Genomic DNA, 65,331 nt, shown 5'->3' with positions numbered 1-65,331 from the left:
AACCTTGTCCTGTTAGTGTCAGGGAAAGAGCAAGGGCTCTGGAAGTTGATACACCTGAGTAGGATAAAGCCAGCGAAACATCCGAGGTGCACAATTTAAGGAGGCATCTTACTCTCTGGGTCGTGCGAGTGCTGACTCTGCACTTGTATGACCCTGAGAGTAAGGTGCCTCCTTAAATTTGCCTGTGATATTTGCCTGCCCAGTATCCATTTGCCTTTCTGGTAGTCATACCCCAATTTTGCTTTGGGGAAGTACCAGGTCCTATTGCTTGTAGAGGTGGTGAAAACTATCAGCTGGGCAGCAGGTATGGAGGGGAAGAAATGTAACTCAAGCCAGGATCTCTCTATTCCAGGAATACATCCCTTGAGCAGAGAGAAAAAGCACTGAAACATGATTGGGAACCATTGACTCCGACAGAGGCATGGGTTTCAGAGGAAGTCCCTCAGACTCCAGAGCTAGCTGCCTACCCAATGTTCATTCTCTCATTCACAAAAGTTAAAGACTGCATTTCCTAGACTTCCTCGCAACTAGGAATGGCCAAAGAAATATGTATGGAAGTTGCTGGGTGAGCATCTGAGAAAGCTCTTTAAGGCTGGTAGGGTGCCTTTTATTGTCCTCATCTTTTCCTCCTTCATCTTGGCTGGCATGGGGACTTGACAGTTGGAGAGCAGCTTGTAACCATGAAGTGACTTTAGGATGGAAGCCATATGCAAACAATGGTGGAGCAGAAACAATGGAGCCTGTGCTTCTGAAGACTGAGAGCTGCCATACCACCTCTCTTCAGACTTCTTGTTCAAGGGAGGAAATATATGTGTAAAATTTTTAAAGCCACTGTTATTTGGCTGTTCTATTTTACTCAATAGGAGTGAATCCTGATTGATTTAATTATTTTAATGATTATCCCCTGAGTCAGACATGAATGGTGATCCCTTGCATAATTATCTATATGTTCCTCTACATTTCTCTTTCCCTTGTAGTTGGGTTGAGGCTATGTGTCTAATTTTGACCAATGGCCTCAGAGCAGGAATGACATATGTCACTTCTGTACTAAGGCACTTAAGTGTCAGTGTGCCCTCTCCAGCTCTCTCTTCCCTGCCAAAGTAACACTGGAAGCCACATGACGAGATGGGGTGGTAGTGTCACAAGACAGAAGGAAATGGGATCTCTGAGTCACTGGATGTAGAACTCCCATTAACCTGCCTTTGGTTGAGACTTTGGGTGAATGAGAAATTTACTTTTGTTTTGCAAAGTCAATGAGATTTCAGAGTTTATTCATTATCACAGCATAGGTTAACCTATCCTAACTAATACACCCCATTTTATAACTGAAAACATTGAGTCAGCAATAAGTAACTTGCCCTAATCAAAGCAGCTACTTAGTGACCAAGTCTATCTGACTTACAATAGCCACGCTCTGCTGTCTCCATCTCCTCCTTGATATTGGCCACCATGGGCATTCCTCACCCCGTTGGTTCCCTGTCATTTGCTTCCACCCAGGTTGTTCCTCCTGTCTCTCTGCATCTCTCTCTTTGGCCTGCATAAACTACAATGCCACATGTCCAAGTCTTAGGCTATGACATTAAATCATAGAATTATGTCTCATACTGTAATTCTGTCTTGGAATTTATTTTGAGCCTTGTCTGGTTGAGTTTGGCCAATACTGAAAATGGCTGCTCAGCATCTGGCTTTTATTGGGTCTTTGGCTAAAACAAAAAAAAAAAATTCAAAATTAATTTTCATCACCGGGTTTATAGTATTTTCTGTTTTCTTTCCTGAGCACAGTGAAGAAAAAAAAAGTGAGATGTGGCTATAATACTGTATCTGAATCACTCAGCTTGGTGGGTTGGAACAACTTGCTCATAAGAAAAACTCGTGTATTCAACAGATGTTATGATGCAGGGGCCCTGATAGATTCTGGGAATGCAAGATGAATTTTTTTACCACAGTCCTTGCTTTAAAGGGGTACCCAATATAATGACCTGTATATGTAAATAAGATGCAAAATAGTGTGATAAGCCCATAGAGAATCAGGGTGTATCAGAAAACGTGATGACGCAAATGGGAAGGTTGTCTTTTGCACCGACCGATTCCCACATGAATGTGTTAGTGCCACGGTTGGAAGAGATCTTCCAGAGATTGCTGAATATTGAATGTTGTGCTAAGTGATTTTCACAAATCAACTCTCCACACCCCCTTCCCCACCATGCTTTACAAGTATTACATCTATTCCGAGGATGAGTAAACTGTCGTTCAGTGAAGGAAAGAGACTTGCCTAAGGTCACACATGTAGGATTTTAACTCATTTCTGTCCAACTCCAGAAATTCACATTTTCCCCAGTATACCAATCTGGTCCCTCCGGTAAAACAGATGGGTTTATTTCCACAACCTCCACTGTCGAATCCAATGAATTTCCTGAGCCAAGCCCTTGGCAGATCCATCGCAGCTTGGGCTTCTTGGAAATTCGGTGCTGGTCCTCAAGGGCTCCCTACCTGCTGAGCCTTATTCTTCATTCTGAAATAAGAGCTGCCCTGTAAACAGTATCTGGTGCTCGCTTCCTGGACTCCGGCTGGTGGGGCAAGAACAGTTCCAGCGCATATGCTTCCCTATTCTGTAAAAAATGTGTTTATACTTGGTTCCCCTGAAGGCAAACGACGCCCATACTTTTGTCCCGGCCGAATTTGTTGGCTGGGCTTTTTCTAATCCTTTACACCCTGAGAAGCAGGGAGCGCAGCGCGTGCCCTCTGGCGCCATCTACTGGCACTGTTCGAATCTGACGGCGGCCCCTGGAGAGGAGTTGTGATGTATTCAGTAATTAATTGAAGGAATCCTGCTACTTCATTAGCAGATTCTTTTTTTTCTACACGGACGAGAGAGTGACCAATTGGTAAAGAGAGTAGATATCAAAGACTTTAACTTACTTTAAAGAGCCCAGGATCTCCTCTCTCTCACTTCTCCCACCCCACCCGTTGTGACGTTCCTTCATCTTCAATTCTTTCTTCCTTTAAACATATTTATTTTCTTATTATATAGAGATCAGGGCATGGGGCACACAGCTGCACACCTGAGCAAACAGAGTGGTTGACTGGTTTGCTGGCGTAATGAAAATCATTGGTTTTGAGCTCATTACTCTGATTCCACAATGGGCACCAAATCCCATTTAAGACCTACCCAGGAACTCTTCAAAGTGACGCTGCTCTGGGTCTGTGCCTGGCGAGCATGCCACCTCTCTGAGTCTTTGCAAAGGAATAACCCACGTTTGGAGACCCAGGCCTGTCAGATCAAAACCAGGCCTGGCCTCCAGACCTTCAAACAAGTCACAACAGTGAACTTGACTCATCCATTTTCAAATTACAGCCTGTTCTCTTTACGAAATGGAGCAGAGCCTCTCGGATTGGGGCTGCCTGCTATATTTGATATATTAGGGAGAATCCTGACTCTTTCCAGGTTTCTGCTGGTCTGTTTTAAATCCAAATAGCTTGGCTCAGTGTGGTTTTTAGTTATTTTTTCATTTGAAATGGAATTCGAAACAGCAGGGGCATAAAGCCCAGATACAAATGGGAAAGAAAACATAAAAAGGTCCCTGGAGTTCCCCCTTCACCTTCCACATTAAGGAAAAGGAATACCATTGTAAACCGACTATCTGTCAAAATACCATGTGGGGAGGGTGATATTGCTGAGCTGCTGGAATTTTACAATATTTCTAATGCTTTTGGTTTTCTTTAGAGGCGTTTCGATGGAGGGATCAGGGGCACAACTTTGGAGCCAAATCCTGCTCTGCCTTTTACAGTCCTGGAGCCTTAGCCATTTTCTGAGCACACAGAGTCTCAGTTTCCTCACCTGGGAACAAGCCTGCGCTAGTTACCTGATAGGCTATTGCGAGCTTGAAACAAGGTAATACAGAAGGCATTTACCATCGGCCTGGGCACTTCACAAGAGCTTCATAAACAGCTAATAACATGATCAGTCTCTCGTAGCCAGGAATCGGAGCTTCTGCCTTTGGAATGAAGTGTTGACTTTCAGATAAAGCCTGGGTCCCCTTTGTTCACCATCATCTAGCCTCTCAGATTGTTTAAGACTTGGAGTTTGGGTGCTATATTCGGACATGCCGCATTAACCACACCCCTTCTAGATCCACCTGTCCCGTGACCTCCTCCTCCCCCATCCCCTCCCCGCAAGGGAATGGTACCTTCTAACCACACTGGTCTTCTCCTTACTTCTAACACACACTCTTGCCCAAGACAACAATGCTCTCCCCACCCACCCGTGTGCCTAATTCCTTCAGGTCTCAGTTTAAAGGTCACTTCCTGGGGAGGCCTCCTTGACTTCCCTGACTGAGGCCCGCCCCTGCTCATCCCTCCACTGAAGCCTCCGATCGTGGCTTCCCAGTCTATGCAGTGTCACTGCTGTCCATCTTCTCTGCAGCACTTTGCAAAGGGCTGGGCTGGATACAGTAATTGTGATAATCTGTTTAATAATTTGTCTGGTGTCTCTTCTCTTCACCTGACAATAAGTGGTCAGGAATTCTGTCCATTTTGTCTATAAATAGCTAATGATGAGTCCTAAATAGCTCCATCTGAGTCCTCCTTACCTTAGTCCCTGATGTCCCCTCTTCCTGGAAAACGATCACCCTATTTTTCTGTCAAACTCCCACTCCTCTCTTTTAAGATACAATTCCAAATCAGCCCCTCAGTGAAGCCATTGCTGAATTCCCTTAGGTGGGGTACTTGCTCCTAAAGTATACTGTATTTACCTCTGTCATGGCAATTATATATTGAATCCACCTGCTTTTGATAACAGGCTCCATGTTTTACACAGCTTCTCACCTCCAGCGCTTAGTAGGTGCCTGGATAGAGGAGGTGAATGGATTCAATAAACATGGGGTAAATGAATAGAGCCATGGCCTTCTGAGAGAGTGACAATCGTTCAATCCCATACCGCTCTCCTCAGGTGGAAAGATTTTAAGACTATTTATGCCAAGAACTGGTTACTATATTACCTCCCAGCCATGGCTTAAGCCACACAGTAGATACTCATCAACCTCTCGGTATTTTCTACTTGCAACACTGGATTTATCATTCACTTCTTATGCTTATAGTCAGTTCTAAGAATTTTCAGAGATCCTTCTCACATTCTGGTTCTGGGGTGTAAAGATCTTTGATTCGCTATAGGGAGGAAAAAGAATATTTCATTGTATATTGGATTCTCCTTTTTTAGGGTTCAGTCATGATGATAATTGATTTCAGTTTTTCTTTTCTACTTTTACTACTTCAACTATTGAATTGTGGAAATCCTGGTGTAGAAACTGATACTGATACAGTTCAATGAGCAGGTGAGTGGAGAAAAACACAGACCAGAAGTAGATATGCTTAGAGGGCTTCTTGATGTTTCAAAATCTTGCTTGGAGAATCTTCAACTCTCTATTTTAATTGGCCTCGGTCAAGTTTTTTACAGTGAACGTCACAACAGTGACTAAGACTAATGACTATTGTTTTTACAGAATATTTTTATATATGTTATATCATTGAATACATCCCCCCTGAGCATTTTCCATCCAAAGAAGCATGTTCTTGATGATTTGTATCTGGAGTTCCCAACTCGTTAGAAGAGATCAAATTGTGCATCACGAATGCCAACCTGGTTTTTGAAGTGGAGTAGATGTCCCTCTATCCTGGACTGAAAAAATTTGATAATAATAACAGCAGATAATAATCATCTGTTTGATCTCCAGCACCTACTCCTTCATAGGTCCTGATTGTCCTTTGAAAATCTTCTCCTCCTCACTTTCTTCCCTGGCCATGTAGTTTGATGAAACTCCCAAAACCTTGGTTTTAGAGGTGGACAATTGACCTACACCTCAGCCAATCTAGTATGTCCTGTGCCTGACTGGTTCAGGAATGGATATGAGGCGCAATCAGATCAATGAAACACCGTCCCGGGAGGATGTGAGGAACTACTATAGCCATCTTACTTATTCCTACAGACAGAGAATGGGAGCTGCTGGACACTATCAAAAGGAGACTGAGGATGAAGCTAACTCTTCCCACAGCAAGCTGAGTGATGGAGAGCAATCAAAGCCTCATGATACCATTTGAGCCCTGTATCCAGCCAGGTCTAGAGCTACCTCTACTTAAAGCTTTTCAATGATATACTCCAATAAAATGTCTTTTGACTTTAACGGAATTTTCTGTCACTTGCAACCATAGAATTCTAACTGATACATTTATAATTCGCCAGCACTAGGCTAAGCCCTTTTACGTAGGTTAGCTAATTTAATCCTTACGACAGTCCTATGGGAGTAGTTATTATCTGCATTTCATAGCTGATGAAATAAAGGCTTAGAGAAATTAACTAGCTTCCCACTCACAGGTGGGAGATGTTAGAGTTGGAATTAGGATTCAGGTCTTAGCTTTGCACTGTTTCCTGGACACGGGAACATGGCTGGGGGGTACCATCTATCAGGCACCATCCACTTCTCACCCTCCCTTCCCAATACTCCTAACCTGGTCCTTCATTTTGCTGTCCTCCTTCTCTCTTCCCCTCCCCTCCCATACCTTGACTTTGAGACTCCAGGGAGATGAACATTAGCCCCTCCACCCAGCAAGCTCTGGGAGCCCAGGCTCAGCCCTTCCCCGGCCCATGGCAGGGGACTGGCTGAGATGACCCCCACATAGTCCTTCTGGCCACTTTGCTGTGAAGTCATGGCCCTTCCCTGGGTGTCAGTGATTGCTTCTTCCTTTCCTGGCCCAGAGCCATCTTCAGAGGCTCGCTTGACAGCACCCAGGGCAACACAGGCTGAGAGGCACCCTGCTTGGATAAGGCATTTTCCCGCTCGGGCATTCGTGTACAGCTGGCTCTGTTTGAAATCCTGTCCCTCTCTGACTTCACTTCCTGAATGTGCTGACAGGCCTTTGAGCCAAGCCAAACAGGTTCCCAACGCCCGTGCCTGCGGAGTATTCCCCTGCGAGTGCAGCTGGGGAAACAAAACTTTTCTCCAGCCCGCAGAGAGGACCTGCCAGCCCTTATATGACCAAGAAGCAGGTCCTGCGAGACGTCGTTGAATCTTAATGGGAAACGTTTTCATTTCAGCCGGGGTGGTGTGTGTGTGTGTGTGTATGCATTCACACTGGCTTGGGCGGGGAAGTGGAATTCCTGATCAGTTCCTCTTCAATTAACAAATCTACAGGGAAAAATGGCTAATTATTGCTTGCCTGCTCTATACAGGGTTTTACATATATGAACCTCTGACAACCCTCTGAGGTAGACATGGCTAGCCTCATTTTTACAAAGGAAGGAACTGATACACAGCGATACTCATGAACTTGATCCATGTCTCCCAGGTTTGAGCTGCAGAGCACAGATTGAACCCCTGGGTACCTGACTCCAAAATCCCTGTGCCTCCGCTAACTCCTAATACCTCAATTCTCTCTTCCAACTTGTAATATCTCGATTCTTCATGTGGTCAGAAGGGTAGCAAGGCTCTGGTGTCTTCTGAGTTCTGTGAAGTTCTACAAGTTAGTTTTCTTCTCTGAATCTCAGTTTCCTCATACGCAAAATGGAATGATAGCAGTGTCTGTGGCAGGGAGGCTGTGAGGCTCCATTGAGATATAAATTCACGTGGCAGTACTACTCAAGGGCAGGGTCATATGTGAGCAAAGCTAGCTCTTCTGAGTCAAGAAAGACCTGGACTCAGCTCGGGCTTCCACCAGCCACTTATTCCATGAACTTGAACAAGATGGAAACCTCCATTTTCTCATGTATACAATAGAGCCCTAACATTTACCTTGTAATTCCCAGCAGAGTGCCTGCTACATAGTAGAAATGTAGTAAATGGCATATGTATTGAATATTATACAGGCTTTTGTTTATTATACTTGTGGCAGACACGGTTGTTTCCTGCTGGAGCAGTTAGCAAAGGCTAAGTAATGCTACAGTAACAAAAAGCCCTCCTCTCTGTGTCTTAATACAACAAAGGTCTAATTTTTGCTTCTGATAAATGTCTATTGTTGATGCTGGCGGTGAGGAGGGACTCTGATTTACATCACCGTCATTTAAGGACCAGGTTAATGGACATTCCATCTCTGTGCTTCCACAGTTACCACGGCTGGGAAAAGGAAACATGGTGAATTGCACACTCACTCTTAAGGCTCCCACCTGGATGTGAGAGATGTTACCACTGCTGGCATTTCATTGACTGACACAAGTCACAGTGCCTCTCACCCAACTTCCAGGTAGAAGACAGGGAAGTACTACCCTACCTTGTACAAGAGGAGACCTGGAAACATTTGGTGGAGAGCACTGATGACTATCCTCCCACCCAAAAGCCACCCTCCATCTCACTTATTTTTTGCCACCAGAGCCTTGATTTTTATTTATTTTTAAATTGACTTTTGGTGTTCATTTTCTCATGTGCTTCGAAGAAGGTGATCCCAAGGGGGTGAATCATGACTGTAGGCCAATCATGGTGGTCCCATTCCCTGGCCAGGGATGAGTTTGGGTATAGGCATATGACCTGCTCTGGGCCAATGGGACCTGAAGGGAAGTCTACTCGGGTGGAAGTAGGGAGGTTCTAGGAGAGGTTTCTCTTGCTAATAAAAAAGAGAAAGATGGAAGTAAACACCCTTGCATTGCTAGTGATTATTGTGTTTACCTATGATGCCAGGAACTGCTAAAGCTATCTTGAGTCCACACAAGGGGCGTCTTTGACACACTGAGAATGGTGAAACAGATAGAAAGCCCATGATGATGTCGCTGAGCCACTATATTTGCCCTGGATCTTGTTTAAATTGTGTCTACTGTTACTGGCCCGTGTAAGCGTCCAAACTGGTGGAGTGGTCGATTATATAACAGCCCAGGTACCTGCTTATCTTTTTTCAAGATTTGCCATAAGGTGAGGGCATTCCTCCCTCCGAGCATGAATCTAGGATGAATCAAATACACCTTGGAAGAGATTTGCCATCAGCAGAAGCTGATGGACAGACAGTCCCATGGAGATCTGGGAAATGCCCAAATTTTGTCCAGGTATCTAGTGAAAACCTATAGCCTAAGAAGGCAGTAACTTAATGATCTGGTAGCCCAATTTTTTGAAGGAATAATGAAGCAACCATCGAGCAATGTCTTTTAGTGGATGTACATGAAGGACGTTTGTGTAGCAAGAAACCGCCAGGGCTTCTCAGCACTAGTATTCTAGTCCCCCCAGAACTGAGCGGTTTGCAGCAGGGCAACGAGAGTTCATTAGACGTTGCTGTAGCATGGATGAAATATCCCAGGAGACTATCTGATTACCTTTGCTCAGATGCTGTGTACATCAAAGAACCTTCTGATGACTAATTCAGTTCCTCAGGGTCCTTGATGTAGAATCAAGGGGGTGCCCCAGGATCACCAGGGCATCAGGTTCCTAGAAAAATATAGGAGAAGAATATGGTTCTTGACGGCTGGGGACCTAACTGTGGTCCCACCAGTCACTGCATGAGGGGCCTCAACAAAAACTCTTAACTGGGAGCCTCAGCTTCTGTTCCTGTGAAACACAGCTACTAATAATGACACACGCAGGGTAGTGGTGAAAATAAAATGCAATAGAAGAGATGAAATCATGTTGGAAAGGACAAGAGTATAAACTGGTGAGTACCAATCTCAGTGCTCATTCCTCTCCTCTTCGCTTACCCCACCCCAGGAAGGCAGGCCTTCCCTTAACTCCTAGGGTACCCCAGAGTTTTTCCAGGCTTTTCCTCATGCTGACCCTCGTTCTGGAATTCCCTACCTCATCTCTTCTGCTCTTGACCTGAAGAACTCTTAAGTCATCTAATCAGTCTCAGTTCAAGTATTTCTCCAGAAAGACCAGGATGACAATCAAACTCTTAGCATGGAACAGTTAGATACTTCACAACCCGACCCTTAAACTTTTCTGCTTCTTCTCCTTCACTTTTCTTCTCACACCTTCATTCCCAGCCTCTCCATGCAGCTTACAAGTCCCTCAACACACCATGTTTTCTGATGCCCTGTTCCTCTGCACACAAGTTCCTCCTCCAACCTTTTGCTCCTGCTGAGTTCCACTGGATCAGCTCAGACGTCATTTCACCCGTGAAGTCTTTCCTGATAAAGTCTCTTCCTCCTGCATCTGGCGCCTCTTTCTCCTTCATCTCCGTACTCTTCCCCACCAGACTGGGAGTTCCTGGCGAACAGGGATTGTGTCGTGTTCCTCACTGAAGCCCCACTCTTAGCAAGGGCCTCAGTGAGACTGGGCCAAGGGGAGTGCCCTTCTTTGGGACGTCAAAAGTCCAAAACCAAATAACTGGAGCCAGGGTCCAGAGTTAGGTAGGGATTGTTTCACTTTCTGGGGCCATCCCAGCTTCTAACCCTCTTCCCTTCTTCTTTAACATTCCACTTGACCCACGTAGAAGTAGGTGGTGGGGTAGGCAAGACTGAAAGGCATTGTCTTTTTCCTTGGTTCATTCAATGGGTATCTTCTCTAAGAATAAAAGAGCACGAGGAATAGATACATTGGCATGATCCTTGTCTCTGTCAAGCAAACACTGGGTACTAAGTTCAGGACCCCTGAAATACATTAACTTTACAAACAGGAAGTTCTCTCTGTCATTACCAATGAAATAGTGGTTTTTAATAAAGTCGCACGTAGAACTATTTTTTGTGCCTGCCTAACGATCACATATTATCCTTCCCTATCTCCACCTCCAAGCTTAATGTTTCACGCAGGCCCATTTTATATGAGAAGATGCCCGCTTAGTGGAGGAGGGAAGGGACGCTCTGTGTGGCTGGAAGAATGAATGTGCTAACAGTTTAATTCTTTTAAGAGCACTCATTGAGAACTAGGCTTTAGCACCTGGTGATTGGCCACGTTTGACTTTTCTGAGGGTCTTCAATCCATCTGGCGTTGTTCGTCTGGAAATGGATGAGGTATATTTCACTAGAAGAAGTTAAGACCTGGAATTATTTTGGAGCATTTCAGTTCAATTGTCTATTCAGTCAACACACATTTTATAAACGTCTCCTATGTAACCAGGCACTGTACTAGGAGTCTGGGTTCCACAGACGAGTAGGATAGGTTCTAGCCAAGAGACACAGAGGTTCACGATGATAATACTTTGATAAGTGCTATCACAGAAGTTTGGATAAAATGTTGTGGATGCGTAATTGGGAATATTCGTTGCACCTGAAGAGGGAGTTAGCAAGGAAGGCGTCACAGAGAAGGTGCCACTTTCACCAAACCTTGAAAAATGGGTAGGATTCAGCAATTGAGCCAGAAGGAAAGGTATCCCAGTCAGAGGGATGAGTACAAGCAGAAGCATGGAGGGGTGAAAAGGCATGAAATTCAGATTCACACAAAGATACGTTTCTCATAGTGAATGTGTAGCCATTCAGCTTAGAAATTATTAACCTTTTTCGAGTCATGGAACTTTTTGAGAACCAAATAGAGCTTAATGATCTCTCTCCCTAGGGGAGTGTGTGTTCATGTGGGCACACCCGTACACAAACACAATTTTGTAGGCATTTTCATTGAGTTCATGAATCCTCTGCCCCAATGGACACAAAGTGTTAAGAATCTCTGAAATATACATATGTAAGACAGATTAAAAGAGGATTAATGGTTTCATGTGCCACTAGCTTCATCTTCTCCAACCATTAGTGTTACCCAAACAATAACTCATTGAATGCCAAAATAACATTGACCTTGGAGGGTCTATAAGTATCTGATTTTCTGTCTCCAGAGTTTACAGGTTACTGCTGAAATTTCCTCTACCACAATTTTTTTTCTATCCCTTTTGTTACAATTTCAGAGATATACATTCAGAAGGATAGTTGAAACAAACAAGGGTAGGGATAGGCCTGAGTTTCAGGCTTTTTATTTTTTTTAAAGTCAGAGTCTAGGGGCTTTCCTAGTGGCGCAGTGGTTGAGAGTCCTCCTGCCGATGCAGGGGACATGGGTTCGTGACCCGGTCCGGGAGGATCCCACATGCCGCGGAGCGGCTGGGCCCGTGAGCCATGGCCGCTGAGCCTGCGCATCCGGAGCCTGTGCTCCGCAACGGGATAGGCCACAACAGTGAGAGGCCCGCGTACCGCAAAAAAAAAAGAAAAAGTCAGAGTCTAAAGCAAACTGGGGAGTGGTGTGGCTTTTCTGTGCTGCACTGTTGTCTGGGCTTAGTCTACCTTTGCAGGTAATTAATTCCCCAGCCTGCTTATTTTTTCTACTTGGCTCTTGTTTAGCTTCCACAGAGCCCCACCCCAAAGTGCTTTATTGTCCCTCTTCTGACTATTTCTACAAATGGTCAAAATCAACTCACCTTCCGGGTTGCTGACATGGGCAAATTCACTGTTTGGAGAAGTGTATCTGCTCCCAGTAACCCTTTGTTAAATAAGTGTTGTTCCAATGGAGTGGACCTGATAGCTAACAAGTCAGTCCAATCCCTTCCACTCCTGGACACTCTCCCGAAGAGAAACTCTCTGTGTCTTTGGATTTACAGCCACAGGCAGGATATTAGCACTCCCAGACCTGTTGGGTACTAGAGCACTGCTAATGAGCAAACAGCCCTGCCTCAATTAGTGGTTTGGGGAAGTATTCCCGGATATCAAATTGCTTTTGCTGCTTGATAATCATACCGGCTCTTGGGATGAAAAGCAACCAAGCAAAAATTGTTCCCTTGTTGAGGGCTGCCTTGTTGATCTCTTAAGCTACATCTGTAGACAGAACTTAAGTCTGCCATTTCTCCAGAGTGAAGGTTTGATTTATATACATAATCATTGTACTGGGGTTCATGTTTTCGCTTGTGTATTTTTTTATAGTATCTAGAGTACCATCTTTTGAGACCGATTCTATAATAATTATTTAAACAAGGCTGATTATTTTAGAGACAAATTAAGAAACTATAGAAGAATCCGAAATGATAAACTGCTATACTGGTAATTTGTCTAGGCATAGGGAGGGGGTGTGTGGAAAGCGAAAGAGGAGAGAGACACAGACAGAGAGAGAGAGAGAGAGAGAAGGCGAAGGAGGATGAATGAAGCTGGGAGAATGTTTCATCCAGACTGCAATTTCTGTGTTGACTTTTCATAAATTCTTTGCTTCTTAACTACCAAATAACTTCAGATGGCAGTAATGTTAACCCCAGCAACTGAAAAGCAATGCTTCAGAACAGAGCTTGGGAAGAAAAAAAGTAGTAAAGGGAAAGGAATTCAAGATCTGTTATTGGTATTTGAATACGTTTATTGTGACAAGAATGCTGTTATAAATATTCATATGCAAAGACCGTCTCTTTTATCTAGGAATTGTTAAAATAAAGATTCCAAATTGGAAGGATACATCTTTTGTAAAAATCTGCCACTGTTCCTGCTTTGAGAATAAGCATCTATTGTTAAAATTTCTACTAACATTATAAATGGTCACAGCACATGCCACTTGATATGATCCAAACTTTAAAACGTTTGACTTCCCAGGGAGCTGCCCCTCTCCACCACAACCTCCCTTCCCTCAGCCTCCTGAAATGCCACATTATCCTTTGTAAGCCACTCTGTATAGCTTGTTGGGGAGGAAAGAGTATAACTCGATGAGGGAATCAGCTACAGTTATCTCTTAACTCCAGTAGGTAACAGTTTTCACTGCTTGATAGTAAGAAGCACTGATAGTGATTTTAATGGACACTCTTAACTCTTTCAGCTCCACCTGGCAAAGTAATCTACAGGTAATGCAGAAAAGAGGTTGGGGGAGGGGTCACTTTTTCAATATTTTATTGTATTTTCTTAAATATCCTTTCTGGAATTTTCAGAAACAAAACATAAAAAAATTATATACTTTATTACAAATGGTAAACTCAGAGTGCTCCAAATCTCTTATTTACAAACAACGCTGGGCAGGACACCCAAACAAACAAACATGAAATAACTTACAAAGGCGTGAAGCTGTTTATTGACAGTAATCAGCTTTCAACAAATTAAAAAATATATACATGTACATACACAGTTATGGAAGGCAGTCCAGAAGGAGTTCATCTGCAGACTGGGCCTCGCTCTCGCAAACCTCCCTCCCGCCTCCCCCCCCCCACCCCCTTTGTGTTCTTAAGGAGCACTACAGAAGCAATCTACAGTCTCTATTGGAGTTTGCGACCCCTCCCTCCCCCCTTTAATACTGAATGAGATCGAATGTTAGGTCCATGCAGTTCTTGGTCAATGTTAAAGAAAAGTCTAACGTTCTGTTTGCGCGGGGACAGCCCGACCGTAAAGCGGGGCAGCCCGCGGGCGGCCGCTCCCTGGCTCCCTGCCAAAGGGAGGGCGCGCCAAGTCCTTCTCTCTCGTGCACACTGGGGGCGCCGTCAGGACGCAACCCAGTCCAACTTGGAAACCCTTGGCTTTAGTTCTCGGACACTTCTTTTTTCTCTCTTTCTCCCTCTCTCGCAACTTGTCAAGTTCTCAAGTCTGTCCCTCTCTGGGTTATTTGTTCTCCGTTGCCCCTCAGCCCCCGACAGTCTCGCCTCAAAACGTTTGCAACTGCTGCGTTAGCATGAGTTGGCACCCACTGTTAACGTGGTTCATGACTTTCTGCTTAAGCTGGGCCACCTGTTCCCTGAGCATGTTGGCCGTGGACGCCAGCTCCGAGTTCTGCGCTTTCAAGGTTTTCACTTTTTCCTCCAGCCGGGCGATCCTCTCCAGCTTCCTTTTCCGGCACTTGGAGGCAGCGATGCGGTTCCTCATGCGCTTCCTCTCCGCCTTGATCCGCTCCTGGGACTCCATGTCGATGGGGGACAGGGGCGGCGTTTCCCCGGGCATCTCGGGGACCGTCTGCGGCTCCTCCTTCAGGGCCTGCAGCCGCGGGTGCTGCACGGGGATCTGCTGGGGCAGGTGGTGCGGCGGCGGCGGCGGCGGCGGCGGCGGCTGCTGCTGCTGAGGCTGCGCGGGAAAGGCCAGGCCGGCCGCGCCGTAGGAGGGCGCCCCGCCGCCGCCGCCGCCACCGCTCAGCGCGCCCGGGTTGAAGTTGCTGAGGTTGGCGTAGACCGGCGGCTCGCTGTGCAGGCTGGCGCCGAAGCCGCCGCCGCCGCCGCCGCCACCGCCGCCGCCCGCCACCGAGGCCACGGCCGGGGCCACCAGGCCCGCCCCGCTGACCGGCTGCGCCGCCGACGTGACGCTGGGCAGCGTGTTCTGGCTGTGCAGTTCGGCCAGGGCGCGCACGAAGCCCTCGGCGAAGCCCTCCTGCTCGTCCGTCACGTTCTTGGGACACAGGAACTGGGTGGGGGTCGGCGTGGTGGTGATGTGCCCGTTGCTGGACTGGATTATCAGGCGCTCCAGCTCGGGCGACGCCAGCTTGAGCAGCCCCACGTCGGGCGAGGTGAGGAGGTCGGAGTTCTTGGCCCGGAGGTGCGGCTTCAGGCTGCCCACGGGGTCGGCCAGGTTCAGGGTCATGCTCTGCTTCAGGATCTTGGGGTTACTGTAGCCGTAGGCGCCGCTCTCGGACTGGAGGAACGAGGCGTTGAGGGCATCGTCGTAGAAGGTCGTTTCCATCTTTGCAGTCATAGAACAGTCTGTCACTTCACGTGGGGTTAGTTTGGGCTGCGCGCAGAAGTTTCGGGGCCGTAACAGCGCGCTGGCAAGCGGGGGACACCCGCGCCTCCCCGGGCCTTGAGCAAGGAAAGTTTCTGGAAGAGCGCGCGCCCCCGCCGGCTGGCCTCCCCCGGCGCCCTCCTCACCGGCTCGCTCCGGGGGATCGCAGGGTTAAGACGCCGCCCGCACTCTTACTTGTCCGCTCGCGCGCGCCGCCCGGCTTTGAAAAGTCGCGGTCACTCCCGGAGCTCTCTCGGGCCCAGAGGTTCCTCGGAGCCCGCGGACGAACTCGCTTCCCGGCGGCAGCAGGTAGCGCGGACCCCGCGGTGGCCGGCCGGCGGCGGGTCTCCGCCGCCCCGACTCCGAAGACTGTCCCCTCCTCCGCTGCGAGGGGGAGGGGGCGCCCGGCAGCCGCGGCTCGCGCTCGCCCAAGTTCAGCAACGGGTTCGAGCGAAGCGGAGCGCACGTCCTCCTGTCTCTGCCGCCTCCTTTTCTCTACCGCCGCCGCGGCAGCTTCCTTTGCAAAGGAAAGCTTTGCAAAAGTTCGCTCCGGGACCCGGCGGCCACTTGTCTCCTGTCCTCCTGGCTGGGAAACTTCTTGCCGCTGCAGCCGTTCTCCTGACTTCCCCGGGCGGACAGTGGCCGCTCTCCACGCTGTCAGCAGCGCTAGCGCAGCTGGGCTCTCTCCGCCTGGGGGCGGCTGGAGAAGGGGCTCTCCCGGCGCTCCCCAGAACACCAGCCCGGGAACCACAAGCACTAGCTCCGGGCCGTTGGAGAGAAAATGGAAAAGGAAATAAGATTTGCAGTCCTTCCCAGCTGACTGTGCCTGTCTGCCTGCCTGCGGCCGCGTACCTCCACTCCCGCCTCACAGCTTCAGCCACACTCAGTGCAACTCTGAGCCCTTATCCAGCCCGAGCTCAACACTTATCTGCTACCAGTCAACCCCTAAAAATAGCCCATGATGTCACCCCAAGGCCTTCCCATTGGCTCGCGTCGCTCTCAGGAGGGCGGGCCCACCCGTCGCCATGGAGACCCCACCCTAGAAGATTCTTCTCTGGACCCGCGGAGGCTCACGGGATGAGGTAATGCTCTGTTGCCCTCCTACAGTTGGGCCCTTCTTTCTCCTCCTCCCCCCCGCCTCCCCCTCCACGCGACTTGAGCCCCTGTCTTCCTTCTCCCCTCCCCGGCGCGTCTTTCCCGGCCCGCCCGGTGCATTGTGGGCTGACGTCTTGGAGTTTGACTGCCTAGTGACGGTGGCTGCCGCGAGACGGGCGGACTCGGGCGCTCGCAGCCTCTGAAGGAAGCGGGCTGAAGTTCAGGGCTCGGGGCGGGAAGGCAGGGGATGCGGGACCCAGAAGGCGGGGGAACCGGGCCAGGTGTCTGGGGCTGAGGGCGCGGGGCGGGTGGTATTTCCCCACTTCAGGGCTCGATGTCATTTCGCCGCCGCGAGGGGCGGGCCGGCAGAGCGCCCGGGTCCCGGTCCCCCCCCCGCACTTCCGGGGGGGCGGGAGCACCGCCCTTAAGGTGGCTCTGTTAAGTCTCCTGTGGGGACGAGTGAAAGTGGGTTTTTAAGTTTAGGGGCGGTTCTTGCGAGTCGGCCCCCCACGTTGAGAACGCTCTGAAGTTTGTCTCCTGATCAAGTTCAAGAGCGACTGTCCGGCTGCACCTGGAAGCCGAGTGATTTGCATTGCTTGAAACCTGGTGTTCAGCTAAGTCCCCGCCGCACCCCACCTCACCCTCCTGACCGTGGGAGAAAGGGTGCGGGGGTTCACAGCTTTGCCTCGGAGAGGAGGTTTCTTACAGGAGGTGGAATTAGCGGGCAGCTCGGTGTCTAGTTGGGAACGAGCGTTTAGGGAATCCGAAACTCGGGGAACCCGGTGATCGCCTACTCCCCGCCCCCGCACAAGATGCATAGACACACCACACATCCCACGTACACACGAACACACACACACACACACACACACACACACACACACACCCCACTCCTCCCGTCCTGATTTGCTTCCGGGAAAACTAGTCCGAGAGCAGCAGACACTTGCCAAAAGTCACACAGCGAGTCAGGAGTAGAATCAAGATTTAAAATTTCTCCGCTCCCGGCCGGCCGGTGGGCCCATATCCTGTGTAGCCTCTAGGAAGCGCTAGACCCATGTAAGTGGTTCCTTTTCTGTGGTTGTTATTTTATTCTCCCCCAACCCCTCACCCCTTAGGGACAAAAGTGTATGGTGGGAAGAATAGCGAAGTCGGGAATCGTGGGTTCTCTCGTGGCCAGCGCTGCCACGTTGTGAAGTGAGCAAATCAGAGAACTTCTTTGAGCTTCAGTTCCCTCATCTGCAGGTGGGGCTGGTGAGACCCACCTTACTGGGCTGAGTTAGCATAGAGTCATCGCCTCCAGGGCTAGGAGGTGGTCTCCATCAGCCCCCTTCTCTGCCCTTCTTCGGAGTTTCCCAGAGCGTCGATGGAATGCCAGGATGTAAGAGTGTGACTTGGCAGGACCAGGTGGACTGATGCTGCGAGGAGCAGTTAGGGCAGGAGGATGAGGGAGGAAAGGGTCAGAAGTCGGTTCCTTCTAGGGTTTTCTCCAGGACTGGGGCTTGAAGTTGGACCTGCAGCAGCTTATGTTCCTAGGTTCTAATTCTGGCTTTTCAGCTTCTGAGCTTGGGGGAATTCAGCCTTGGGTTCATAGCCCAGAGCTTTAAGGTATTTGTGGCTTTGAGAGTTCAGATCCAACAGCCCGACAGCAGCTGGTGTCAGGGAAATCTTGACAGCTTTCCTTTACTCCAACACTTGCCTCTCATTGCCTTGTGCAGCAGGGGAAAACAGTAGCTACTGGGAGCCAGGCACTGAACTGGGTGGGGGTAAGGGTACAGTGATGACACGAGCCGGTTACTTTCCTCAAGGAGGGAACATTCTGCTCTATATTGTTGCCCTGAATCGTTTTCTTCTGTAATCAGGGAGCTGGTGTTTTTAAAATAATTTTAATGATAACAGTAATAAGATTGAATGTCATGTATTAAACACCTACCATCAGCCCGGCATTCACCAGAGCAATTTATATAGTTTTCCCTACAACTGTCTTGGGCTACATATAGTATTATCTGGATTTAGTATATGAGGAACTAGGCCCAGAGAGGTTAAGTATCCTGCTTAGGTCACACAGGCAACTGGAAGTAGACGTCAGGTGTGTGTTACATTCCCTTTTTATATCTTCTCTGCTGAGGGAGACTCTTGTAAAGTATTGGTTGTCTGCAGAGGAAACGGCCCTTGGATGGTGGGATGGAAGAAATTGTCTTGCCCGATTCTCTGTAGCTCCTTTCAAAGCCTCCTTTCAGAGCTCCTGTATTTAGAAACTTCAAAACTTAGGACTTTACATAAATATATATCTTTTGCCTAAGTGTTCTGTGTGTTCCACTCTGCCTTATGTGGTTTAGTAGGCTGATTTTCTCCTTATGTTGAGAAATAGCATATTTCATCCAAAAAATAACAGATCTTTTCATGTTAACGCCCTTGCTTGGAAGCCTTCATTGGCTTCCCCTCACAACCAGGAGAGGGTTCGGATGCCTTTGCGGGGGAGAGGGCGCCTTTCACAACCTAGCTCCTGCTGTCCAGCCCCATCCTTCACTCCTAGTATCAGGAAAGGCTGGGCTATGCTGCCTTAACAAACAGCACTACCATTTCAGTGGCTTAACGCAGGGAAGTTTATTTCTTGCTCATGCCATGTCCCCGCTGTGGGTCTGCAGGGGAGTTCCATTCCCCATGGATTTGGGCTGAAGAAGGCTTCATCTTGTTGCATGCTTCTCCTTACGGTCTAGGCTGGGTAGAGGGAAGGCGGCAACTCATTCAGTGGCTCTCAGAGCATCCACCTGGAAGTGACACACTGTCCTCCCGCTCATGCATCCTTGGCCAGAGCAAGTTACGTGGCCATGCCTAACTTTAAAGCTCTGTAATCCTGCCAAGTGTCTCAAAGGGAGAGAGCCAGGAATATTTGGGAAACAACACTAATGACTCGAACAGTCTCCCTTTCTGTTCACCAAATGTTTGGCTTACTGTCCTCCCACAGGCAGAATTCCACTCTCTCCTCAAGGGGGATGACCCTAAAGACCCACCTAGTCACGGTATATCAAGCTCATTTTCCAGGGAGCGGGTGATGCGCAGTAGACTCTCTATCAGCTCCAGATGTGACTCTTCATCCAAAGGCAAGATATCTGCCCGGCATACTCTCAGTATGTAGCAGTGGGACAGAGATGGGATAACTGCAATGGACACACTGATCGGAAAGTGGAGGAATGGGACCCCACAGTGGACATTAATCCAGAGCAGACATGTGGGGGACACCCCTACCCAACACCCTGATTAGATGTGGATTCTGCTCCCTAAGTGTAGCTGCCCTAGCCATTGTTTTCTGTGACCCCTGGCCTTGACCTCTGAGAGAGTCTTCCTTCTGTACATCTAAAGCAGGCATAGGTAATAGGTTTTCAAACCAGCCTTTAAAAATAGGGGTGGTGTTGGGGGAACAGAGTGATATTAAGTCTCAAATACAGTCTCCTTTAATCCAGGCTGATGTTCTTTTGTCAGTGCAACTCTTCCCAAAATGTAGGTTTCTTATCTGTTTGATTCCAGGCGTTCCATGTGTCAACAGCCACAGGCAATTATTTTCTAGACATGCCTCCATTGTTTGCCATGTTTCTTTGCTTTCTTGCTCTCCTGCCTGCTAATATCTCTCTCATTCATCTCATTTTCATATTCTCTCTGTCTCTCTCTGTTTCTTTGTCTTGCTGTCTCTCTATCTCTCTCCTGACTTGGCTTTGAGTGCTTTGCGCTTATTGGGCTTAGGTGGGAGAGTCATACTTTTCCTCCCATTTCCTCCCTTTTCCCTTTTCTCTAATTGAAAGCATATGCTCGGTAACATCTTAATTTATCCAGAGGTTTTAACAATAGGTTTGAGGCCATACCTTTGACTTGAGCCATACTTCAGGGCTGATTTTAACTAGCCGTTTCTTGCTGAAAATCTTCCTTAATTTTACTAGTTGAGATTGAGAAACAATAGCCTCCTCTATCCCTCCATTACTCTGAATTTATAGATTGTCCCTAGTCTCTTTCATTCCTGCTTGCAAACTGGCCAAATCTTCTCTGAGCTCATCTCTTTTTTTTTAATATAAATTTATTTATTTTATTTATTTTTGGCTGTGTTGGGTCTTCATTGCTGGGTGCCGGCTTTCTCTAGTTGTGGAGAGCGAGGGCTACTCTTCGTTGTGGTGCATGGGCTTCTCATTGCTGTAGCTTCTCTTGTTGCAGAGCATGGGCTCTAGGCACGCGGGCTTCAGTAGTTGTGGCACACGGGCTCAGTAGTTGTGGCTCACGAGCTCTAGAGCACAGGCTCAGTAGTTGTGGCGCACGGGCTTAGTTACTCCGCGGCATGTGGGATCTTCCCAGAACAGGGCTCGAACCCGTGTCCCCTGCATTGGCAGGCGGATTCTCAACCACTGTGCCACCAGGGAAGCCCTCATCTCGTTTTTGTAATAAGTTTCTAAATGCATCCAACAGCCATCAACACATGCTACTAATATTTTGTTTCACAATCTCTTGCCTTAGTTCATTAGGTTCATGATATGTCTTCTAAATTATCACAGTGATATGTTCACCAAATAGATCACCATCCTTTAACCTTCTGATAACAGTGTTCTTAGTTACTGCCCTCTAAACAAATGTTTACTTTGATTATTGTTGTTATTACATTACCCCGTGTCTAGGTGCCAGTTTTTATATCCGTCAGGATAGGCTAGGTTTGCCACCAGAACAATCCTAATATCTCAGTGGCTTAACAAAAAACCTTTACTTCTTGCTTATACTACATGTTCAAGGTCAGAGGGGCTTTTCTCAATATGCTCACTCAAAGACAGAGTCTGAAGAAGGTTTCATCTTGAAATATGTGTGCTTCTGCAATCATCACAATCACCTTGACAGGGAAAAGAAAGCATGGTGAATTCATACTGGCTTTTTTAAAAAAATAAATTATTTTATTTTATTTTATTTGTTTTGGCTGCATTGTGTCTTTTTTTTTTTTTTTTTTTGTGGTACGCGGGCCTCTCACTGTTGCGGCCTCTCCTGTTGTGAAGCACAGGCGCTGGACGCGCAGGCTCAGCGGCCATGGCTCATGGGCCCAGCCACTCCGCGGCATGTGGGATCTTCCCGGACCGGAGCATGAACCCGTGTCCCCTGCATCGGCAGGCGGACTCTCAACCACTGTGCCACCAGGGAAGCCCTGCATTGTGTCTTTGTTGCTGCACATGGGCTTTTCTCTGGTTGCGGTGAGTGGGGTCCAATCTTTGTTGTGGTACGTGGGTTTCTCATCGTGGTGGCTTCTCTTGTTGTGGAGCATGGGTTCTAGGCACGTGGGCTTCAGTAGTTATGGCGCACGGGCTCAGTAGTTGTGGCGCACAGGCTTAGCTGCTCTGCGGCATGTGGGATCTTCCCGGACCAGGGCTCGAACCCGTGTCCCCTGCATTGGTAGGCAGATTCTTAACCACTGTGCCACCAGGGAAGCCCCCGAATTGGCTTTAAAAGCTTCCTCCATGAAATGACATGTTACTTATGTTTACATAGTATTGATCAAAAACTAGTCATATGACCACGTCTTACTTAAAAGGTTCAGGAAAGTGCAGTCCTACTATGCACTTGGAAGTTAAGAGCTGGAAATGCACACTGCTGTATAGGCCAGGTTATGCTCTGGTAGTGATCCAAAAATCTTACTGAATGACAACCATGGAATTATTTCTCACTCATGCTTCATGCCCATTACGGGTTGCTTGTGTCTCTGCTTCAGACACATCGTCTTTGCTCTGGGACCTTTTCTGAAGCATTGCTGATTGCTATGGCAGACAGCAAAGAACATGGTGCTTAAAGCTTCTACTGAAAGCAGTTCACGTGGCCAAGCCTGTTGTCAGGGGGAGCGGCAGCAAGTATTTGCAAATAGTAATACAGTTTACCACACCCTACATTACACATTCCTCCCATTCCTATGAGTCTCAGCTACCCTAAACATCTTCCATACCTCTGACATTTTCCTGGTTTTCCATTTATTTTCATCCTTAATCAAAATGCCACCTGGCTAACTCCTACTCACCCTTCAAGACCCTGCTCAAATAATTGCTCCCTCTGAAGCTTGCTGTTACCCCATCTCTCACCCTCAAGTAGTTATTATCTTCTTTGGCTCCCATCACACTGGGTACAGACCCGAAGCTGAGAATGTACATCACGTGTTCTTGTAAATGTCTTCTTACACCCTGACTCCAAATCCAGGAATTGTGTCTTACTCATTTTTATATTTACAATGCTTAATGCAGTGCCTGGTACATGGAAGGATAGAAGGTACTCAAATAAATGCTTATTGATGAGTTTCTTAAAAATAGTCTTTTCTATAGCAGAATTAAAGAGGGTGTTTTAATAGTCAAATAGCAACAGTAACTTGTTTTAATACATAAAACTTCTAACAAATTCCCCGGCTGAACCTTCCCTAAGCATATCATGTTGGACTTGGGATAAAACCCAAATTCTTTACTTTGCCTATAAGATCTCACATGACCTGGGTTATCCTACCTCACCAGCCTGAAATTACTAGTACTTCTCTCCTCACTATTCTGCAGCCACACTGGCTATGGTTGTATCAGTCAGGATAGCCTAGGTTATGTTCCAGTAAAAAAGCAACTCCAGATCTCAGTGTCTTAAGACAAAAAAGTTTTATTTCTCGCTTCTGCTCCATGTCCATCAAAAGTTGTCAGGCAGTCTGATCACTTTGGCTTCCCCTGGGATCCAGTCTGATGGAGTACGCACTTTCAGGAGCATTACAGACCTCATGGTAAAGGGAAAGGGAGCTTTGAAGGGCTCTAGCCAGGCAATTAGGCACATTTGTGGGAGAATGTCACATGTCACTTCTTACAATTCATTGGCTAAAACTAGTCTAATGGCCCCACCCAGCCACAAGTTGACCAGGAAATGCCATCCTATTTGTCTGGAAGGCAGACAGATGCAAATCTTTGGCGACCAGTCCTAATGACTCCCACACTGGACTTCTTCAGTTCCTCAAACAAGACAGACTGTTTCTTGCCTAAGAACCCTTATATGAGCCCTCCTACCTCTTGCCTGTTCCTTGGTCAATTTTTATTTCTTTAGAGGTTAGCTTAAATGACACTTAAAGAGGCTTTCTTTTATATTAGACCCCTGTACCCACCCCCATCTAAATTAGGTTCCTCTCTTATGCCTTTTCATAAGTCTCTGTGTTTTTTCTTTATAGCAGTTGGGATTTCAGGAGGGTGATAAATCACATCCTCTTTCGTTCCCTTCTGAGTTCAGAACCAGCTGAAAGTTAGATACAGGAATCAGATGAATGTGGATTGCATGCCCACTTGATAGCTGATATAGGCTAGATTGGAGGGCGTGGCAGACATGAGGCCACAATGGGTTTCCTCATGTTTCACCCTGTATTATACTTACCCACGGGTCCCTGGCAAAGGCGGGCAGTGTTTGCATCCTGTAGACAAATTCATTCTGAGAAGAGAGAACAGATGACTGAGATGGGCCCGCTTTTGTATACACCATCCCCCTTACGGTGATGTCTTTTCAGCACTCAGAACATCTGCAAAACTTAAGGGATCATAAAGTAACAAGGGCCCTTTAGAAGCCACCTTCCAAGTTCTGCCCTTTTCCCAATGTAGGATTCCCTTTGACAGCATCTTCACTACTTAAGTGCTTCTAGCGATTCCTCAGAGCTGGGGAGTGATGTCTACTGAATGCTGCCGATAGGACCTCACTGGGAATATTACGGACGTGAAACTGTGGGAAGCAATTTTGATCAGTCAGAGAGATCTCAGAGAAGGTCAGCCGAATGGTGAGAAGCCAGAAACTATGACCCGTGGAGAAGAATTGAAGGAACTGGGAATATTTACCCAAGGGGAAAAATAAAGGACCGTGAGACCATGTAGAGAAGTCTCCAAATAGTTGTGCAGCTATCACATGGGGGAGTTCACTTATTTTGCAGGTTTTGAGGTCAGAGCAAGGGTAATGACTAGAAGTTAGAGAGGAAAACTCGGCTATCTTTAAGGAAGAACTTTCTGAAGTTATAGTTATTTATCAATGTGATAATTGCCTTAAAAGTAGAATGGAAATTCATCCATTCAATACATATTTACCACTTACTATGTGCCAGCCACTATACTGGGTTAGTTTATGATAATTCCTAATGAGCCCATAGTAACTTGCAGTATTCAAGTTATCCTTTGTTTTCAAAGTTCATAAAAACCTTTTAAAATATTCTCTTTTAGAATTTTTCTGGGAGTGGTCACCAATATTAGTGGCTTTTTTTTCTCAATTCTAGAACTGACATTTTTTTTTCCTCTCAAAATTTGAAAACCTAAGATGATATTTTCTCACATCCAATGTTAGTTAGGTGAACATTCTTCGATCAAAACAATTGTTGGGAATCCCCTGGCAGTCCAGTGGTTAGTGCTTTCACTGCAGAGGGCCCGGGTTCAATCCCTCGTCGGGGAACTAAGGGCCCGCAAGCTGCACAGCGTGGCCAAAAAAAAAAAAAGTGTTTTTAGTGTCCATAAGTCAAAACTACCTGTACTTGGGATCACTTAAGACTAGATACTCCCTTACCATTTGGGGCAGAAGAACTACAAAGTGTTCCCCAAACTCCTTTTCCTTTCCTCCTGAGCATACTGCTTAACTACATTTTCCAGCCTCCTTTGTAATTAGGTGTGGCCACGTGGCTGAGTTTTAACCAGTGCAAAGGGGGTTAATGTGATGTGTGCCACTTACAGGTCTGGCTCATAAAACCCTCTCTCGCCATCTTCAGGGACATAGAGAAGGGCAGAGCCACAGGTGGAAGGAGCCTGGATCTTTGAATGACCACGTGGAAGATTAATTGCCCACTGGCCAGGATTATTTGCACTGGATTTTGCCTGAATGAGAAATCAACTTTACTGTTGAAACACCAAGATTTTGGAGTATATATGTTAAAGCTGCTAGTGTCTTCTTCTTCCAACTGGTGCTGCAAGATGCCCTGGAAGAGAGAAGAAATATGGAACTGAAGTTAGGGATTTTGTTCTGCCCTTTCCTGTTAGAAGAGACTTAGTGGAGCAGGCAGAAGTGAAAGACGTAGCGCTTAATTACACACTGATGCTTCCTTGTGCTCATGGTTTCTTCCCAACTAATTTATAAACTTCATGAGACATGTTGCAATGTCTTACATCCTCTTTTATATTTAATCTTTGGGTGGATATTTATAGAGAAATGCCAGGTGCTTTGAGGATTTCAGGAGAAATATAGGTAGCACATATTGTTAAACGTTATTCATTTACTCAACAATTTTTGAGAATTCACTATAAGGCAGCCACTGGGAAGCATTGGTGAACAAAAGCTATGGTACCTGCCCACAAGTTGGGGTATAGCAAGGAAAATAGAGATAAAGGGGCAAGACTAGTCGAGCATGATAATGCTGTGAGAAAGAAGGACAGGGTGTTCTGGACGCACGTGGAAGGGACATCTGACAAGGGTGGCAGTCAGAGAATTGTCCTCTATTAAGGTGATGAATAAATTGAGACCCCCAAGGATGAGTAGGAGTAGCCAAAAGAAGAGGAGACTGGAGAGAGAGTGCTCTAGGAATAGGGAATTCATGTACAAGGGCTTGGATGTGGGGCTTGAATATGGGGTGTGTTTGGAGGAACCAGAAGGTAAGCTGGAAAGGAAGAATGGAGAGGATGAGCATGAGAAGAGGAACTTATATAATATATAAGTATGAGGCATATACTTAATAAATGCATACAGAAAGCCTTTTACTATACGTGTATGAATTTACCTAGGAGGAAATATGGCTGATTAATCATCAAGATGTCAACAGTTGTGATATTTGGGTAATTTCTTTTTTCCTCCTTATGCTTCTCTGTTTGTTTTAAAACTTTCTACAGTAAACACGTATTGCACTTGGAATTAAAAAAATCAAAGTGTATTTTCTTCTTAGTTGTGATTGTACCTGCTGGGCCTCATCGGATCTTCAGAACAGTCATCTGAGCAAACTGAGGTCCAGAGCTGATACACAGTGATGTTAGAATTAGCTTTCCTCTGGTTCCATTCAGCCTACTTCCTCTCCGTGGTGCCTGCCTCCCCCGCAGTATCTAAGTACTGATGATGGCTTTTCCTGGAACTATTGACTTTAGCGCCAGGTCGCGAGTTCGTGTGTATGTTGTTTGCAACTTGGAGACACTGGGTCCAAGTCCTCATGATCCTGCCCTCCTAAGAGGCTTTCCACACGCAAAAGATGGTCCTCCACCTCCTGGTCTGCATCCTTAGACCTCTCTTTTCTGTGATGCTCTCCTGTCCTTTGCCTAGTTAGGGAGGAAATTGTTTCTCATTATTCTGTCAACCCACATCTTGATTGACTAGTGTGTTAGTGCTTGGCCAAACCAGTGACAACGAACGCCCAGACATTTGAAAGTCTTGAAACACTGTATTAACATTCTCTCAGTTATGTTGCAGTGACAAACCACCTCCCAAATCTCAGAGGCTTAAAACGACATGAGTTTAATTCATGCGCATGTTACATTTCCATCCCGATTTAGGGCTTAGCTCTTTACCCTGAGACTCTGGGTGAAGAAGTGACCCCCATCTGAGATATTGCTGGTGTGCGTCACAGGGAAGAGAGAGAGGTGACACCAGGGGATAGTTCTTCAAGCTTTGCCCGCAGTCATTTCTACTCTCCTTTGATTGACCAGAGTGTGTCACGGGCTGACAGGGAGGGGCAGCCAATGTTTTGACAGATTACCTTCTCAGCTCTCGGAATCTCTGCTTCTGTATCTATAAAATGGAAATAGGTATAAAACATTATGGGATATTCAAACCATGGAATGTCATGTGGCCATTTAAAAAAAATGAATTAATTGCCCTTAAAAAAGTGTGTTGACCTGAGAAAAGCCCATGGTATAGCGTTAGGTGAAGAACGCAATTTGCCCAGTGAATTGTATAGCTTGGTGTCATGTTTGCATAAATTTAGAAAACCTATATCTGAGCATATTTGTTTGCATGAGGATATTAATAAAAACAGCTAATGTTTAAGGAATGCTTACATCATATGCCGATTCTGTGCTAAGTGCTTTTTACGTGCATTTGCTCATTTAATCCTTGAAAAACCCAGAGAAAGGAGTAGAAAGTTATATTGAATAGTTATTATCAGCTATCTTACTTGGGGGTAGGATTAGAGAGATTTGATTTACTTTTAAAAGTAAATGATTTCTGTACATTTTTACTGATCACAGTAGGTGGATTAATCAGCTTTTGTGGTAAAAGAAACCACAGTAACATCTGAGTGCTGTGCAATGCTCAGTCATTTATTTTCTGCTTATGGGTCTGCAGTCAGCTGAGGTGGCATGGCCTTTCAAGGCCCTGCTTGGTCTTCTTTCCTCCCCACTGCATCTGCCTCCCCTGCAGTTTTCTAAGTAGTGATGATGGCTTTTCTTGGAACTGTGTATAGAAGTGCTGTGTTGTGTGTGCTCAGGTGCAACCTGGAGAAATAGGGCCGAGGGTCAAATTCAGGTCTGCTCCATGTGCCTCATTCTAGAACCCACCCTGGAGAAGCAGAATCTGCCAGGGCTCTGTTCTTTTCATGGCAGAGGTGGGGACAAAGGGAAACATGGGAAGCTTCTGAAGGCCTGGGCTTGGAACTGCTCTGTTGTCATTTTGGCCCACATTCTATTAGCTGAAGCAAGTCACATGGCCAAGTCCAATATCAGTGGAGCTGGGAAGTGATAGAGGTTTAGAAGGAGGGAGTGAATAGTCACTGTACAGTAATCTACAGTCAGCATTTATTGCTTTCTTAGTTAAAAAAAAGTAAATCACAATAAAGTGAGAAAAAGAATATTTACCAGTGATAGTTTAAATTGTGTTCAATAGATTACAAAGTCACTTTATGCATTTTTCAGAAATACAAACTCCATATCTACAGTTATAATGAGCACAGTGATAATAACATGGACATTTAAGTAACCAAAGTATTCATTGCCTAGTAGGGCAGGTAGGCATTTACAGCAGCTTGGCTTATGCTGCTTGTGGTGTAACATTCTGAGCATAATTCAGAGACTGTTTAATGGCCCTATGTATATATCACTACTACTTGTGTGGCCATCTGCAATCCAAGGAACTTAAATCATGGAATCACAGACTCTCAAGCCTGGAAGGCTCCAGTGCCTGTGGTAGGCAAGAGCCTCTTCAGTTATATGGACAGCTGCTTTTGCCAATTATAGTCATTCTTGATTGGGTGTGTCTCACATTGCTGGAAAATAGTTATGGAAATCAAAATTCTTTCATTTAGCCCACGGGGACAGTGAGATCCCCAGCTGTCATTTACCTGAGTGGCCAAGATAGGATGGAGACCTAATTGTCTCTAGTAGGCCCAGGGCCTCTTGCTTTGTTTCTCTGCAAAACATGAACATTCAAGCATATGGATCATTTGGGAATATTCACTAGGACCTGAAGCTTCCATTACTCTCTTTAAAAAGTATATTAAGCCTCCTTCTTTTACTGTTTCCTCTCTCTTGAGAGAACGCAAGTACTGCTTAGACCAACTAACTCTGAGTCATGCAAAGAAACAGTATTGGCACAGACTCTGAAATGAAGAGGAGCACATTAAATTCCCTAAAACACTGGCCAGGGAATCATGCGTATTTTAATTTCCTTTCTATTCTAGGTAATTTAGAAATATCTGCTGATATAGCTTATGGGAATCAATTGCATAAAGCAAATGTTTTACTAAGGACTTTGTTAAGATTATGAATTGTATTTCTCAAGTTTCAGTCATTTATCCATCACTTTTTCCATTTTGCTATGTCCACTTACTTCTCTCAAATCAACTTACTATTTTTCTTTAGATAGATTCACTTTTTTAAAACTTAAAGGTACTTTTATAGGAGATGATATATTACCAGTGTAAATGGATGAGAAGTATTACTTGCCATAAACACTGATACAACTGTAAAAAAAAATACATAATCGTTAAAATAGATAACTTGTCCCTTATTCTACGTGTGGTAGGTGTTTTTCCACTGATATTGTGGAAAGGTATGGGCTCTGGAATCAGGAAGACGTGGGTTCAAATAACAACTCATTTTCTTCCCAATAGTGTGACCTTGGGCAATTTTCTTTCTTTTTTTTTTTAACATCTTTATTGGATTATAATTGCTTTACAATGTTGTGTTAATTTCTGCTCTATAACAAAGTGAATCAGCTATATGTATACATATATCCCCATATCCCCTCCCTCTTGAGCCTCCCTCCCACCCTCCCTATCCCACCCCTCTAAGTGGTCACAAAGCACTGAGCTGATCTCCCTGTGCCATGTGGCTTCTTCCCACTAGCTATCTATTTTACATTTGGTAGTGTATATATGTCCATGCTACTCTCTCACTTTGTTCCAGCTTACCCTTCCCCCGCCCCTTGTCCTCAAGTCCATTCTCTACGTCTGCATCTTTATTCCTGTCCTGTTGGGCAATTTTCTTAATTGTTGAACATCAGTTTCTTATCCATAAAATGGAACAGCATTTTAATCCATAAAATGGAATAACTTAGTGATTGATTGCCTACCAGGTGCTAGGTAATGTGCTAAGTGTGTGGGTACAATGAAAACTGGGTAAATGGACTTGGAGTCGAAGACTTTCATTTAGCCCATGGGGACAGATAAGATAAGACTATCTTATCTCCTTTTGGGTAAGTCATTTAACGTCTCTGAGCTTCAGTTTCCTCATCTGAAAATGAGTGTGATGGTTGCCATTTATGCCTACTTCCAAGAACTTCTGGAAGGAATGACATCATTACTAATGGGAAAGCCTTTGGTACACGGATACAGGCATTTCTGCTGTAATGTGACATGTACATTCCTGAAACACTCTGTGTTCTGCAGAGTTGTACATTCAAAATAACATGACTGGGCTTCCCTGGTGGCGCAGTTGTTGAGAGTCCACCTGCCGATGCAGGGGACACGGGTTCGTGCCCCGGTCCGGGAAGATCCCACATGCCGCGGAGCGGCTGGGCCCCTGAGCCATGGCTGCTGAGCCTGCGCATCCGGAGCCTGTGCTCCGCAACGGGAGAGGCCACAACAGTGAGAGGCCCACGTACCGAAAAAATAAATAAATAAATAAATAAAAAATAACATGACTTTCTGCAAAAATAGGGTTAAGGCAGGCCACTGAAAACCTGTACAATATTGTAACCATACCGCTAAGATAAAACTCTAAATATCCTAATAAAAGTAATAGAGCTAAAAAGATCTGTTAAACTTTGACTAAATAAATACACCCACACCCACACACACATACTACAGCAAATGTAGGGTTTTACCTTAAAACTGGCAAAGGCAGCTTGACGGAAGGCATGAGGAAGGCAAGGCTGCTGAAGCTATGGGGGCGAGGGCAAACGCTCAAAGATGGGACCGCACCACGCCATAAGCTCTTTCAAGGAGTATGTAGGCAAACAGCCCAGCAAGAGGATGGAGGGTGAAAGGGCATTCTGTCCAGTACCCAGAGTACTGGATGCCTCTGAGGCAACCACATTCCACTCTGTTAGTGTAGTTTGTGCTCAGCCACTGCTCCTCGGTGGGACACAATGTTAATATCCTGGGAAAAATCAGTGTGGAATAAAGCAACTTGCATGTTATATTGCTCATTCCTCTAGTTATCAGCCTTACCTTGTCTTCCAGTAACACGGGTCACAGTATCATGTATTGTGGAGCAGTCCACATATGCAGATAGGGGGAGGTGCAGTTCTCAACCAGGAGCCCATGCCCCGGTCCCAGGCTCCGTGAGCAAAACAAGTAAAGACTCCCAGAGGTAGAATTCATTCAGAGACGTGAGTCTCCTCTCCGTGCCCCCTTCCCTCTCTTCTCAGTCTGGCCAGTCTAATTTCTTCTCCTTTCCTTGGTTTCAGGCTTCCTCTTCCCTCACTAGCCTGTGAGCTCCTTGAGAGAGGGCTCTGTCTTATTCATTGATGTGCTCTGAAGACCAGCACAGGGGCCCTGGAACAGAATAGCTGCATTACAGTTGAGCCTCCTTTTGTAGGTAAGGAAGAGCCCCAAACTCACTGAAGGGTCCCGGGGCTCATCGGAGCGCATCGGAAACACTGGGCACCTTGAGATGAGCATGGAAGCACTGCCCGCCCCCCCCCCCCCACTTCAAGGACAGGGACGGTGTCTCATTCAGCTCTATGTCCAGCACCCCTGTTGCTCCCAAGTTGAGGCAGGGACTCCTCAGTGGGTCCCAGCCCTGCTTTAGCTGCGAGGCCACGACAGGGCTAGCAGCACATCCTTCTCCTCAGCCCTCCTGCCTTCCTTCCTTTCAACAAATATTTATCAGGCCCCTAACCCATACCAGGCACCATACAAGGTCCTGAGGATGAAGTTGGGCGAGAAAGACGTGTGGAATCTGCCCTCACGGCGCTTCTGTGTGGCCTAGAGGTTAAGTGCTTAACTTCTGGAGCCACGTTCCCTGGATCTGTTATCTGGCTCTGTCCTTTTCCCACTATATGAACGTGGCCAAATTCCTCTCCAAATCTGTTTCCTTACCTGTAAAATAAGGCTCATAATAGAACCTAATTCAGGGGCTTGTTATGAATATTAAATGAATTGACATATAAAGGACTTGGAATAGTACCTGACCCAGTAAGTGCCCAATAAATATTAACTGTAATTAGTAGTATTACAGTTGCTGTCTATAGATGATAAACACATGAATATAAAATCATGATAAGCTATCAGTATTATGAATGAAATTCCAGGAATAACCTGGAACTCTGTGGTTCTAACTCTGTAGCTAGTAGACTATGCAAACGTTATCTGACAGGGGAGTCGGGAGGTGGTTGGGCCTGGGGACCTGAAAGATCTCTGTACACTTCTGGTTTGAAATTAGATTAACAGTGGGAAACTTCTTAAAGAGGGTGATCTGAAAGAGCCTCTCTGAAGAGGGGCTGCAATATAAAGGATATAAACACTGACTCTTGCAGGAGGAGGTTGGCATGGGAGGGGTGTTCCAGGCAGAGGAAAGAGCCCTCACTGGTGATCAGGTGATCAGGTGTTGAGGACCTTCCCCTACCGGTTCTGCACCTGGCCAATCTTGTTAAAAGATCCTTTGTTCCCAGTTGCTCAGTTTCAGTGTCTACTGTATGGGGAGCCCTCAGTGGTGGCTTTCAAGCACTGGGGTCTGAACACTGGTACCACCCATATCCTGAGGATTCTAGGACTCCATGTCCTTTCAGGCTGTTACTGTGACTCCCTCTACACTGCCATGCTGGCTGGGCCGTTGTTTTATTTCTTAGGTTACACTTGAGCAGATTAAAGAAAGGAGACATAATGAGCATGCACTTCTATGTGCCATGGTCTGAATTCATTACCGATGCCCAAGTTTTAATCAGGATACGTTGCCAACCACATAGTTTGGGCAACCTTGGTTACGTCATCTCATTTCCTCTTCCTTCACCAATACTCACTCAACAGATACCAGCTGAGCAAGAAGTATGTGCTAGTGTGACGTATGTGCTAGGGTTACTTGGGGCCTCAGCTTCTCCACCGATAGCGTGAAGGCTTGGGCCACATCACTGGTTTTCAGCTGCAGTGTTCACTCCCAATCTCCATTTCATTAAATGGAACCATTCTCTCTGGTATACTGAAGAGCTTTCTCAAGTAGGGGAGAAAACAGTGGATTGACAACTAGCAGCTGAAGAGTTTTATTACTATAACCCAGAACTTAATTTTTCTCTGCCTAGATTGTTAGGCTCTGTGAGCTTCACTTGTCACAAGAAATCCATGGAAGGGGTTGTGAACTGCTGAACTAGCTGTTCGCTGAGGTCCTCTCTAGCTCTGACATTCTCTGAATCCTGTAATTATTTTTCTTTTCTCTTTGTTTCCTTTCACTTAACACCATTTCATATGCACGTTTCCAAGAATCCACGGGGGTTCTCTCCCTTGTCAGCCTCAGGGATTCGGCTTCAGTTTTGCTTAGTACTTTCCCTATTGATCCCCCCTTCTTGATTCACTCTCCTTTACAGACCTTTTCAGAGCCTTCATTTCAATGAATCCTAACTGTGTGTGTGTATCTCCCCACACTCAAGGTCTTTATTCCTGGCACCAGCAGGCACTTAGCAACTGTTGGATGAATTAGTGAATTCTTAATGATTATCAAGAACCTCAATATATGCATCCATACACGTAATAACCTTTGGATCATTTGACTTCTTTTCTGAGGGTGTCAATTCGGACGGAATTGCTAGATCCAAAGTTATAAGCTGGTTTCCTGATTTTATTACCAACTTCCAGATTGCTGTGACGTTTGTTTTGTGTAAGCAGTAGTATTGCTGATAACACTTGTGGTAATTATTTATAATATTATCTTAAATAATTAATCAAATCAGAATACTTCCTCTCTCTCCCCCCCACCCTTTTTTCTGGGTATCAATATCCTTTGTATCCCAAACTCCAGTGGTTTCCCTAAAGCCACTTGGATCAGTGCTACATGCTCTGAATTTAGCCAGAGAAAAAGAAACGGGTTGCTCCAGCTCTAGGTACCAGCAATGTTTGTGTCTTCTTGGAACCCTGCACCCTTTTGCCAATTCAGCCTCAGCCTGGCTTGGGGTTTTCTGCGATATTGATGATGGTGGTGGTGATGATGATGATAATGATGGTAAATATAACTCTAACAACCCTATGAAAATATCATTAACCCCATTTTATAGATAAGGGAAACTAAGGCTCAGAGAGGTGGCACGGCTTGCCCTCAGTCACACAGCTAGGAATTAGTAAAGACAGGATTTACGTCTGTTTCTGAGTAAAGCTGGTCTCTTTCCACAAAACTACACTACACTGCTCCACAAGTGGACCTACAGGGCCAGGAGCCTTGTGGGAACAGCAGGTCTGTCAAGTTCTACAGGGCTGAGCTATTTATTGCTGCAGAGGACACTCGTCACTATGCTAATTACATTAACTGCTGCCCACTCTGCGGCTAGGTGGGTGGTTTAACAACACCTAGCAACGTGGTAATGATGCCTGCGCCTGCCTTTCTGCGTGAAAACATCTAACTTTTTTTTTGTTTTTTAAACTCCTTCCTGTGGTGGCCAAAGATAGTAATTATAGGTTCTACTGGTTGGAAGTTAGTGACTTTCTACCTTGTAGGGAAAAGGTCAAGACACTGAACTTTGACACTTCATCAGCATCAACTGTGTGCTTGACACTTTAAGGGATCTTTCATAATCCTCATGACAGCTTAGAGGTGGGTATTATATTATCCTTATTTTGTTTCTAAGGGAACCCAGTCACCTGCTTCAGGTCACATAGCTGGATATTGGTTTAGAACTCTGCACTGTCGGAGGACAAATTTAGCCTCCACACATTTCCCTACACTATAGCACCTCTCAACAGGAGACTTTTTGCTTCTGATGCTTGGAATTGAATTACACACCAGCAGGGCTGAGTCTGTATTTCAAACAGAGAGGAAGCAAGGCATTGGGAATCAGTGTTTTGCAGAGTCCTCCATTGCTAGGGGATGAATATTTGACATTTCAACCTTCCAACTCCCATCTCTTCCCCGAGCGTCTCAAGGAAATGTTAACAGAATTTTCCAGTTGACTTTTTTTTTGTTTTTTGCGGTACGCGGGCCTCTCACTGTTGTGGCCTCTCCCGCTGTGGAGCACAGGCTCCGGACGCGCAGGCTCAGCGGCCATGGCTCACGGGCCCAGCTGCTCCGCGGCATGTGGGATCTTCCCAGACCGGGGCACGAACCCGTGTCCCCTACATCGGCAGGCGGACTCTCAACCACCGCGCCACCAGGAAAGCCCTCAGTTGACTTTTTAAGAAGTAATTTGAAGACTACATCCATGTACTTCTTGTGAATGGACAAGGTGATTTTGGCAATTCATCATAATTGGCTGAATGACTTAACTTCCCCAGAGACCCAGATAACAGAGGCTAATTTAGGAAGTAGTTGACTTTGGAATGTTATATATGCATGCACTTTATGGGTGTGTCCATATTATATGTCAATAAATGTATTGTGTGTATGTGCGTGTGCGTGTGTGTGTGTGTGTGTGTGTGTGTGTGTTCAGGAAATCTTGAGGTACTGGTGGATTTAGATGATTTGGTTCCTTTATTAGCTACCATCTAGCTGTAGATGAGGTTTAAAAATATATTTTACTAATATTCAAAACAATTACATTATATAATGATACAGAGTAGTAGTTAAGATATCTGGAGCTAGACCAGAGTTTGAATCCTGCCTCTGCCACTTAACAGCTGTTGTGACTTAGGCAAGTCACTTAACCTCTCTGGGCATTAGTTTTCCCATTTCTAAAAATCGGGGTTAAAACAGTTCTGACCTCAGGGAGGTTTTTGAGGGCAGGGACTATGTCTGTACACTTCTCTGCACCCAGCCAGAATGAGGTTTGGAAAGAGCAGGCTTTGCACTTACATAATCCCTCAGCTTTGGTTCTAGCACTCCCATATTGGCTGTGTGGCCTTGGAGAAATTACTTAACTTTTCTGGGCCTCAGATTCCCCATCTATGAAATAGAGGCTCATTATTCCTACCTCAAACGATTGTCACGTGATGAGGCGGGACCTATGAAGACCTGCTACCTAGGACAGCGCGTTGGAGGTATCCATTTCCCTTTTTTTCATCCTGGAGGCTGATGGCATTCAAGGATGCATGACTAAGTTCTTGATTGATTTGTGAAACACATTGTTTTCTCTCACACTCCATCTTTATTTTCTCCTTCCCACCCTTTTTCTTTATTTCCCTCCCTTCCCTATCCGTCCCCTTTCTTTTTCTTTTTTGGTCAGCCTCCACCTACTGTGACTCAGACCCTCTGTCCAGGGTCACCTGGTCCCTGGATTGTCGCAGCAGCTCTCTCCCTGGCATCCTCCATCCTCCCCTCCATCTGGCGCTCTGTGTTTTATTCTTCACACAGGGTGTCCTTCCATCAACCTGACCCAGACCTTGCTACTCCTCTGTGCCACTCCTTCCAGGATCCTCATCACACACAGAGCAGTCTGTGGCCCTCACCATGGCCCGCAAGGCTCTGTGTGAACTGTCTTCTGGCTAACTCTCCAACCCGGCTTCCTAGCGCCCTCTCTCTAACTCTGCTCCAGCCTCAGAGGCTTCCTGACTGTTATTGGAACTTTCCAAGCACGTTCCAGCTTTGCGTCCTTTATACGTGCAGTTCCCTCTCCCTCCAAATATCTGTAGAGTTCATTCTCACTTCCTCAGGCCTCTGCCCACATGTCACCTTATCAGAAAGGCCTTCCTTGATGACCTTACATAAAATAACACCCCCAATCACTCTCAATCCTCCATTTCATTTTTCTTCTCAATGACAGATTCTATATTATTCCTTTCCTTTTGATTGCCTCTCTCCCCACAATGGAAGCTAAGCTCTATGAGAGCAGACTTTGTTTTGTTTTGTGCTGCATCCCCAGAGCCTGGCACATAGTAGGTGCTCAATTAATACTTGCTGACTACATGAATGTGTGTTGCCTCTGTATGAAATGGCAGGAAAGAGCCTCTGTAGACATTCCAGCCCTGATGGCTCACTGACCAGTATTTATTTTACACAAGCCAAAGTGGTGAGCAGTGAATAGGAGAATCAGGTGGTCTTTTGGGGCCCACCCCCTTCATATATGTGCCTTGAAGACCAATGCTGTTTCATCTGTGGCAGTGACATGCCTGCTTTTACACTGCTTCGTGCCATAGTTGCAATGTTGTCTGGAATTCCCATGGCAGTTTTGCAATATGATGAATTTTGCTCACATAGATAGGTATCGGTCACAGATAAAGATCACTCATGGTTTATATTTAGTACCACCACAACAAAGTGAAAGTTGGAGGTGTGCTACCTAATTGTTCCCAGACTATGAAAGCAAAAACACAAAGTCTGCTAGCACTGAATCACTCTTTCCCACCTGGCTTCTCCCTACCTTCACCCCTCCTTTCCTGATTCTGTTCCTGTCGTAGAGTATGGTAGCTTAGTAAAGGGCAGAGTCACACTGGGCATCCAGGGTTCCAGTCCCAACACCACCACTTATTCACTGTGAGATCTCAAGCAGGTTAACTCACCTCCCTAACCCTCAGTGTCCTCCTCTGTAAAATGGGCCTTGACAACACGTACTCAATACTATGTGTTGAATGAAAGATGGCAAAATGTAACACCGGGGTAGAGTGGTAGCCTGCAGTAGTGCTAGCACCTTCCATGCCTACTGATTTACAGGACTGTGATCTTCTATTTCTTATCTTTATTGTTTTTAAATTTATGACGGTGATGTTTTGATATCGTTTCTTTGGCTTTGGCCAACCTTTAGGATAGACAACCCAGCTAAAACTGGAGACAAGGCCTTTCTGAATCAGTACTTCATAAGGCTTTCATGGAGGTCCCACTGTTTGCATGGTGGGGTAGAAGATTCTGGGGCAGGCAGGTGGGTGGGTGGGATATCAAGGCACAGAAGCACAGTTTTGCTCCTCTTAGTTTGATAGGGCTGCTGTAACAAATGCCACAAGCTTGCTGGCTTCAAACAACAGAAATTTCTTCTCGCACAATTCTAGAGGTCAAAAAGTCCAAGCTCAAGGTGTCAGCAGGGCCACACTCCCTCTGAAGGCTCTAAGGGAGGATCCGTTCTTTACCTCTTCCAGCTTCCTGTGACTCCTGATAACACTTGGCTTTCGGCAGCATCTCTCCAATCTCTGCCTCCATCTTCGCCTGGCCTTCCCCTCTGGGTATCTGTGTGTCTCAAATCTCCCTCTCCTTTCTGTTATCATCCACTAGTCATTGGATTTAGGGCTGACCCTAAATCCAGAATGATCTCATCTCGAGACGCTCAACTTAGTTCTATCTGCAAAAACCCTATTTCCAATAGGGTCATATTCCCAAATCCTCAGGGTTGGACATATCTTTTGGGGGTGGGACACAGTTCGACCTACTACAGTGCCCTCCGGGAATTTCAGTTAGGCAAAGGGACACAATACACACACCTGAGCAACCAGTCTCAAGTAAAGAGTGAAACAACCCCTCCTGGATGGTGGGTAGGAGGTGTGATTCATTCATTCTTTGATCCAGAAACATTGCTGAATGCTTGCTGAGCTGCATGCAGGGAAGCAGAAACGCTAAGGCATTCACACAGACTGATGGGGGTAGGAGGGGGTGGAAGGGCGTGGTATAGGGAGAGAGTAACGGGCATTTCCAGCTCAGTGTGGTAGGGCTTGGAGGAGGTGGGTGCTGAAGCTTTGAGGGCTTAGCAGAAAGTTTGGGTTACAGCTCCGGAGGGGTGGTGGTCAGAGAAGTCTCCCCAGAGGGGGAAGGATGAGGGAGTAGGAGCCAGCCACACCCAAAGTGGGAGGAGTTCTAGGAAGAAGGAAAGAAAGCCCAACCTCTGTGGGTCCTCCACAAAGTAGGGGGTGGTGGGCTAGAGAGGCAGGCAAGGGGTCAGATTGTATAGGGTGCTGTGAGCCATCCGGAGAGAAGTGGAGAGCTAGGCATGACCAGATCTCCTATTAAAAATAAAAAGTAGAGAAAGCCTGTAGTGAAAAGTGATTTTCTAGTAGATCTAAAAATTGTATTTATTATGTTATGTGTGTGTGTGTGTGTGTGTGTGTGTGTGTGTGTGTGTGTGTTTAAAAAGAAGTATAACATATACACCGAAAAGTGCACAAGTTATAAGAGTGCAGCTTGATGCATAAGTGAATAGCCCTGTGTGTACACCACTTAGGTTGTTGGATTGTCAGAGCAGAGGCAGAATAGAGTTCAAGGTGGGCCAATGACTCACAATTACTCTTGTTTGTCCTGTGGAGAAATGACCCCCATGACAGGAAGTTGCTGGGATCTGGAATAGGAAGACTTAGTTTTGAGCCCCATATCTAGTATTTCTCTGCTGTGTGATCTCAGGCAAATGGCTATACTTCCCTTATCCTCAGTTTTACCATCTGTAGAATGGACTAACAGTATCTACCTCAACAAGATGGTGTGAAGGTGAAACAGGACAAAGGTGTGGAAAGCTCTCTGCATTATGCGAAAAAAAAGCGCTTGCGTGATTCTCAAATTTGAATCTGTCTCAGAACTGGATTTCTTCACTTTACCTTCTTCCTTCTCCACCTGACAGCGTTTCAGATAAACGAGGAGGGGAGGAGGAGAGTTACTCTTTTTGCAGCACTTTTTGTTTGTCTGTTTCCCATTCCAGAATACCTATTCCAGATCTGGACTGTCACTCCTGTACCCTTCTTTATTCCCACCTTCCTGCTTACTATTGTCCTTCTCACCCAACCAGGCTCAAAGAGGCAGAGGGAAGAGAGTAGGGAGTTTGGGCCATGGAAAGCGGTTTGAGGGTGAAGGTAAATCCGATGATCCTATCCCAGCCTTTGCTGAGGATGTACTGTCCCGAGCTCTGCACAGGGCATTTGGGATCGTGGGTGGGAGGTGGGGAGACACAGAAGGGAAACATAGTATTCACACTCAGAGAAGTTATTTGTTGAGGCAAAATGGAAACAGGTCCGTAAGACAGCAGAGTCAGCTAAGGTCAAGGTCTTGCTGTTAAGAGGCAAAAAGCCCCTAAGGAGTTGAGAAACAGAAGAGACCATTAGGTAAAAGACCATAAAGAAGGTGGGCACTAGACTCTCCCTCTCTCTTCCCTTTTCAGATTCTTGGCATTTCTGCCACAGATACCTTTAAGCATCTATTGCATATCAGACCATTCTTTTATATACATTGTCTTATATGATCCTTGCAATAAGGCCAAAAGCTGAGTATTCTAATTACCATGTTTCGGATGAGGGGGACTGAGATGCCCAGGGACGTGCTCCGGATCATACCACTATTAAAAGAAGGAAAGAGCTTTGAACCCCCATTCATCCAGCTCCAAAGTTCCTGCTCTTTCCAGTCTGCTCTGCCGTTTCACTGAATGTACGTGGAAGGGCGCCACACGTTTTATCAGGCTGCATCGCATTGCGTGCATTTTTAGTATTTGTGTGCACGTGTCAACAGGCATGTCAACGTGCCTGCTGGGTGAGTCGTAACAATTGTGTTTTGAGTGTCTAACTGCATTATTTTGCTGGCAAAGCCTGGCTCAAGGAGAAGAGAAAAGGAAGCACACAAGCCCACTGCATGGGAGGCCAGACACGCAGTGAGGGCTGGTCCTTAAACCAATGGGAAGTGGCTCTGGGTAGCCCCAGTAGAACTTCACTTTGTTGGAGGGCCCCTGGGTTTTTCCATGACTGTTCTATTTCCAAAGCACAATTCATTTCCCATTCTTTTTTCTTAGAGAAGGAACTAATATTTGTTTAGCACCCATTATGTGCCAGGCATAGTGCTGGGCACTTTACATCTGTGATATCACTTAACTCCCACAAACCCTGCCAAGGGGCCACCATTAGTGCCCCTGTGCAGCCCAGGAGACGGATTCAGGAAGCTGCGGCCATTTGTCCAAGATCACTCAACTGGGGTGGAGCAGAACAGGGGCTCCTGTCTGGTGCTGTCCAAACAACAGGCTACACTGGTGTTTTACAGTTATTGGTGGGACATTTTATTTTTCAATAAAGTTTTAAATGATCTCGAATTCATGAACCAGTATGCTGGCATACTCACTCTGCTCCTGTTCTTTTAGAGAAAGAAGGGCTTTATCTTTTCATTCCTGAGTAACTGGGCTGTTTTGTCCCAGAGATAAGAATCTTCACGCCAGGTCACTTGAGTGTGATGTCTAGAGGGTATAACAATGGCCATCCTTGCTCATTTGACACTTCTTCTTTTTTTTTTTCCTAAGGCACTGGCCTCCTTTCAAGACCTTCCCCACCATCACCATAGTTATGTGGTTGCTGAGGTAGCATCAGCCATGACTGGGAAGGCAGGACCTGTGGCCTGGACGAGCCTGTGGTCAGAGAGAGTTGGTGTGCTCAGGGGTCCAAAGGGACCTCAGATTTGTGACTATGGGCTCTAATAGTCTCCCAAAGTCCCCTGGTCCCCACTCACCATGCCCCCCATAGAAAGTAGAAGATGTCCTCAGTGTCACTTGCGAACATTTGACTTCTGAGACAAGCATTTGGGCCACCAGCCCCCTTTAAGAGTAGATGACAATTTTGAAAACCTGAATGGTCTTAATTTTTTGCACTGGGCACACAGATTGACCAAAGCTTCCAGAAGCAAGATGAATAATAAAGATGAAAGTTCTTGAAACCCTAGGGGCTGTCTTTTCAAAGCTCTTTTAAAGCTCATAAAAGCAGTGAGCAGTGGGTAGAAGGAATGGGGGAGAATGAGCTCTGAGCACGGGCTGTGATGGGGAAAGCCCAGGATTCTGGCTGTGTGACCTTGGGGATACTCCACTCACCTCTCTGAGCCCCACTTTTCTCCTCTGCCATTTGCCCTTCCCTGCTGTCTGCTCCAGGTGGCTGCTGTGAGAATTAGAGAAGAATATGTTTATGGTTTGGGAGTAGGTCTCAGTACAGAGAAGACGCTGAGGCAAGAGTCAGGAGGCCTGATTTGTCCTTTAGGTCTGCCCTGGACTCTGTATCTCCTTTCTCTGGGTCTCCTTTTCTGAAGAATGAGGGGTTTAGAGTAAGTTTTACTTCCTCTGTGGTCTCTATTGATCTAACATGCCATGATTCCTATCTCTAAGTGGAGGATTAACTTTTAAGAGATGAATGGAGCTTTTAATATTCAGCTATTCAGTTGTTCAACAAACATTTATTAAAGGACAACCGTGTGTCAGGCACAGTGCTAGGTGATGGGTATAGAGTGACAGAAGAGTTGCAGCCCGGCCCGTCATGCAGCTTCTTGTCTAGTATGAGATAGTTTGGGGGAGCTTCCTCATCTCAGATAGTTGAAGAAGTGCTGGGGCTCCAAGGGGAACACTGTTAGCTGAAAGAGCAATGTAACAGTAGCAATAGATGGGCAAATATTCATTGAACAAATAAATCAATGCAAGCACCTTAGGGAAGCTCTTGGGGTGACCCTAGAGTTGAGGAGCAATTCCTAGGAGTCAGGAAAGGTTGTGGGTGCTCCAGCCAAGGGTGTGTATAATTACTAAATAGTTTTTTTGTCGAGACACCTGAGAACGGGAGGATCTGTCCCTACCTGCCCAGTTCCCAAGGGAGCCATTTACTGGGAACAAGGCACAATGACAGCTTCCCATGCCCTGGCTTTTCCCCAGAGTTGGAACCAGTGCAGATGCTGGAATCCAAGGGAGAAGAGAAGAGTGGCCAGAGAAAAAGGCCAGTGTTAGGATGACATTTGGGTCAAGCCCAGAGGATCCCTCGAAGTTATAGCGTCTCATGTGTATCCTGTTGAGAGAGAACTCGGGCCCAGTTGGTGCCTAAGGCCACAGGAGAGCTGGCTCTAGAGCCGTGGTCAGGAGGCTGTCTGGGGAAGTGGAAAGAACCTGGGCTTAGGAGTCGGAGACTGACTTGGGTTTGAAGGCTGTGGAACATTGGGAAAATCACTTAACCTCTCTGAACCGGCTTCCTCGTCTGCTAAGTAGACATCACAATGTTGGTTGGCTTCTCTAAGATGTTATGAGATGTAATCTGTCTCAGGCACCTAAAATCAGTAGCTGTGACTAACTATAGACTTGGTGGTTGGTATTCATATACATTCCATTATCAGGACCCAGGATCTCTTTCTGTGCAATATGGAAAAGACAGTGCTAGAAACAACTTCAATGAGACAACTTAGAAGGAGGTTGTATTATCTTCAGTATAAGTAAGATAGTGAAACAAGATGGGATTCAGAGGGATTTAGCTCTAGCATAACTCACCCACTAGCCAGATGTCTGACCTGATAGGTATTTTTGCCCTCTTTGAGACTTGGTTTTCTCCTCTGTTAAATGGAGAAAATCTTCATGCTCAACCTTTTCTCATCCATCCATTAAATATTTATTGAATGCCTGTTATGAGCCACACCATGCTAGGTGCTGAGGAATAGGACACAGTCCCTGACCCTAAGGAGCTCACCATCTAGGGGGACAGCCTGTTAAACAGATACTTACAGATACTTACAATAGAGTGTGGTCAGGCTTAGCCCTGTCTGAGTGGACAAGGAAGGCTTCCTGGAGGAGGTGACATCTAAAGCTGAGAGCTGAAGGATGAATAGTATTTAACCACATAAAAGTAGGAAAGGAAGTGACGAGTTGGGAAGGGCATTCCAGGAAGAAGAAACTGCATATACAAAGGCAAGGGCACAGCAGATATGATAATGTGGCTAGCTGAGTCTGCCTTTCCTCAGTGTGGACTCTGTAAAGGCAGTGGGAGACCACTGAGAGATTTTAAGCAAGAGAGTTGGAGTAACATCATCACATTTGCACTTTAGAAAGGACACTCAGGCTGAATGTACATGTGTCAAGTTTTATTATGGACACATAATTATTATTGGGATAAATTGATTCTTTCCTCTTCTTTTCCGTAACCACATAAGATGGCTCACAGAAGATGAAATAACCCTCATGAGCATGCCCTGGTGTAGGGTCTGGCACACAATAGGTGTTCAATTATCATATATTCCCCCCTTTTAAAAAAATAGTCCCTGAAAGCACAATCCCCGGCATGCAGTGCGGGTTGGGGCAAGAGCGCTGAGGGTGTGGCTGCCTGCATTTTCTGGCTGGTGTTCAGGCAGAGCTGACAGGATCTAGGTCAAAGGAAGTTCCCCAGACAGTTCAGTCTTAACCAGTCATCTGGGGTTTCAGGGAGGGCAGGTGAAGGTCAGAATATCTCCCCTATTTCAGGAGGCCTCTCCTCCTCACGGTCCTGGTCTTGAAAACTTACCAGGCATGAGCCAACCTGTTAATTTGTCCAAATCAGCTTCCTCATCTGTAAAATGGGTATGAAGTTACTTGTGCTGCCACACTGGGGGTGGGGGTGGGGGTGGTTGTCGTGCGGACTGGAAGAAGTGTGTGAACCACAAACAACAAAGTAACACGATAGATTTCACTAATACCTACTGTGGGCCAGCCTTGTTCTATGACGCTGGTATTATCCTTATCCCTATTTTACAGATAAAGAAGGCAGAGTTCAGAGAAATTATGCAAATCATTCAGGGGCACAGAGTAAGTGGCTGTAGCCAGAGCCCTGATGTTTTAAACACTACACCATGATACCGTAAACTGCTGTCCCTGGAGAACCACCAACTGCTCCTTGAGCTCTCAGCATGATGCAGGTACTCCAGAAATGAGTGCGGAAAGATGGAGGAAAGAAGGACAAGGGCAACGTTCGAAGCCTGAGAAAGTTTTTCCTAATGCTTCCTGACCCCACCTCTAACCAACTCAGGGTCTTCTCCCAGATGTACTCCAGGAAATGGTTCCTTTCCGGGCATTAAAATGACCTGTTGCCTGTCTGACTCATTAGGCTGGGACTGGTGAGGGCAGGCTCTGTGTCTGGGTCATGGTGGTCTCCCTGGGGCCTAGCAGAGTGCCTGACACTTGATAAATATGTGTGAATAAATTCTGTCCTTTGCCTGGATTTTCTGTCCAAGCTTTCCTCTTGACCAAGAGGTCTAAAGCAAAGGAGCTGGGGCTTCTGGGAAAGTCCCCTAGGGTCATTGGGCGCATACTGATGGAGGGCCAGTGACAGATCAATGTGCCACCCCCAGGCCAAGGCTGACACTGGACTCCCACAACCCCCCACTGCTGGATGGACCCAGAGGGCTGGGGGACTCATCCCATTCTGCTCACCTTCTCCTTGGGACCTGATGCTGGCCGGCCGTGAGCAGAACAAGGGGCCTGCATGTCGCACGAGGCACCCTAAGGGTTTGTTGGGTAGACCTCTGTGTGCAAGACACTGTACGTGCCCGGTGTCTTGATCTGGGTTCACCTGACTGATGGCTCGTCCACAAGTCGCCTGAGAACGAGAACAGTCCTCAGGCACATTGAGCAACCGGCTTCCCTTCCTTGCCGCCAGCCCCGACCCACCACGTCAGGAGCTGGGCCAGGCAAAGTGAAGAAACCTGTTCTGGGCCTCCGCCGGGTGGGCACGGGAGGGGCCCTGCCGGGAAAGGGGCGGCTGGGCCAGTTTCCATTGCTCCCGGACCGGATGCAGCCCCGTGACTAGGGCGGAGGCCGGAGAAATGCGCGCCCTGGGCGCACCTGTGTGTCCTCTAGGGCGACGTTGGCTTTGGCAATAAGACTAGAGGCTCTAGGTCAGCGGTCACCGGGCGTGCGACTTCTGGCTGCTAAATCAGGCGAGCGGGCGCGGCAGCAGCGAATCAGCTGATAGGTAGAACTGGAAGAGGCTTTGGACATCCTGCAGGTAGGGGAAGGAAAATGAGGGAAGAGGCGGCGCCCAGAAACAACTGCTGGGTCGTCACGCCACTGTCCTGACGTTGTAACCGCGCATTTTGCGCTTTACCCCTGCGCCTTCCCGGGCAGCACGGTGGGATGGAAAGAACCAGCGACAGAGCTGTATTTGAATCCAACTGTCCCATCTACCGGCTTTTGTGTTCTGGGGCAACTGACTGCTCCTGCCTACCTGAGCCAGATTTAGCCAGATGAAAAATGGGGATTCCCTCCCTCAAGCGTAGTGTGAGGAGTCAATGAAATCACATAGGAACATTGCCTGGCACATGAGTAGGTGCCCAGGAAGCGGGGTTCCCTTTCCCTTCTTCGTTTCAGACCCAGATCTCACTCCCAGCCCGGAAGTCGCGCCCCACGGGCGACCATAGGACGGTGGGGTCTGGGTGGCAGGTGCCCTGGCTTGGTAATAACTCGAGAAATATTTGAACCTCTTTGCCAAACTATCAGATAGGATGGGGTGTGTGGGAGGATTCCGAAGGCCGCCTTTGGGTCGTGTTTCTGTGATCTTGGAGGGCATTTCAGTGCATTCTTTGATTCACGTTATTTATTTATTCACAGATTCCTATCAGGCGAACGCTTCTTACTGCCTCCCCCCGCGACGTTCCCGGTCCGCCAGCGTTCTTTCTTCCATACAAGTCCAGCTTCCACCGGCTGCTTTTGTGTAAATAAAGCCTGGCCTTCCGCCTGCAGGTTGCGGTCGGGAGCCGGCTGATGGGGGAGGCGGGAGGGAACCGGTGCAACCACAGCAGGTGGGCCTCGGGGAGACTGGAAGCCAGCCGCGCCCAGCCCTGAGCGCAGGGGCGGTGCTCCGGGGCCCCTAGAAGGAGCAGAGCGAAGAAATCCAGGCTTAGACCGTGAGAGTCCCCACCCCGCTAGCACCCTCTTCCATGGGTCACCCAGCACGTGTCAGGCCCTTGACAAACATCATCCCGAATCCTCCCAGCGACGCTGCGAGTATTCTCCCCATTTTATAGACGGGAGACTGAGGCTCAGCAAGTGTAAGTGACTTGACCGAGGTCCCATAGGCAAAAAAAAAAAAAAAAAAAAAAAAAGGCAGACCAAGAAATTCTAACCGAATTCTGGATGCAAAACCTAGTCTTTTCCCCACCTCACTGGTCACCAGTGAGACTGTAAAGGTGGGAAGAAAAAAAAAAAAAAATAGCCACAACGAATCAGATTAACAGATCAAAGGGAGTTGAAAGGGCCTTCCAGAGCTTCCTCCTGTGTCTCAAACAGGAGGATTCGAACCACAAGATAAATAACAGACTATTTTTCCTGGGTGACAATTTTACTTTTTAAAATTAAAAATTATATAGATTTTTTAAAACAGATAACGATGGAGAAGAATATAATTTTTAGAATTATGGTAGCTGAAAATAGGAGACTTCAAAGAAATTTCAGGCTGTTTCCACAACGCACACCTTTTGTTCTATTGTCCAGAAACATTGTTGACGTCAGTTACACAGATGGGCAAACTGAGACCTGAAACCAGTCCCACTGAGAGAGAGGCAGAGCGGGGGAGGAGAACCGAGACTTTTGGGCTCTCGGCCTGGGGTGCTTTCTGTTGGGGGCGCGGGTCCTGTTTGTAAATAGGTATCCTCGGACAGCCACTGCCGATCTTTGTCTCTGTGTTAACCAAGTGCGGCCGATTCTGAGTCATCGCAGGCAATCAGCACGGCTGGGACTAAAAGCGAAAGGGACGCGCGGGCGACGGGCCCGGGAGGGCGGCGGGTGGAGAGCCCAGGCGCCCACGCAGGCGGGGCCGCCGCTGGGATTCCCGCGGTACGAGAACGCGGGAGGCGCCCTGCCCCGGCAGCTCTCTGCGGTCCAGCCCTGTGCAGGCCGCGGGCGCCGGAGGCCACGCCCCGCCCCAGGCCCGCGGGACCCGAGAGCCCCCGCCCCAAACCCCTGCTCTCGGCAGGGGCTGAACGATGCACCGGCGCCTCTGGCCAGTCCGCCCAACCTCAGGCCTCTGGGACCGGCGGCCCTCTCCTTGCGCGTGGGGACAGTCAGGTTCTTAGGCTTGGCCTTAAATCCGCCCCTGATAATTTGCTAAATCTAAAGTCTTGAGAAAATTACTTAAGCTCGCTCTCTCTCTCTCAGTTTCTGCATCTGTAGAATGGGAGTTAGCGACTCTTACCTCATATAATTGCTGTGAGAAGTAAATGTGTGCCTATCTGTAAAGGCCTAGAACGTTTAAGAAACTAATTAAATGCTGTTTTACTATTATTGTTAGGCGGGCCCCGGTGGGAATCTCAGGCCAATTCAGAACTGGATGACCTGGGCAGAGGGACTTTCTTCAGTTCCCCCACCTGGAAAATGGAGCTTCATTACACTTTCCATAACAGGGTGGGGGTGAGGACAGAGGGCCTCCCCAGCATCTGGCAAGTCCACACGTGGTTATGTTTGCAACTCGTTATTTGCCAGCGATGTCTTAAGCACTTTGCACTTATTAGTGCATTTAATCCTACAATTACAGTGTGAGAGAGGTATTACTGTTTTCCGTTTCACAAGTAGGAAACCGAGACACAGAGAGGTTAAATGATTATCTAAGGTCACACAGCTACTAAGTAGGATTTGCACAAAGCCACAAAATCTGGCTTTCTACTCCATGTTCCTAACCCCTACCAGATGTACCAGGCACTATGCTAGGTCTGGGGATGCAGCCAGGAATAACGTCACACAGCCACCTCCTCAACAAAAGGCAGGATCTCCTTTCTGAGTTTGCTGGCCTTCCTTCTATATGCTTAAGCATTGCATGAACTTTATCATAATTTATATACCCATTGTGTGCACCTTGTACTCGGGAGGTATTCAACATTGCTAATTTCCCTCTTCCTGTATTTTTTGGGTCTAGTTACAAGTCTTTACTTGGAGGGTGGACCTTAGATGTTTTAGGTGATGGGGCACTTTGTATCTAGCAGGTGCTCCACATACGAGTTCCTCCTTCCCTGTACTTAGTGATCTTCCAGTTCAACAGATTGAAAGTGCACACACTTAAGGTTTAGACCTTTTAATAATAATGATTGCTTCTGCCTCTGAGAATTACTGTCTTCGCTGTGGGTTTCCCAGAACAGAAGATGAATTTACTGTATTTATCACTTAATCATTTCCACAACAGCTTATGACTATGACATCTTTAATGAAAGGTACAGAATTCTCCCTCTCCAACCCTCCCTCTTTGGGGTGCCTGTGATAACTCTTGCTGTAAATGGCTAAAGCTATTAAATAGAGAATGTAGATCTTCCTGCGATGCAAGTGTAAGCTGTCGTTACATTCATTGCTTAAATGGTATGATCATTTCAAGCTTGGCTTTTGCATCTGAAGCCTTGAGTTAAATGTGGAAAGCAAGAAAGAAAAATGCTTAACGGTTGGAAATAAAAACGTGCAGTGGGTAGGTTTCCAGAGTAATAAAAAACAGCTTTAAATTTTAAAAGATTTGAAGCCTGGTCTGGTTCCAGGCAGCATACCCTACATTCCTATCATCCATTGTGGCTGTATCCTGAGGGTTAAACCACCTTTAGACAATGCAATGAGCTCAATTGAGGACAAAGTATTAAATTGTGAGTTTCTCTTTGAACGTGGGATAGCTCGTGGAGCACGTTCAGTATATGGTAGGCACTCAAGGGGAAGCCATTATGATTAGAGACCGGGATGCAGAGACAGCATTGAAGTCTTTCCACGCAACTGATTTTTATTGAGCACCTACTATGTGCTAGTTGCTTTTAAGTCCATTATTTCAAATAAGCTGCACAATAAGCATGTGAGGAAAATATCATGTTATAGAGGAAGAAATGGACACTTCAAGAAGTTCATTAACTTGCCTATCTCACTGCCTATCTCACCAGTGAGTAAGTGGTATAGTGTGAGTTGAAATTTGGGTCTGACTCCAAGTTCAGCAGCTGATTCACTGCACCACTCTGCTTTTTCCTGTACGCCTGGCTGTCAGTCATCTTAGACCTGGAGACGAGAATCAGAGGGGACTTGAAGATCACCTCAGCCAGGGTTTCTCTGCCTCTTTGTGAAATCCAGGTCACCCTAGATAAATGCAGAAGCCTCGCACGCTTTTTGGATGAGTTTCAAATTCAAAATAATTTAAATATCGTGATTCAAAACAAAGCATAGGGACAGCCTTTTCAGTATTATTTATTTATTTACCTTTTTGACTGCGCTCTGTGGCATGTGGGATCTTAGTTCGCCAACCAGGGATCGAACCCACACCCCCTGCATTAGAAGCGCAGAGTCTTAAACCACTGGACTGCTAGGGAAGTCCCATTTTCAGTATTTTGTTTTTAAACACAGTACGCCTCTCCAGGGTTCTAGCTCCTCTCCTCCACCCACCCCAGTGGAGAGCTGCTGACTGTGCCCCCCCACCTCCTGATCATTTCCTTCCTGGGAAGTTGAGCCCAGAGAGGAGTGAATTGCTAGTGACACAGTCAGCACGTGAACTTAGGTCTGACTGGCTAGCTCCAAGTGCGGTGTCTTTTGTCTAACAACCCCACTTGCCTTCGGTTTGGTCTCTCACCACACCTTAGCTCAGGGTCCATGCTTCAAACTGACTTTATCACCTGGAGTTCCAGAATATGTCATCCTTCCAGGCCTCTGCGTAGCCATATCTTCTGCCTGGAATGCTCTCATCCTGCCCCCACCCTCCCTGCTCCAATTTTCCCGGTGAACTCCTGTGCATCAAGATTCAGGGGAAATGCCTCTCCCTTAGGAAGAATTCTGGGCTTCCATCTATATCCAAGTGAAGGGACTGATTCTTCTTTCCTGCCTGCCTGGGTAGATTCAGGGGAAATACCTCTCCCTTAGGAAGAATTCTGGGCTTCCATCTATATCCAAGTGAAGGGACTGATTCTTCTTTCCTGCCTGCCTGGGTAGAACTCCTGGCATTTGTTATACTTACATGTTATTGACAAGTCCCTCCCTCTCAGTCACTTATGACCTCCCTGTGCATGCTGCCACCACCGCCACTGCCCAAATTATGGTGGATTGGGATGGAACCACAACTTTATATTTTTTCAGCAGAGTGACTGGAATATAGCAAGCACTCAGTAAATGTGTGTGAGATAAATATATGTGTACACACCCACACTGAATGTCACTATCAGATTATTTTAACAGTATTCACCCAAGCACTAAGCTCTCATGGACAACTGTCCTCTTTTGAAGCAATAGGGAGCCACTGCAGGTTTTTGAGGTAGAGAGTTCCTTGATCCACAGGCAACATAGAGACTTTCTCATGGGATAGAAGCTATAGATCTCCCAGTTTCCAGGCCTTTGCCTATGTAATCTTTCCCCGGAAAGGTTTTATTTTATAAAAAGGACGCTGGGGAAGAGAATTTGTTTTCATTCATTCTTTGTTTATTCAAAAAAATATTGCCTGCTATCTCCCAGGGGCTATTTTGGGCACCACAGATACAGTAGCAAGCAAGGTAGATAAACTATCTCCCCTCATGTAATTTCCACTCTCCTGGGGGAGAAAGACAATAAATAAGTAAATAATAAATGTCTCGGTTCAGATGGTAATAAATAGTATGAAGAAATAACAGGATCACAAAAGGCAGATGGAATGGAGGATGGGCAGACTGTTTTAGATGGGGAGGTCCAAGAAGGCTCTTTGAAGAACTGGCATTTGGCAGAGGCTGGAATGCAGTGATGGAGGGAGACAGGTGAAGATCTGGAGGAAGTGTATTCCAAGCAGAGGAAGCAGCAAGTGCAAAGGCCCTGAGGTGGGCTAGGGTAGGTCCCGTGTTGTTTTCAATGGCAGCTGCTGGTGTTAGATGATAATTTGGTAGTGAGAGAAGATCAATATGCAGTTTGTTCTGAGTTCAACTCAGCTGTGGATGAATGAATGAGTGAATGAATGAAACATGGTCTCTCAGCCAGCAAATTGGGCTGCATACCTTGGTCAGATTTTTATAGCTTTTAGTCAGCAACAAAATGAAGGCTTGTGGAGCAAAATATAAGGGCAATATGATCTTTAAAATCAGTTTAAATGACCAAAATAGAACAAAGTCAAGTGAGTTTCTGAGTGTAAAATAGATGGCATTTTACTGTTTATTCCTTAAAAAGGAATCCGCCAAATCCATCCCAGGGTTGTTTCAACAGAAATGTACAAGTTGCTTCCACTGTAATTTTGGGGAGAGCACTGAGATGCCACCTGCAGAGGGTAGCTTCAGCTTGATCCTGCTGGGGGACTGTGGAGTGTGTGTTACACCTCAGTCACCCCCACTCAAGGCTAGGGAGCTACAGCACTTGACCGTCCTCCCAAGAATAGCACTGGCCATTGAAGTCACACCAGAGGTGGTCCCCTCTGCCCTGCCAGTAAACAATAAAGAGGAATCCCACTGGAATCTGGTCAGAACAATGACATTATCTGGTACAATAAGGCAGAATAAAAAAAGGTTGATCTGGACATTCTTCTGCCTCAGCGCTGCCTCATGCATGTAGCACTCATTATACTATCAATATAATGATTATAGGACCCAGGACAGTTAAGGGAGAGCCAGGGGCCCCCGTCCCTAGGCACAGTTTGCAACCCCTTGGTTTGCTTTTACTCAGCCATTGAGTAAATACACACTTTACACCAAGAGGGCAGGGAAGCAATATGAAGGCAGAAGGACCTGGATTCAGATTCTTCATTCTCAACTCCATGGAGTGCTGTGTGACCTTCAGCACGTTACTTAACCTCTCTGAGCCTCAGTTTTATCTGCTAGAACTCCTAATAATCCACAGGCCCAGACATTTCCACCACATTGCCTTGTCTTTCGGGCTCCCCGACCGTGTGTCTACAATGTCTCTGAAACAACAAAAATGATAATTTCTGTTTTTCAGGAACCAAATGAATTCTGGCTGACCTGTGCATAATTGATATTCTTGTTTAGTAAGTCATTCAGCCTTTACTTTGCTTGTTTTCTTGCTTATAATTATAGGATCTTGGTCAAGAAACTTGAAATAAGTTGGCAGAGGAGAAATTTTATACCTTTCTTTAGAACTGGAGGGAAACTTTAAAAAAGGGCGGGGGAAAGGGAAATAAACTAAGGTTTATTTAAGATGCAGTTATGTCGGTAGTGGGGTCCACTGTTTGATCACTCTTTGCCTCCTGTTGGCTAAGCGGACTCAAGGGTCTGCGAGAGTTGCCTTTTGATATCAAGGTTTGGAGGTGGCGGTAGTGGGAGATCTAAGAGCTATTGGAGGGGAAGGGACTTGGATGTCCAACATGATGGTGGGCTTCTTAGGGACACGCCCACTCCCAAGTGATTGGCAAGCCTGCTAAGTTTGGTGCTGAATGAGTAAATGAGTGATTTGTTCCATGTCGTATGATAGGGAGCGCCTGCCTTCTAGTCCCAGTTCCACCTCTTGGGTAAGTCCCTTACCGTCTCCAGATTCCATTTCTTCCACAGTAAAGCGAGGAGCATCAGACTTGCCCAGCCTACCTCCTGGGTTGTTTCAAGAGTCAGGTACCTGTCTATTACCTGTGATAATGTGTGGAGCAAGTAAGATAAAGTAACGGTAGGCTCTCTGTAACCAACTAGTATGATCTCAGGAACATCTTATAACTTTACTAAAGCCTCCATTTTTTCATCTGCAAACTGGAGGTAATACCCATCCTCCCAAATTCATAGGGATCCAATTAGACAATGGATGAGAAATCATGTTATAAATTGTAAAGTGCTGAAAGAAAAATAAGGAATTATCATTTTCCTCTTCCTCGTCCTCTTTGTCATTATTATATTCCCTAGTCCCTAAGAGGACCTCCAGGGTAGATGTGCTCACACCCTGCTCATCAGGCTGCTGCTGTGCCCGGAGCGCCAGCTTCCGAGTCGGAGAGGCTTCTGCTCAGTTCCCTACTTTACCGACGACTAGCTGCTATGTGACCCTGGGTGAGTCACTTACCCTCTCTGAGAACTTCTGAGAACTCAGGACAATGAGACCTACCTCAGAGCTATTTGTTGGAAGACCCAAGCAGGAGAACATGTGTGTATATCCAGAAGACCATCTGGTATAAGATCAATCAGTGCTGATTACTTCTCTTGCCAACCCCTCCTCCTCCACGTGGATCTTCAGACTTAAATCCTCAATGCGGTGGCTGTAGTTGGGGGTTGGTCTAGTTTATTCCTGAAGCTACTTGTCACATGCTAAGCTGAATCACGGTGAGTTGCATGAGTTTCTTTCTCCATTAGGCTGTGAACTTCTAAGAAGGGGATGTGTGGCTTGCAGTTCTAGCCCTTGGTATGGGGTGGACATGATGTTCCAGGCACAGGAGAAAGAACAGGGACACTGGGTGCACAGATCTGGGTTCGAATTTCTCTCCACTACTTCCTTGTGGTTGGACCCTGGACAAATCCTTTCCCTAAGTTGAGACTCAGTTTCTTCATATGACAAATGACCAAATAGAGATGCACATATTTCAGGGTTGTTGGGAAGATTGGATATAATGCATATAAAATGGCTAGTGTGGTACCTGGCACGTAGTGGGCCTTAGTAAGTAACTCTTGACTGACTGAAAGCGCTGGCCAGCATTACATTCTGTCATTGATGCATATCCTTTTCCTGGACAGAAGGAATTGGAGTGTGTTCACAGGAGTGGCACACCAAGGGGTATGCCACTTGCCACGTACCATTTGCCCCAGAGAGGAAGAGTATTTTATTTCTGACATTGTTCAGAATTGCCTGCACATGGTGACAATAAAAAAAGACTGACTTTTATTAAATTTACTTCTTGGGCTTCCCTGGTGGCGCAGTGGTTGAGCGTCTGCCTGCCGATGCAGGGGACACGGGTTCGTGCCCCGGTCCGGGAAGATCCCACATGCCGCGGAGCGGCTGGGCCCGTGAGCCATGGCCGCTGAGCCTGCGCGTCCGGAGCCTGTGCTCCGCAACGGGAGAGGCCACAAGTGAGAGGCCCGCTTACCGCAAAAAAAAAAAAAAAAAAAAAAATTTACTTCTTAAAGTCTGCTACAGATAATGACCCCCCCCCCATTACCTGCACCCAGAGTGGACGGCTCATATCCACCATCTTCGGTTCATCACTGGCTCACAAGATTAAGAGAGAGAGATGGCGTGGGGTCGGGGTGGGTGGGTTGGGGAAAAGATGTTCCGTGATTGCAAAGCGGTGAGGTGACTGTCTGTAGAGGTGGGTCCATGGCTCTGTAGGAGCACTGAGGTCAAAGCCACCCTCCCACTCTGGTTTGGGGGCCGAGATTCGCCAGGCAAAGCTCACAGAGGAGGAGTATTTCGGCTGGGCTTGCAGGAAGAGAGGGCCATGCCAAACAGGGAAGAGGAGGCAGGGCTGTCGGGTGGGGTGTAAGTGACTGTGCCTGACAGGCACAGAATTTTCACACTGCACGCAATATTCTGGGAACCTCGTGTAGGAGGGTTTTGTTGGGGCAGATCCAACAGGACATATTACTTGTATTTAAAAATCTCCCAGGGAATGTTCTTTGAATTTCCATTTTCTTGCAGGTTCTGAAGAAGATTCTAGCCTGCTGCTCTCTTGTTCTCCGAGTGCAGAGCTTGGTGGAACCCTATCTTGGCCCATAGCCATTAGAATATTTCTCAGGGAAAGCCCTTGGACCAAGAAGTCTGTTTTTTCTTTTCTTTGGAAACTATGGTGCTCTTTGCGAAAACAAAGACATTTGGATTCTGTTCAGGAAAAATGTAACCTACAAACAAATAGCCTTGGAAAATCTGTGCCTCCCCCTGGGTGCCTGGGTCAGGGAGAGCCACACCCTTCTGCTGCTTTCTAGCTGGAGGTCACTTCCTTTTTCCTCTTTTGTATGTTGTCTCTGGCTGCCCAAAGGGCAGCACCTCCTTTCCACGCATCTTCCTTCCCTGCTGGTCAGTGCCCAGGTCTTTGCAAGTGCCCTTGCTCTGCCTGGAATGTTCTCCCCTCCCTGTCTGCAAGCCCTTAATCCTCCTTTAAGCCCAGCTTCAACATCTTGCCCTGAGTTCTGATTTCCTCCAGATAGTTAATTTCCCCTCTACTGGGATGCTCTGGATAATTTAAGATTTAAATATTCTTCCTTTTTTTTTTTTCAGTTAACAATTCCTGATCTTATTTTTTAAAGCTGTAATAATAATAATGGGTGCCAACTTAAACTCTTGCTATGTACCAGGCAGTATACTCCATAATGTTACTCACCCCAGATGCAAAGTGCTTAGGAGAGAAATTGGTACATCATAAGTTCTCAATAAATGTGACTTATTATTATTTCTAATTCTCTCACGGCCCTTGAAGCAAGTACAATTTTTCATGCACATTATAATGCTCAGGTTACTTGTCTGTGAGCCCCTTGAAGGTAGGGACTTTGTCTTCTTTCTCTGGTACCACCAAGCAGGTGGATATCCAAAGGGTATTTGGTGAGTAAACATTTAGCCATTAAAACTGATGACTGAGAGCAGAGATTTATTCCATGAGTTCCCAAATCAACAGAGTAGCTGTAGCCTAAAAAATTTAGAATGGGGAATCAGAAGATCTGGGCTTAATTCTATTCCACCTACCTACTAGCTTTGCAACCTTGGGTAAACGAACCAATTTTTTTTTTTTTTTTTCTGAGCCCGAACACCTATTTTCCATAAAGGGGATAATAGTTCCTAATTTGCCTCCCTCACAGGTTTGCCTTGAAGCATCAAAATGAGCTCACACATGGGAGAGTTTTGTGAATTGTAAAGTATTTTATATATGTGACACACTATTGTTAGAATCATTTTGGACTCCATTGCCATCACCACCTTAGTTGACAGAACATAAATCCACGGGTTGCTCTAGTTGGACAAATACCAACATGCCATTTTGGGATTTCACAATGTCTAAAAATGTAATTTCTTGATGTTTGGGATGCCATGATTTCTTCTCTTCAAAGCAGGCATCCAAGACAGTTACCACAACCTTTTTTTAAAGGTTTTTAAATGAACCTTGATTTTACCACTTGACTGCTTTAAAATCTATAACCCTAAATTTCAGTTACATTCTCTCTTAGAAAATGTTCTCAAAGAATTGTAATCAAACAAGTATTTATTGGAGCTTGATGCTAGAGAGTATAAGGAGGAATGAAAAGAAGTATAAGACACGGCTTTACTCTGAAGGAGCTTACCATCTCATTTGGGAGCTTGGGCTGAGTTCTAGATTTGTGGGCAAGGTATGTGATCTGAGAAAGGAGAGATCCCCCTGTGTTGAGGTGGTTTGTGAAGATTTCAGGGAGAAATTGGGCCTTATGCTAAGCTTAAAGGAGGACTAATGTTTAGACTGCAATATAATTCATAAGTCAACTCTTTGGCCATTGACTAGTGCTGCTAACACTTCCCCCTTTCAGCAGGGTTGTTGATTTCTTTAGCTCCTGGTGGATTTAGAGGTAGATATGAGAACATTCTAGAAATGTACTAGAAATGTATTCAGCGACAAATGTCTGAATCCAAAAAGCTGTGAATATTTTGTAGCTGAAGTTTTCATGATGAGGAAATTAAAACTCTCTACTTAAAAAAATTTCTTTCAGTCATGAAATATGTGTCTAAAAGATGTCAGAAAGAAAGCTGTTTACAGAAAATTGTTTCAGCATAACGTTAGTAACAAGTGCTCCTGGATTTGTAAAGCCAATACACACTGCTGTCTATAGGATAAAAGTAGTAATAACTCGAAGAAGAAAATTTTAAAAATACACAGTTGTAAACAACTTAGGAAAAAAAGAAAATGAGAACATTAAGTCTAAATATTTAATAATGCAGCCAAAGCCATGGTCAGAGGTAAATCCATAGCCTTCAAGCTTTCACTTAAAAATAAGAATAAATTAAAAGAAAGCAACTAAATGTCTAACCTAAGAATTTAGAAAATGGGCAGCACAACAAAACCAAAAAAAAGCAGTACAAAAAAAAAAAGTAAGGATAATAAGTGAACTAGAAAATCAACAAGATAGTAGAATTCATAAATAAGTTCATGAGCTGGTTCTTTGGTGGGGGGGGGGAGTAAAATAGGCAAATCTATAGGAAATCTACTTAAGGAAAAAAGAGAGAAAAAATCAAATAGTTGATATCTGAAAATTTTCTATAATTTGTAAAGTACTTTCCCATTCCTCATGACTCTTGGTCCTAAACTAATCCTATGTGTTATATATTTGTATCTCTATTTTGCTAGTGATCAAACCGAGGATCCAAGAAGTGAGATTACTTTTTAGGGTCATACAACTGGTGAGTGGTAAAACCATGATTTGAACCCAGGTCTTCTAACCTTGTTGAATATTCTTCCAATTATCTCATAGCATGCTCTTGGGATGAATGTAAGAGAGGAAGACATTTAATATGTCTGTATTCGTTTCCTGTGGCTGCTGTAACCAATTATCATAAACTACATGGCTTAGAACAACAGAAATTTATTCCCTCACAGTTCTGGAGGCTATAAGTCTGAAACCAAGGTGTCGGGTGGGTCATGCTCTTTCTGGGGGCTCTGAGGGAAAATCATCCTTTGTCTCTTCCTAGATTCTGGTAGTTGCCAGCAGTCTTTGGTGTTTCTTGGCTTGCAGCTTCAGCACAATAATCTTTGCCTACATCATGTGATCTTCTCCCTGTGTGTCTTCACATTGTCTTCCCTCTGTGTACATGTTTTCTCTTCTTTTAAGACATAGGGGCTTGTTTTCCAAATCTATGGGGTTTTTTTGCTATGACCTCATCTTAATTGTTTAATTGTATCTGCAATGACCCTACTTCCAGATAAAGTCACATTCTGAGGTTCCAGGTAGACATGAATTTTGAGAGAACACTATTCAACCCAGTACAATTCAACCCTTATTTCCTATGATTGTGGTTACAAAAGTCTTTATTGTGCTCCATCCATATAATGAATCTGTGCATGCGTCTAGCCAGCCAGCCAGTGATCACTTACTGAGTGCTTACAATGTGCCAGGTACCTAAATAGATGGCCCACAACACATAAAGAAAAAGGCATTTGAGATCTTAGGCCATATTATTAGAAGTTTACTAAGCTAGGGGCAGGTGGGAATGGTAGTCCTATTCTACTAGTCAGACCAATTAGAGAACTGTTCAGATGCAATTTAAGAGGGAGGTAAAGTGGGGCAAATTCAGAGGACAGTGACCTGGACTCTGAAATCTTGCCAGTCTGGCCACAGTTACTGTTAGAATGCCTAAGAAAATCTCAGGTGTGTATACGGGTGATGGGATGGGGTGAGAAGTAAGGGCATGAGAATGCACTTCTAATGCTTAAACTGCTGCCAGCTAGAGGCGTTTGTATCTGTTTGTTGTGTCTCTGGCTAAAAGGACCACAACCAGTGGATGGAAGCTACAGAGATTTGTATTTCAAGTCAGTTTACAGTTAAAACTAAGATTGTCTAAAGCCAGCTAGGAGTGGGTGACACTGGTACTTTCATATGGGAGATTTTCAGCTTTTAAGCTGCCATAGCTGCTGAGAGACACCTCATCTGCTGGAGGGGTTAGAGGGAGAGTAGGAGAGGAGGGTTTGTTAGTGGATCTTATTACTTGCTGAATATCCCAAGCTAGGTACTAGTTAGAGATCTCTGTTTAAAAATTGTAGAAACACGTACTTTAAAATTGCTTTGCACAAACATACTCTGTTTCTCAATATACAGTGGTTTTCATAAAATGAAGTTACTTTTATGTGCCAGATGCTGAGCTGGGGCCTAGCAATGCAAGATTGAAAAGACGTGGGCCCCAACCCACAGGGGCCCATAGTAGAGTGGGAGAGATCTAACACAAAATAGAGGCAACCAGCTATAATAATATATGAATTCGGCTCAATAAATATTTGAAGACTGAATGATTGAGCGGTTTCCTTCCAAGAATATTTTTGGTTATAGTCATAGCATTGCCTTTATCATAGGGTGAGCAACTGTCCCAATTGTCTGGGGCCTGAGAGGTTTCTTGGGACATAGTACTTTCAGTGCTAGAGCCAGGAAAGGCCTAAGCAAACTGAGATGAGCTGGTCACACTATTTTATAGGCTTTTTAAAAAGGAAGGAAGACATAAATGCAATTATGGTAACAGTAGTAACAACAGTTATGGGAGCAGAGAGAGGGGCACACACTGTCTTTAAGGGGGAACCAGGCAGGGCTCAAAGCTTCATCAGGATGGGGACAATGTCTGTCTTGGTCATTGCTATATTCCCAGCACCCAGCACAGTGTTTATTAGCACGTAATCAGAGTTCAATTGATATTAGTCAAATGCATGAATTAGTAAACGTAAGTCAAAAAGCATTTCAGCCAAGCCTTGAAGGCTATACAGCATTTTGCCCGTAGAAGAAAGGGGTGTATGTAGAAGTTTCCAAAAATAGAGAATTTGGGTATAATAATCGGTAAATATGATGTTTAATGGAATCTACTATTTTCCTATGGCTATTAATATAGTTCTTAGGGAAAGCCCTTGAAACAATAAGTCTATTATATTTCCTCTATTCTTTTTTTCCATCCTGCAGACCTCCCCCTGCCTTCCTTTTCTGCTTCCTTCCCTTTTCTCTGTTGGAAGAGATAATGCTCTCTGCAGAGAGGACACTGCTAGGATCTCTTTCAGGGACAGCCTAACAGGCAAATCAGTTGTCCAGGAAAACAGTCTGCTTGGGAATGCGCTGAGGTACGGGCAGAGCAGGAAGGATGAGATTTAGCCAAAGAAGGACAGACAGTCTGGATGGTTGGAGCAGCACGGGAGGAGGAAGAGGGAAGGGCTTCATGGCGGGGGGAAGGGGCTTGGGGCCACACGGTGAAAGGTCCAGTTGCAGAGTCACAGTGCGCCATGTACTACTCCGTCTTGGGTCACACAGGTGTTTCCTACTGGGTTCCCGTGATGGAGGACAAAGTGTGAGCATTCCTCCTATGAAAGAAAGAGAGACATTTACTGAACAACTGCGATGTGCCAAGCACTGTTGGGTGCTTTTATATGCGTGATCCACATACATGTATTTTGAAAGAAGGTGTTATTATCCCTATTTTACAAGTGAAGAAACAGAGGCTTAAAGAAATTTTGTGACTTTCCCAAGATGTTAACTAGTTGAGCTCGGGTCTGTCTGACTTTACAGCGGTGGTTTCCAACTTCCCATCTTCCTTTTATAACTCAGTTAATAAAAGCAGAACCTCTTCCAGCCTCCTGCCTTTTACTTCCTGCCTCTTCTCAACACCAGTGGAGACTTCCTCACCAAATGCACCCAATATTTCCTTCCACTAAGCTCAGAGCACCCTGACCTCCTTAGAAACAAGTCAGGATCTTGGTATCACTTTGACATTAAATATATTATTTCAAGCCAGCATACCCCTAAGGCTTTGTCATAGTCTTTAACTTTCGTTACTTCTCAGGAATATTTCTAGCAAACGTTATTATACTATGAAGACGTGCTTCTTAAAGGGACATAGTTACCCACAGCAGGAGGCTAGGGAATATTACTGATGCAAACCCAAGCAGCCAAACCATCTCTTAGTGCTCACAGCCATGATTTATTAGCAAAACAGAGAAAAACAAGAAATACCAGATTCCGGTCCAGGCACTGCCATTTACTAGCTATGTTCCTTTACTTCTTTGGGCCTCAGTTATATTATCTGTAAAATGGGTGAATTATACTTGCTTTGCTTACCTCGCAAAACCGTATTGAGAGATGACCTTGAGTGAAGTAATACATCGTAAGTCAGCAAATGAAAGACAAAGGAAGGATGTTAGCTTTAAATCCTTTATGGAACAAAGGGAACAAAAATAATACGTGAAATTTTATTTTTATTTCCTGGCGGTTAGTCAGTTCAGGTAAAAGAAACCCAAATTCAATCTAGTTTATGACAAAAAGAGAACTTTATTTGCTCAGATAGGTCAAGGGCAGCAGTGGGACCAGCCTTGGAAATGGCTAGATGTGGGTCTCCGGTCCTGCCAGGATTCCTCTCTGACTCACTGCATATCTGCCTCATTCTCTTCTGCTCTTCGTGAGCATCCTACACGTGCTGGGTGCCACAACTGCCCAAGCTCTGGGCTTGCCTTCCAACTTTTGTAGAGTCTTTTGAAATTCAAGAAACATAACATACACTTAAAAGTATATACTGATATAGGTACAGTTTAGGCTTCCATTTTTCTCAGCTGGTTGTCAGAGAGGAAAGAGAGTTTTTTCCTACAGTGTGAGGTAGAAACATCCCAGGGAAGCCCTGTGATTGGCCTGGGTGGTTCATGTGCCTGCCTTGGACAAATCACTGTGACCAAGCATGGCTATTACCATTGACCCACCTCAGGTCTCCAGCCCACCTCATGTGGCGAAGGGGCAGAGAGAGCACAGACATGACCACGCTCACTTGTATTCACAAAAATGGAATTTAAGCAATGAAAGATATGAAAAGGGGGTATTTCTGCAGGCTCCTGGTTTCTCTAGGATGCTCTAGCTCTGGGAGCACAGGCCTGCTTAGAGGTATAAGGGGGAATTTTGCACTTACTGCTCTCGGGATATCTTGCCTCTCCTTGCTTAATGTAAGTTTGGCTCAGTGTAATGTATAGGATAAGCACCTACTTACTTCATCAAACTTAGTATAGAGAATGGAGTGAAATGAACTGGCTCGTGAATGAACTCTGGCCGGTGCTCATACAAATCCCAGCATAGCTGGGAAGGCAGAAACCGAGTATGTATCTGTGCTGCAAAAGAGAAGTCCAGAGCACCCAGCAGCACATAACAGACCAAAGGATGTACTGACATCAGCTCTGCTCAGTGTCATGGTTGGGAGGAAGGCCTTCTACGCAGACGGACTAGCATGTATAACAGTTCTGGGGTTAGAACGCATGCACTGGAGGAAGTAAAAGAGGGCCAGCGTGTCTTGATATAGAGAACTAGGGGAGAATGGCTCAGGATGAGGGAGGTAGGGGGCAGATCAGGCATCTTGAGAAATACTAAATTCTAGCCTCACAGTTCTTCTCTCCATCTTTAGCCAGGTTTGGCCTGTGATCATTCCAGGATGCCTGTGGTCCAGCTCCTAAACCTGACCCATCCTGTCATGGCATCCCCTTTAAGAGCAAAATGAGCAGTGGAGAGAGGCTTAGCAGCTGGGAAATAGTTGCAGGGCTATTTCCCCCTATAAGCTCTGCTGCTCATAATACTTATTATTAATGGTAATCATCACATTGGACACCTCTATTGCCACGGAACAAGCTGATCGTCAAATCTGCCAGGAGCAATAATTACTCCTCCCAGCTCCCCTATGAAAAAGGTAAATATGGGTCTGAACACAGGATGAGAGGCCATAAAGTCCTGAAAATCAGACCCCTTCTCTGTGGCCTCGAGCAGAAAAAGGAATAGACAGCAAAAAGCCCCTTTTGGCTCCCGACTCTAAAAGAAGGGAAGGCAGACAGGGGTAGAGAGGGACTTGTGACCTCATAGGTGTGCTGAGAAATTTAATTAGAATGTGGGAGGTGTGCTTTCATGAGGGAAAGGGCTGCTGAGCGCTGCTCTTCCAGACTTCAAATTCCCCTTTAGGCAGAAAGAACTTCAGGGTCCGGCAGCAAGGACGAAGGAAGGGGATGGGGACAGCGAACATTTCCCATGAGATGGCACTTGTCTGGCTTAAAGGAGGCCAAGCTTTCTAGGGCTTGGTGCTGCTGGGACAGGGAGGACCAAACCCTAACGGCATTCGGGTCCTACCTCCTGTGCTGCAATGCTCTCTGGAACCATGGCCTGTTAGGTCTTTGGTGGCTCAGAAAACCTTGCTAAAGCTTGCCGGGGTTTTGCCTGGGCTCAAATACGACTTGTAGTTTGGTTCTCTGCCCTCACCCTCCCACCCTTCCACCCTCCCTCAAATGCATTTATTCAGTATCCACTGTGTCATAGGTCCTGCACGAGGCAGTAGGGATGTAACAATGGAGAAACATGGCCTCCAACCTCATGAGTTGGCAGGGAAATGGAAGCATAAGGAGATGATACCAACTCAGGGTGCTACGCTCTGGGAAGGAAGTGCAGAGTATTGTGGGAGCCCAGAGGAAGGGTGACCTCCTAGGTCAGAGGGACCACAAATGCTCTCTAGAGGGGCTCAGTCCACCTGCCCAAGCTTATCCCATCGAGCCTTCTAGAAAAAAAGGCTTTCCCAACCACCCCAGCCCACGTGCAGCCCAGGCCTCCTCTCCTGGAACCCTACAGCTCTGAAGGCCTGCTCTCAAAATCCTACTGCACTTCAACCGACTCTTGTGTTTTGGGACATCCCTTTAGGACATGATGAAGTTTCATGCTCTGAAGGAGAAGATGAATAACAGTAGCCACAATCCCTCATGTTTATATGACGTTCTTTGCAGTTTACAAAGCACACTCGCAGCCACCACCTCATCCTAGTTTACCAAGCTAGAACTCGGGCTCAGCGAGTCTGAGAGACGGGTCGGGTATCCCAGCCCCTCGCACCTGCCTGTGTGCCTCTCAGTGCTGTGCTTTCTCTCGTTCCCGCTGCAGGTGGACAAGCGGGGAGCATTAGCAGCTAGGGCGTGCCTGTGATTTATCTGCCAAGACTTCCCATGTGTGGTCCCATTTAATCCTCACACCAGTCCCGTGAGGGTGGCATCATCCGCCGCCTTGTATAGATGAGGGAACCAAAGCTCCAAGAGGTCAAGTCATTGACCAGCATCCCACAGCACATCAGGAACGAAGCTGGGATTTCTCCTTAACTCCCAGCCTCTTCTCTCCTGGCTACACCATGCTACTTGGCATTTCTATTGGCATTCATCTCTCAATGCCAGGAGTATAGTAGGAGCTTAGGAAAGGTTTGATGTTCTGATTTATTAATTTGTGTTCTCTTTCTGTATCATCTTCTTGTTCTCAGGGCGGGTGTGCAGAGGTGAGGGGAGAGAGTTTTGTCCCTGGTGTCCTGACCCTGGCACCAACGAAACACCAGTCCCTGAATGGACACCTGTTCTTTTTTGCCACCTGGAATGTGTCCAGGGAGGAATAGGATATGAAGATGTGGGAAAGTTGACTACCCAAGGTGGATGTTTCCTTCCTGTCCCCTCCTCTCCGGTCCTGAATGTCACTGGGAGCAGCTGCCCAACAACCAGGAATAACTCTGCCCACCAGAACATCCTCACCCTTGGCCAGAGTTAAGGACACGCTGTCCGTTTCTCGTGAACCCCGTTTTCCCAACGTCCTTGCAGATCAGCACTGTTGGATTCATTTCATGACTTCATGGCTTTCTTTCTTATACCGTGGAATCTTCTGGTTGTCTTCACTTGATGCTCATCTGCTGAGCCAGGCACCCATGGGTCTCTGGGAGTGTAGAGTTGAACACAGCCTCAGCCCTTGAGGCATTCCCAGGCTGGGGGGACCTTGAACGCTCCACCCAGGGTGAAACAGGTGGATGGAAGGAAGTGGGGGTGTTTGCAGGTTCGTGGAGGAGGAACACCTGAGCAGGGAGGGAAGACTTTGGGGGGAGTGATCCCTGGGCTCGGGCTTAAAGGATGCACAGGGGCTTTCCAGGCAGAGAGATAGAAGGAAGGAGTTAGACAAAGA

General features: G+C 46.2%; 1 protein-coding gene across 1 annotated transcript; it reads right to left on the bottom strand.

Moving 5' to 3' along the window:
* Positions 1-13,721: 13,721 nt before the first annotated feature.
* On the bottom strand, positions 13,722-16,473 carry JUN (Jun proto-oncogene, AP-1 transcription factor subunit). The gene has a single exon (XM_030870311.3). It carries the CDS (start codon positions 15,512-15,514, stop codon positions 14,480-14,482), a length of 1,035 nt encoding a protein of 344 aa, XP_030726171.1. The 5' UTR covers positions 15,515-16,473; the 3' UTR covers positions 13,722-14,479.
* Positions 16,474-65,331: the final 48,858 nt, after the last annotated feature.

This window comes from Globicephala melas, chromosome 1 (assembly GCF_963455315.2).
Source record: "Globicephala melas chromosome 1, mGloMel1.2, whole genome shotgun sequence".
Lineage (NCBI taxonomy): Eukaryota > Metazoa > Chordata > Mammalia > Artiodactyla > Delphinidae > Globicephala > Globicephala melas.
The sequence above is the reverse complement of the archived record's forward strand: the minus strand, read 5'-3'. Positions and strand labels throughout refer to the sequence as shown.

Bases quoted from the DNA above. Each gene is read 5' to 3' on its own strand.
- JUN (XM_030870311.3), bottom strand. From the start codon at position 15,514: ATGACTGCAAAGATGGAAACGACCTTCTACGACGATGCCCTCAACGCC.